This window comes from Opisthocomus hoazin, chromosome 4 (genome assembly GCF_030867145.1).
Source record: "Opisthocomus hoazin isolate bOpiHoa1 chromosome 4, bOpiHoa1.hap1, whole genome shotgun sequence".
Lineage (NCBI taxonomy): Eukaryota > Metazoa > Chordata > Aves > Opisthocomiformes > Opisthocomidae > Opisthocomus > Opisthocomus hoazin.
In genome coordinates, this window is record NC_134417.1 from 20,285,577 (window position 1) to 20,337,984 (window position 52,408).

Below are 52,408 nucleotides of genomic sequence, written 5' to 3' on the forward strand. Positions count from 1 at the left end.
TTCTGTGCTTATGTATGATGGAAGGGATTTGTGCATATGAAAGTAAATCCACTATAAATACACAATTCATAAATACATTGAAAAAATTGCTGAATTACGAAGCAGAATGAGTAGTGACAGAAAAATCAGTATAATATTCAAGCTTAGACTTAAAGCAAATGACACTGTAAATTCAATTCACAATGTGTTTAGCTTGCTCACACTTGTCAATGCACTTTCTATACAAGTATGGTGGCACATACAAAGATTTAAGGCACGGGTTGCATGAATTTAACAACACAGACTGAACAGAAACACATCTCCTAGCAGATAAATTGCATAATTAACAGGAAAATCCATCAAATTGCTCTATAAATTCAAATGAGCAAGTCACCGAAGTTTTTTGGTTTTTTCCTGGGAAGGCAACAACAGTGCACATTCTGTACATTTCACAATTTGTATTTAACATCAAAGAAAGCTACATTAACAGCAAACCCAAGTAAGAGTTGTGTACAAAACAAAGGCTGTGGACAGAATGCACAGATTTGGAAAGTTAGAAGGCCATAACTCTTGGAAGTGCATTAACGGCAACGTTATCCGTACCCTCTTCCTTCACCCCATTTTCCTAAAGAGAAGGAAAAACAGAACTTGCAAGCCCACTCAATAATATCCCTATAACCTATGCTAATATCACACCTAGGCATTTCCATGTTTTTGCCTTTTATAATGCCAGGGAAGCAAATACTGGTTCAGAGGTACAAAAGTGAGGACAAAGGTTACCTGTGCCCTACTGCAGCTGCAAGCACTCTGTAGGCATTGATGTGTGCCTCCACTTAAAATGCAGGTACGTGGCTCAGATGGAAACTGTGGGATTCCCTGAAGGGATGTCACGGTCAGGACCTGAAGGAACATTTCAGGTAGCAGTAGAAGGCAAGCCTAGATACACCCCAAATAATTTAGTGACCTTCTTATTTCACAAACAGGTCACTGGTCACCCTCACTAGAGGGGTTTTGCATGTCAGAGTAGTGCCCCTAACCAGTGAGAATCATTCCAGTGTGAATCTGCAGTTTGCCAGACCACTTGTTACGCACAGTTTCAGTGTCACACTCATTAGACAGACTTCCTATTAATGCCAGGTTATGTAGGCTCTTGCATGCTCCTCACTGGGCCCAATTTCTTGGGGATGATGAAGTTACATACAAAAGGGATACCTGAGCACAAACTTTGTCAGCAATAAAGCTGAGAAGCTCTCTTCTCAAAAGGTCTTTGAGTTCAAGACCAAAATGAACACCCATTTCTTAACTTGAACTGTCCCTCATCAGCAGTATCTTAAGCACAAATTCAAAGAAAGAACAAAAACCCCACTCAAAACTCATATCCGTCATGAAGTATTACATTATGCTATGCCACACAATCATACCTTTTCCATAGTGGAGGGACAAATTCAGATCCTGCTTTACGTATGACAGAGATGAATCAGCCTACGCAAAAGACATATCGAGACATCCCAGAGTGAGGCTTATGAAATCAGTCAGTGATGAAGGAAATGCATTCTCTGGCATTTCAAATGAGGCTTCAGAAATATTTACTGGAACCAAGTAACAAGTCTATCTCTCCTGCAAGCCGGTGGCCAGAGCTTTCATCTGGAACACAGGGGACTGTGACACAAGCCACACACCTGGTAAATAATCACGGATTTATACAAACTAGAAAATAGAAAATCCTAAATAAAAGAACAGAAGGTAACTGTCCCAATGTCAATAACCTGAGAAATGGTGCATTTGCCAAAGACGTGAGAGACAAGTTTCCCAATTATGTGCTATTTCTTCTGCTGTTGGTGACCACACTTACCACTGGGTTGTCTCAAATACTCAGTTCTGCTTGCAAAGAATGGTCTAGTAAGGCCTCACCTCCCCAGCGTCCCTACTATAAGGAGAGATTCAGAGGCATCCCTAATCCCTTCCCTCCTTCCCAAATGAGGTGTTGCAGAAGACGTAGACTACCCTTCCAGCTTCTCCCAAGAAAAAACCCAAACAGTTGATGTGCTGATCTCACCCTGCTCTCTTTCCACTTGCTGGAAAAATCTCCCTACTGAAGCTGGGAGAGCAGGATGTGCTTTGTGCAGTACCCTTCACTGGCTGGCAGTCGATCAGAGAGTAGGCTTCTTCCTAAGTGAAATCCAGATAAACTTGCATGTTTCAAGAAAAAAGAAAAAAAAACCCTACAACCAAAAAACTTACAACATTGCAGACACATCATATGCTCTGTTCCACATATGCCAGTCTCTCAGCAGCACTTTTACTAAACAACCCTATCAAAACACAGCAGTAAAGAGGGTTATACGTAAATCATTTTTTGTCCACTATGTATTTAGAGGGTATTGTTTTCCATGCTTAGATTCAGTTAATTCAATGGCTGTTTGGGTTGAAACAATGCATAGTCCCTAGAAAGTTTTCCTTCCTACCATCTCTAGGTCTGACCGTATGCCCTCTGATCCTTTCAACTCTATCCCCACTCAAGCAAAAGCCTCCGTTCTTTGTTGTGTTTTTTCATTTCTTTCTTGCTCCGCCTACAGTCTTGAGTCTTCTCTCTCAAAATCAGTCAGCTGTTCTTAAAGAAGCAATCTCCTCCTTCCTGTTCTGAGTTCCACCTAATCCAGTTATTCTTTTTATTGCAGTGTTACATGCAAACCAAGAGCAAAATGCAAACCCAGCACTGCCTGTTACAGCTTCTGTCATCAACCTGTGCATTACAGGTCCAAACTTAACATCACCAACAAAACTGCAAAACCCTCTGCTCTCTCTTCAGAAAAACAATTTCTAGAGAAAGCTCCTTACTAACTCATGGATGAAGAATGCCATTAAAGCTTTCTCCTAGGTTGGTAGCTTTCTTCTTCTTGCTATTCCCCCACCTTTGCTATCTGCTCTGCCCAAATTTTCTTTGCTGGCTGACAATGTTGACATTTCAGTTGTAATCTTTAGGTGCAAGAGGAGCAGATTCTCTTGCAAATCTGAACCTACAGTATACACAGGGAGCAGAGCCTACCTGATAGCTGATTCAGGCCTCAATCCTGTGATAATCTCCACAGGCGGGAAACCTAAGAATCAGGACCTTCATTTTGAAGAACTACTGCTCACTACAATTCATTGCCAGTGCAAATACATGCTTTACTCTTTCCAATTTCTTTGCTACAACTAGCACAAGCTTGTTTTCCTAATACTTGAGTTTCAGAGCACAGACATGCAAGTTTCACCGTCAATCCAGGCAGAATACAAATTTCAAAAATAAAGACTCAAGAGTAATAACAACCAACATAAAACCAGAAATAACAGAATAGCCCTGGTAAAACACGTCAGTATTATCTCACTGCTTTTTCCTCAAATAAAAAGCGTAACTCAGGACAACACAGGTAAAAGTGGTAAGTATCAAACCTAACTTTAGAAATTAATGAGAGAGAACATGTTCACATCTGGATTCTGTATTCCTTAGTTCAGTGTTAAGGAATTTTGTGACTATGTACTAACCATTACAAATCTTGCCCCTCCATCACTTTCCAACAATCTTACCTGTTTTTCAACTGAGCTAAGAAGTCAAATAACGCTCACTGCAAGCCCGACAGATTCTCTTGTGATGGTCATGCACACAGATATGCCACCTGCCACACATACACACTTCACAGCTGGTGTCAAATTACAGTGAAATCTTGCTTTATTTGATTAAAAAATCCACAACCATTCTTACCAAGTGAGAGAATCTCAGTTTATAATTAGCCACCTCCACACTATGCTCTAATAATTATGATTATCAATTCAATGCCAAAGTGATGCTACATATACCAAGCTAATTTAGCCACAGGTAAGAAAGTAGAGCATTGTATTCTGGTACAGATGTTGAGCACACAAAAAGACAGCAGAATCTCAAAAATGACAAATGAAAAGTAAACGAAAAGATGTGTGAAACATGTAATTGGCAGACTGGCATACCCAAAGAAGGTGGAGTATTGGCAAAAGGCAGGAAGAAAGTTTGCAGGAAAAAAAACCCCAAGATATTCTATCTAAACTGTACTTTTAAGATATGTATCTTAAAATATAAATAAATGACGTGCTTTAAAGTGCCTAAGAGATTTTGTATCTCGGTGCCCCAAGGTGAAAGTCTGCAAGCTTTTAACAGCTTGGTAGTTCAGCCACCGCACACATAAGCAGTGTAAGGTTTGGCTGGCTGCGCATATGACAACGTGTAACTGTAATTTTCACTTAAGCAAATGTTTAACAGCCTCGTAATAGGTGTTTAACAGGTACTTCACAAACCTTCTGAAAGTACAACTATCTATTTCACCTTCTGTCCAGTTTGTGGGTGATGCAGTTAAGAGAAAGTACTGCCAGATTTCTGCAGAAGTGGTCTGCTTTAATAGAGAAGTGTACTGATGTGCTACATACCAGCTGCTTTGGATAGTCTGGTAAGATAAAGCTTCCGAAAGAAAAATAATCTGTCATTAGGTATTTCAATCCCAGAGTGGAAAACCTGAAGATAGCAGTAGGATAAAACTCTTGACAGCAGAAACTACAAAAGCTTCAGGTTTTCTCTGAAAAATAGAAAGGGAACAGTTTAGAAACACAGTAGGCAAAATAAAAGCTTATGTACTCCAATTGAGAGTATATTTCTTAAACACTCAATAATTTTGCCTTTCTCCTGATTTCAAGAACAGATATGCTGCAGAAGGGATAAAAACTGTAGTGCATCTATTTAATTTGAGCCCATTAGAGCTTAATAATTTTCCCCTGTGAATGACCTTCCACGCACCACCACTAGGCTGATCTAGAGGAATAAGGTGCTATAAAATTAACTAATCAGGCAAACAGAACAGAACTTCGATTTCTAAATAAATGGAAACTCTAATGGCAAAGGAAGTCAATTCTAACTTTGTGAGGAAAAAAAAATAATTCTGGTTCCATGAGGTTTTCTGCATTTTCTGGTTTTGTTTGATTTTGGTATTCCCCATGACGCCCGATTCCTGCTTCCTCTCGATCAGCAGTAATAACTATTAAGTCAGCATTGTGTCTATACGGCCACCAACGTGGCCATAAAGCTCTACCTGTAGTAGCTTGAAGGATCAAGATTTAAAAACCATGAAGCCACCTGTTGTGTAATAAACACGAGATTAATTTTTATGTACAGAACCTGCATAAAATAAACTTTCAGCATTTGGCAAGCCTTTAAATACCATTTGTCAACAGGGGCATCTAGATTATTAATTTCTAGAAAACACAACCTATAGGTAATAATTCATAAACCTTATGGTTTCAGAAATAATATATCACAGCTCTGATCCTTCAAGCACTTGTTACTAAAGCTACTCAAATACGCATTTATTGACTTTGTGTGTTGAAATGCGAACTGACATGAACTTAAATGTAGCTTTCAAACACCCAGTCCCTTTCTGCACTGTATACAGGTTTCCCGAGCAGCAGAGGAGGAAAAGGGAATCGATTTAGACAAGATTAGAGCAGCTATTTGCAAATTTATGCACAGAAAACTTATTTTAATTCTGATACAGATTTGGAAATCTTAGTGGCAGCATTTAGGTACTATGGTCAGTGAAGAGATACAACGGCTGACACACACCACCCATGCCAAAGTACTCTAGAGCAGGACAGTGCTAAGGAAGGGAAAGCAATTATTTCTCCCGTCAGCTAGCAGAAGGTAGAAGAATATCTCATGTATCATATACCTCCTAGAAACACATGGCACTTAAAGAAGCCCTGAAAAAAAGACCATATTGAAAACGTATCAGAAGTATCTAAACCATCACCTTCCTTAGCAAGTGTGGCATTTTATAACTCTGTCTTTGTCTTCTTCATCCAACATAATGTGCCCACAGTGACATCCCAGCTGGGACACATCTAGTTCTCCTTTAGCTCTGCTAGGGAAGCACAACAAACTGTGGGAAGAAACGAAGTTGGGACTGCCTCATGGACTAAAAATATGTACAGCATATTTTAAAGGAATTATGCAATTTGATCTTCAAATGCTGTATTATAAATCATTTCATCCAATAATAAAAAAGTGAATTATTCTACCTCTAGGCTCAGCCAACAGTGTCGTCCAATTGCTGGTATCAAGCATGTACCAGTAATGCAAATCCTTCCACCCCACCTCACCTCCTGCCAGGCCTTCCTATTTACAGGTAAAAGTTTCCTTTTTCCTCAGTGAAGATGAAATCTCTCTCGTAAGCAAGCAGAGGTTTCCCAAGATCTCCCTTTCTGTCTTTACAGGGCTGTCACAGGAGAAGGATTAGGTACCAGTTATTAACCCGTTCCCAACCCATGTGGAAGTTTGCACATTTCCTAATGTCTGTCTGTTTTCTCTAAAAAATGAGAAATTTCACAATAGAAAGAACCACTAAGCATAAATCTGTAAAATCCCCTTTGCCAGCAGAGCTACCAGTCCTTCTAGACAGTGACTGGGGAAGGCGAGGAAAGAAATAAAACAAAACTCCCTTTCAGGAGAGTTTTCTCCTAAAAGCCACTAAGATCTGGATCTAGCAAAAGGCTCTGTCAGGATGGAGGAACCAAATCTCATGTAATTAATTATAGGGTAGGAGTCCCTGTCTCTTACTTCACTGGTTTAGATGATATGAAAAATTAAACACTAGTCATGCCCCAGTGAAGCCATTACTCCTGTTTTTCCACAGCTCTACGCCCCTTTCTTGATAGAAAAGGGACAAAGAGGAAACCATCCGAAAACCAAATCCTCTTCTACCTGTGAAGAAACTCGTTAGCCACCTACCAGACCCGTACATTTCTACAGACTCCCCTCCCGCCCCCCCATAAGCAAACGTAGTTGTTTTCCACTTGCTAGCTCCCCTTTCCATGTCTGAAAAGGTCTTACAGGCTGTCAGCAGCCTTGTGCTCTGCAATGAATGGATTTGACTCCTTTATCAAATATAAAAGTTTCCTTTTATTTCCATCTCATTAAAATCTCATACAACAGTACGAGTGCCTTAACCAAAACCTTCCTTCCATCCTCTTTAAAAGGCAGCAGGATGTTTTCTTGTAGTGTTATTTGGACCACAGGGAGGGAAAGAGACAGGAGACTACCTCAGGACATTATCTCAGAAGACACTGAATCAGGCACTTGAAATGTCAGTGAAAGAATAATTCGAGCTCAAACTGAATTACGACATATTCAGAGTGAACTCTGTACTCACAGAAACTACGCAGCAAAGAAAAACTCCATCTTCCACTGCGAGAGCCAGCAAAATCATGAGCACCTCACCCAGGGACCAGCTCTCACACTGAACCGCTTACGTGAGAGCTTCTGAGCGCGAGGCCTCACGCGCCCAACGGCCAGCTGCCTCCCATCGCCGGCTCCCCCAGCGCCTCTCGCCCCGGCCAGCTGAACTGGGCCGGGAGCAGCGCTCGGAGCCGCTGAGCTGGGACCAACCTGCAGCCGTGACTTGGGGCTGGAGGCTTGCGTGGCCTCACTGCCGCGTCGCTCAGTTTCCAGAACCGCGGCTGCAGACTAGGACTACAGACAGAGGGACGGACGGACGGACACGTGGCACTGTATTACTAACAGATGATGCTATGGCATTAACAACATTCCCGTGCCAGGCCTGCAACTCTCCCTCATTCCGTAGCAACCGTCAGCAACCGAGTAACGGCGCCTGCCCGCCTGGAACCGGGCCCGGCGGGGCCCCGCACACGGCAGCGACGGCTCCGTCGCGGCTCCGGTGCCGCCAGCAGAAAAGGGGCGGCAGGAGCAGGGCTCGCCGCAGAGAGGGGGGCGAACCGCCGGGATAAAAGAGAAGACAAACGGATGGAAGAAAACCTCCTTTCCCTCAAGAACGAATCTGGGCCGCGAGAAGGCTCCACCGCCGGCACGGAACCGCCTCATTTACACCACGAACAGCGGCTGCCCGACCCTGCTCGCGACGCCGTGCTCCGCTGCCCCGGGCGTGCCCCGCAGCCGGGCCCCCCCGCCGCCCCGCGGCGGTGTCCGCAGCGCCCTCCCCACCCCGCGCCGCTTTACGACAGCCGGCGGCGGCTTTGCGGCCGGCCCGCGCGCCGTACGGCGAGCCGGGGCCCTCCGGGAGCGCGGCCCAGCGGCGGGCAGTGCGCGGGGCTGGGGCGGCCATGGTGAGTGGGGCCGAGGCCCAGGCCTGGCGGGCGCCACCGTGGGACGATCGCGCGTGGGCCGGCGGGTCCCCAGCCCGCCCCCGGCCCGAGGAGCTCGGCTTGTCCTTGGGCCGGCCCGGTCGTGGTGCCGAGGCGCCCGGCCGCGCGGGGAGGGCGCCGCCCGGCACAGGCCGCACAGGCTCCGGCCTCGGCCCCGGCCCCGGCGACCGCGGGGTGAAGGCGCGGCCGGGCCGGGCGCCCCCCGTCCCCCGCAGCGGAAGTTCCCCTCCGCTGGGCGCTCCCGGCCCCCGCCCCGCCGCCTTCCCCGGGCCCCGCCGCGGCGCAGCGCAGGGAGCCGCGGGGCCGCCGTTCCGCCGGTCGCGGCGGTCCCGGCGCGCTGCAGCCCGGCCCGCGGCCGGAGGCATTGCCGGGCGGGATTGTTCCTGCTCCTCTGGCAGACAAGTAACTGTGTCTTCCCTGCGCAGGCCGGTACGATGGTGGCGGTTGGCCTGACCATAGCGGCAGCTGGATTTGCAGGTCTGTAGGTGACGGGAGCGCGCCGAGCACAACCCCCGGTCGTACTGACCATTGCCTGCTTCAGTACTGGTGGGCGTTCGGGTCGTTTGACAGCTGATCCAGGGGACTCCTTTGGGAGAGCCTCTGTGGGGAATCATGGCTGTAATTAGAGAAAAGATCAAAGCTACTACTTCTTTATGTCCTCAAAAACTTATTCCGTGTTCTAATCCACGAATTACCAGTTGCACTGAATTGCTAAATCTGTACGAGACTTGATGCTTAGCCTTGTTCACCGCTGATTTCTTTAAGGTCGCTATGCAGTAAAAGCTATGAAGCAAATGGAGCCACAAGTAAAGCAAGCACTTCAGAATCTACCAAAACCTGTAAGTTTGTATCCGTAGCATCCTTTTAAATAAAAGTTTACTTAGTGAAGCAACTACAGACTGTTGTCTCTGTATAGCATTGCTGTATTTTCTTCTAACACTAAACATAATTTTGTCAGTAATAACAGAATCTCAGCGATTCTGGTGGTGGTTGACTGACAGAGAACTTGTTTTGGAACGTTTAAGTACTCATTTAAATAATGACTGATATTCTACTTTGACAATTTCTTATTATAAGTGCACAAGAAGCTTCGCAATATTCTTACAGACTAAAAGCTCAGCAGATGCTAAAGCAATAATGAGTTGTTTTAACTGATAAACTTGAAAATTAGTGTTTTTTAAACTAACACATTTTCTCTTTCAGGCCTTCAGTGGTTATTACAGAGGAGGATTTGAACCTAAAATGACTAAACGAGAAGCAGCATTAATACTAGGAGTGAGGTAAAAGGAAGTTTATTAGAAATGAAAGGTAAAAAGGCGGCTACGATGTTACCTAGTTGCTGGCCTGGTTTGAAAAGGGCATAATGCTCAATGCGTAAGACGGTCCTACCCCCAGCTTCCCATGGCAGCGTCACTGCTGAGTCAGGAAATATGGAGCGGCCTTTGGGATTTTCTGTATGTATTTGGGATTCTTTGCTGCGTGTTAGCTTGCTTAAAGCTGACTCTAGGTGGCCTTCCATATGCCTGCCAATCCCTGCCACATTCAAGGCCATGCACAAGTGCAGGTAAATGAGCCATTTTCAAGAAGCCTTGGGGTTTACTTGGTGTGGGGGACGCGGTTCTGCTCTTTGCTCGTGGTCGCTGTCACTGCTGGTGAATTTCAGGTAGACGCAGCGTGAAGGTGCTGCAGACCCACTTCTTGCATGTGGAGTAAATTCATCATTTACTCATATCTAAGATATTCTAGAATATGGTAGCTATTCCTGCCAACACTTAAAGAGACTTAAGACTAAGTACATAATTTTATCTAATAAGATACAGCATAAGAATTATTTCTATTTGAAGGCAACTTCCAAGTGAAGTTTCTGTACAGTTTGTTGTTTGCTTTTTGTTTAATTAAATAGATAGAGCAAATTTTGTTTTTTTCCTCCAGCCTTTAGGAAGTTGTCTCAATAAAAACTTTACAACATAGGTCTGTTTGTTTTCAACCATGAGAATGTCCTCCACCACTCTAGACTGCTATAAGCACTTCTTCAGCATGCAGTATCTTGGAAAAAACCTTAGAAAACATCTCTGGGACTTACATGCTGCACATCAATAGTAGGAAAAGAAAAGCAGACCTGTAAGCCAGAGTTTATGGATAAGACAGGGTGCTTGCACATTCCAAGACATCTTTTAAAGATCTGGGGGATTTGATGAGGTTCTCTTAAGTCAGTTTTTCCTCTCTTTTAAAGCCCTACAGCCAACAGAAGTAAAATTAGAGAAGCTCACAGACGGATCATGCTTCTAAATCATCCAGATAAAGGCAAGTAAATTAAGTCACACTGATTAATTAAGACATTTTTAACACAGATTAGTAGAACTGTGTAGGAAAGAAGTGACTGATGTCCGACTACCTCAGCTACTAATAAAATCTCAGAAAATTTTGAGGGAAAACAAATTTTAGGATGCCTTAATCTGTGTTGTTTTGGAGCATATTTTTTTGTGTTTGAAGGCTCTAAAGCAAGCAGACACATTGAGCAGGCCAGCTTGTTGCTTGCTCCGTCTTCTGTGCATATCAGATTAAAATACGATTTGCTAAAATAAGACTCAAAATCGCCTTAATTGTAGATTGAAGACCAGCATATATTTGCGTGCTTTATGTACTATGTGAGTCTGATTTCATTTGAATGGATTGGGAATTCACCATAACTGGCAGCCATTGAGCCTTCTGCGTCTGTTGAAGACGTTAAACTATGTAATATTTCCATTTGTGGTACTCTGCAGGCTCAGAATCTAATTCTGCTTAAACTTAGTAACTTAAGGCATCTATACCTGTTCTAGATTCTGTTTACTTCTTCAATTCAGAATCACGTGTTAGTGCTTGGCATTTAACTTTCTAATTCTCACTTAAAAGGTAAAATGGCTTACTTTAAAGTGACTGTTGAACTTCATTAGTTTACTTTTATGCACCAAAATCCAAAATAATCCTGGGGCTATGCCTTTCATAGATAGTATCTAGCAGAAGTTAACTCAGTAGTAACTTTACTGAAGCCATGCAGAACCTGAAAGACCACCAGGAGCATTTCACATGCTTTATGTGACCTAAGTAAGTTAAATTAAGCTTCAAGTAAACAGCAATTCTAGTATTAATAAGTGGCATACTTGCTACAAATACACCCTAGAAATCTTTGCACCTCACGGTCAGTTCCAGTGTATTTGCATTATGGGTTCTGTGTCAGGATCTTCGCAAGGCGTTTATATGCCATCTTCACGAGCTGAGCCGGGCCCTTGGTGCAGCAGCAGCTCACATGCTGGCCTTGAACTGCGGGGGGGAGGTTTGTCTGCAGGCTTGTTAAGTTTAACGCTTCTGTATTCACAACACACTGTGCAAAGGCGTTAGTGACCGATTCATTTATGGCTGATAAAACTGGAGAAAAATCCCCTCCAATGAAGTAAAAGCAACCTACCAGGTGTGAGCTGTCTGCACACGGGGCTACTGCAGTGACCAGCTGTGCAAACTGATGTGGCTTCAGCCATAATGCAGTTTGTTCTTTAACCTAAATTAACTTTCAGATTGTACGCTTGCTTTTTTCCCTGTGTACTGTGGCATTATTAACAACACAGAAGGAAAATACTTTTTTTTTTCAGCTGATGTGACGTGAGGTTCTCTTTCTCCTAGGTGGCTCTCCATATATAGCAGCCAAAATCAATGAAGCTAAAGATTTACTGGAAGACCAGGCTAAAAAATGAGTGAGAGCGAAAACTCAGAGGGTTTGTCCATGCACATGATTATTTTTGATAAATGGCTTAAGAAATGTTCCAATGTCGGTCTTTGACTTAAGATAAATGAACCTGGAAACATGAATCCAGGGAGGTACGTCCTTCCCCACTCGCTTCTTGGTCACGTTTTGGAGAAACGTGTGGGAGAACAAGGCTTAAAGGTTTTTTTCATAGCCGTTCTTTATTAAGCAGTAAAATCTGCCACACACAAATATTTTTCCGTGTGAAAGAGTAATAACTTGGTTCGGCCAATGCATGTTACCAGATACAGGTTGACTTACATGCTGTTACCTGTTTTTTGTTAAAACTAGCTGTTCTTTGGTATGCCAAAGTTAGCATGAGGAACGAGTTTGGGAAAGGGGGGGGTGCAAAAAATGAAGAGGATCTGTTGGACGGGAAGAATGAGTGGTAGTTTCTGAAGAAATAAAGTATAGGAAACAACACACTCCATGGTTGTTGCCTTGTGAAAAACAAGGTTGGGTGAGCTGCTGAAGTGTTACTGATGGGTCTGGAGCATCCCAGATGTTTTCAGTAACTTTCAGGTTTTGATGGATTGTATAGCATTTAATAAATTCCAAATTTGCAATATAAGTACTGTAGTTTTATATGTTACCTTACACTACAAAGTTAGAACTCACACAGTAAGGTCTGCATTTTTAGTAATTAGGAAATGGGAACTCTTCGTGTAGCCCATGGGAGATATGGAGCTGTGTTTATCATGCGGCACAAAGCCCAGCAGCCCCCAGTCAGGGCCCAGGAGCTCTGACATAGCCCAAGAATCTCGCCAGTCTCTCTGCAGCTACAGCTAACACTGCTGTATGGGGGGTGTGAGCTAACACACCTGTCCACACAGAAATACAACGGGCCTCAGCGCTTCCATTTTTCCAGAGCTAACGAGCCTCTGCTTCAGCATGGCCCAAGTAGCACAACATCCGCTGCGTGGCTGCTGCGTAGCTGCACTGCTGTAGGCTAGTCACAGGGCACTTCCTATTACCAGAACAGCAGCGAGGAAGAGTTCCGTGCTTTCAGGAGAGAGGACCGGATCAGTAATGCAAGTATGAAACAGAAAACATTTAGACCTGAGCGAGAGGGATGACATGGCTTTACCGCAGCATTTGAAGAGGGGTGAGAACACCAGCTGGAACGGTGCCATGCAGCAGTTCCAGAGTCTGTGTATTTCAAGCCCTGTGCAGAATGTTACTGTACTTCAGTTTTTCCCTGCCAAATAACGCCAACTTTTTGAACAGCTCTTTTTTTCTTCCCTGTTTTTAAAATTGCCTCCACTCTTGTGGCTGACTGATCAGTTGAGCTGCTTGTGCACACTTCGGAGTTACGACGTGACTGTTCTCCATCAGGGAACGCTGTCGATGAGTGTCAACACTTAACTGCTAATCTCCTTAAGTGAAATACACAGCCAGGCCTCCTTGGTACAGCTCTTCGGGAGCTGTAGCGGGGGTGGCAGCTGGACTTGCAGGTGCTTCGCAATACCTGGTTCTGTCCTTACGTCCAACAAAATCCGGTACAACACAATTTTCTTGTTTGAAGTCAGCACAACTTCAGCACAACTACCCCTTTGCTCTGACTTCTTACAACATCTGCCTGCTACCCAGATGTTTTTCCACACTTATTTTCTGCTTCATTGCTCTTGCTCACACGCCTGAAAAGACAGGTTAGCACGTCATGCTTCTGGCATCTCGACCACAAACTACATATGCCTCAAGTCCTATATATGTTAGTCAGGTCAGGTGATTCTCCAAGATAAGGCATCTGTTTCTAGGCAGATATTTTACATCATCACCTTAAAAGAACAGGAGATGAGCACATTTGAAGGCTCTTACGGAAGAGTTAAAGGTTCAAGCTGCCTTGCAAGTAAGTTTCAATTGGTAGTGTTAACAGCTTGAAAACCTTAACGTCAACAGTAATTTAAATTTCTGATAGAAACAGTCAACAGATGGAAGATCAAAGTTTATTTTCTTTTACTACCAGCATACAAAAAAACATATTGCACATCAAACAACCAAAACAAAAATAAAAATACTCTACTAAGGACTAACATATGTAGTTTATACAGAATAAACTTTCTGGAAATTGATCTTTTCAGTAGTTCAGGTTATGTCTTAATGGACATGACTAATTCAGCTTAGTGTTAACTAAAGCTATGTTTGATTTTTAAATACTGTACAGTTTAATAAATAAACCAAACAAAGCCTCAATGTAGAACAGTCACTGCCAATGTCACCCAGTATCCCTGCAGATTATGAGAATTTAACAAATGTATTCCAGTGGTCTGCAGATTTTTCCTCTACATACAGCATTTAAAAAACATGTATTAAAACAGACCAGTTTCCAGACTAAACTAATGGAGAAATTACATTTCAGTGCAAAATATTTTAGACTGCATTTCTTTCTAGTATTCCTCAGGTGAAGAAGTGGTTGCATATTATTAAAAATGTAACAAAAGCAGCTAATGCTTTCATAAAGAGTATTATGTTAGGGATCCCCCTCACATCTTTGCCGTATTTTGAAAACAAAATAACATTTCCTATAGCCAGCAATTTTGTTTATTTAAATGTTACATATACTATCTCAAGGCACATCTGATGATATATTTATAACACAGTAGGTGTCAAAGTATGTTTAACATATGATTTCTTCAGGATCCCTCCCCTTTCTGTATTCCAAAATGGAGGAACTGAAAGTGCGGTGTCAAGACTGGCGATCCATATTCTATCTTTGGCAAGCTTATACAAGCACTATTTTAAATGTAATGTAAAAGAACTGTAAACTAGGAACTTCAGTTTATGAAACACCATTCAGCACTGCTTCTTCCTGATTCTTCCCCTCCTCCTGAACAGTAACTTTCTTTTCATCAGGACTGTGCTGTAGTTTAGAAGGCTCATCCCCAGAGGCTGCAGCAGGACCATTCACTGCCTTTTCGGAAGGGCTGTTTTCATCAATGGCATCTTTTGCCTTGCAAAAACAAAATCAGGGTAGCATTAAAAATTCCATAAAAACATACCGAGTGTAATCCCCACTCCCCTCTGGCTCACACGACAACTCTGCAATAGGAAACACCTCTTGCCTCAGCCAGCACCCTCTCGCTGATCCTGTCACTTACAAGGTGCTTCTGTATCAGGCACTCCTGAGGAAATCACGCCAAGGGAACCTTCAGACAGCAGACCCAGAATGTTTTGTTTCACAATTTCAATTTTTTCTGAGCCAATGAAGTTAACAGAGATGCTGAGTTTTACACCCCTTTCAAAGTCTACAGGAAGATTAGGTTTTGTTATCATACAGCAATGGATCTTTCTCATTTTCCTGAACTCGGGCATGGCTTGTGGCAGCAACCTCCATGTTACTTCTGAAGAAATTCTGCTTTATTAGGTTCTGAATATTATTTTTTGACATCTCACAATCCTTTAAGGAGAACAGATCTCAGTCTACAATCTTGGTAGCACTCTTTCTAAAGTCGTTTGTATGAGTCACTACATGTGCTACCTCGCACCCTCTACTTACGAAGTGTTTTAAGGATTCCTTCTGAAGACTCATCCATAGATAAATTTTCACATTTTATTATGTAATGCTGTATTAGTAAATGTAATATTTAAACATGCATAAAGACTAAATTTAAGCATTACACTGGTCACTAAAGTCTGCAATGAGAGTCTATGAGTCAGTGTCAGTTCTGATTTCTCTGGACCATTTTTGCTTCTAATGATTTATTCTTGAACTCAAATGCACTGGTAGTCAAGTGAGAGAGATGTGCACGAAGCATTCCTTTACTGTTTTGCTGCAAGGGAAGAGAAAAAAAGCAAAGACACATTAAAAAAAATCCTCTTACCGTTTCTTTCTTGGTTTTGGCTAGTGTCTCCTTTGGAGGGTTTCTCTGTCTACTTTGAGATTCAGCTCGTGATATATAATCAGCTACTGTTACTGTTCAAGGAAAAAAATGACAGTGATGCTCACATCGGAAGTCTAATGCAGCTTTAAGCTTCACATGTCTTTTCTGTGCAAGTTACCCTACAACTAGGAGACAGCTCGCAAAAGGCCTTCACACTTACAGGTATCAACTACAGAGCAAGCATCAATTTGTGTCTGTTGGTAAACAAAATTTTCACTAAAACTGGTGGTAATGAGATGATCTGAAGGTGGAATCTGAATGTTAATAAAATAGTAATTTTGGTCCAACTGTAAATTTTATTGGAAAGTAAGGGCTTTCTGTACTGGATTGGAAGAGATCAGACTGCAGGCTCTTTAAACTACAGACTGTGTTGGTCACTGGGTTTTCACTAATCTCGAGCAGTGAGGAAGTTCACACTAACAAAATGAAGATAAGCTGAAATATGAGGAGAACTGGGGGAGGTTCAGAGTACGGTATCACTTACGATAAAGCTGCATTCAGATCTTTGTTACTCCGTGAAGCGACTGGCAAGAGCACTGGCCCTCCTCCTGGGACTCGGCACGCGATCCACCGCGCGAGCTCGGGCTGGAGGCTGGGGCAGTGACTGTGCTGTGGGCACAGGCCCTTGTGAGCCAGCCCGTGCTCAGAAGCCAGGCAGCCACGGCTGCGCCCTTACGGCGACACTCACTGGATGCTGGCCAGGGCTTTTCTGACCTCTCCTCCTTACCCCCTCAGCACATGTTCATGGAGCCTAGTTTTGTCTCATCCCGCCCTCTCATAACCACACCAGCTGAGGGTCATTTCTATACACAGTACTACAAATTTAAATACACATTTGTATCTTTGATGAGCTAAAGCACATTCAAGTTGGCAAGCATTATGTACTGAAGAGTACAGTCAGTTATATTTAGTATATCATGCATGCAGGTGAACTATTTTTTGGGATTTAGAAACGATTGTGCATGAAATCTGAAGCAGAAGAGGAAGTACAGCACAGGAATTTGCTGTTGCAGTAACTGGACTTCTTACAGCTGGGTGCCTGCGTAATTGTCCAGACCAAGGAAGTTTCTGCACAAGAAGAATTATTTCTTTAAAATGAGGTTCTGTACCCAGCTCCTCTAATGTAAAGATGAAGCATGTTTCAGTGCAAGATGCCCATTCTTAATACTGATATATGTAGTAGGAACCCAAAACGTGTAGCAATGTACATCTAATAATACAGCTAAATGACTCAAGTGCAGTGTTAGCATCTGGGGGGGGAGTTCCCTCTGTCTTAATGTCACTCACTATACACTTACCAAGTATTTGCAAAGAGATTAAATTATTATAGCATTTTTCACAAAGACAGCATAACTAACTACCAGTGCTCTGACTGTTGTATTTAAAAATATTTATTATGCAAACTGAAAATGGTATCTTGAACAAAGACATCAATCAACAGGAAGAAACTGAAAAATCTTGTCTAGGAAATTTTGTTTTGTCTTCTAATATTTAGATTTGAAACAAAACTATCACAGCTTTTGTAGAGATGACCAACACCTCTTCACGTTGCTGGCTGAAATTAGTTTCTTAGAAGTAAAAGCTGAAATCCAGCTTTTTCCACCCCTTTATGAACTTGTATCACTGCTACAGAACTAGAATGTTGAGAAGAAATGGGTTACTCTGGGGTTTTTAGGGGGGCAGGGTGTTGGGTATTTTTTTCTTCCCCCAAGTTTTAATTAGTGTAATGCAACAACTTTTTTCTTTTTAATCAAATGTTGAATGAGCACCACAGATATGAGGAACACAAACAGGTGAAATTTGAGCCTGCCAGTCTCAAAGCCCTTCCATTACTACCTTACACCGTGTATGTACACACGTTTTCTCAACGGGGCATTATATTGAAAATGAGCTAGTTCACCTTTAACATTTCAAGTGTTAGTACACACAAAAGAAATGCAACAAGCCACAACACCAACAACAAAAAAAAAATCAGAAACATGCAACTTTGTTTAAATTCCTCTTCCTTCCCACCCTCAATTTGTAATGGCTTAGAAATATTCGCAGAAGCCGAGTCCCGCTAGCAGCAGTCTGACAGAGACACAGGACGAGTCCCCTCGCAGCGCTCTGCCAGGGCACCCCCAGCCTGCCATGCCCCTCTCGGCTTCTCGGCCAGTGCTGAAAAGGTTGTGTCACCGTCAGTGCAAGCGCACGGATGCAAGTGAGTGCACATCATGAACCCTCACGTTTGGCTTGATCCTGGGCCACTGAACTCAACGGCCGTTTGGCTATTGACTTCAGCAAGAACTGGATCAGAAGCGCAACTCTGTGTCCAAGCAAAAAGTTAAGACATTGTAAATTAGTTTCATTAGGCAGATTAAGAACTTTTAGAAGTTCTCCTAGTAGAAGAAATGTCTTTCATCTTTATCCAGTAGTCTTATTAGTTATTGAGTAACCTTTTTGTATTATGCAGCTATATGTAAAACAGCAGACACAACATTCTCTCATGCTTTTGACCTGAGATTACCCACAGCTCCACTCGAATTACCTGGCTGTCTATCTTCTGCCTGACCCCTGAAACGACGCCTGCGGCTACGATTGCGTCGCTGGGGTTTTTTGTCACTATCATCTGCAATTGCAAAGTTTACCATGAACTATTTCTGATGATAAAATAAATAAGTTCTTCAGCAGTTTCAGGATGGGGCATTTAAAATTGCTTCTGTTAAGGAGACAGGCTAAGTAAGACAGGCTGCAAGATAAACAGAACTTTATACTGAAAGCATACACAGTAACGCAAAAGCTAGATTTTACTTTTTTGCTCTTGGCTTATTAAAACATTTAGGCATATGCTCAATAACCTCAGATTGCATTTATTAAATAAGTAACCATATGTCAAATTTTAGCTACATAACCCATGAAAAAAGAGGGGTTCTCTACATTATTAAGCAACAGGTTATATTCTTGTCCCAGCGAGTTTCAAGAGAATTTACTGAGGAAAGTACTTAAGCAGAAGCTGGGTAGAGACAAATTAACAGCTGCTTAAGTACCTTTCCTACACCGAGACTGAGGTTACCAGGGACAAACCAGACTGCTGACCCAACAGCACCGTTTCTATGAGAACAGCAGTACTAACGGGAGACGAGTTAGTCTTTGGTGTCCCCCTCAGACAGTTTTTACAAGAGGCACATGAAAATACTGGTGGAGCTCAGTAAACAGGAGATTTCATGGCAGAGCCATGGAGGAAGCCTTTCTTTAATCAGACAGCAACCTTTAACAGAACAATGGTTCGTCACTAACAAAAGTGAACAAGCGTTTCACTACACTTACATGGACAACACATTTTTTTCTTAGCTTGTTCTGGGATCATTACCCAACTGTTTACATACCTAAACCATTCTCATTAACAGAGGCTGTATCAGACTCTGTCATTCCATCCATAAGAACAGCGTCTTCGTCAGTCCTTCGCCGGCGTGACCTCCTGCGACGGTTACTGCTGTGGTGAGATTCACTGGCGTCGGTATCCACCGTCTGGTCTGACTCCGTGTTATCAAGCAAGCTGTAAGGGTTGCTGTCCGGATCTTTAAGCACTGAACAAACAAAAAGTTTCCATCTAAGATACTGTAGTGACATATAACTTGATTTCCTGGCTGACATACAAGATAAATATAAAGCAACCTTACGAAAAGGTGTACTACACAGAACGACGGTATTTATGATTCATACCGGTCCCTCTCCAACTAATCCAACAGTAAGTGTTCTGAGGGACCACAACAGGCACCTGAATCGTTTCCTCAAAAGATTTCCAAGGTGACATTTACAGAACTTTTACTCTGAACTGCTGAGCGTGCAAAATACACCTTTCACTTCGTAGCAGCACGGTCCTTTTGGCACTATTATGTGTTATGAATTAGCACAGTCAAATTCTGTTAAAACGCAAGAGAACTTGCGTTCTACGATTTCTTCTCTCATTCTGTATCCAAACACAAGGTTACCTCGGAAGGCAACCATAGGGAACATCCCAAAGATTCCTAGCTTCGTCATAATTATATGTGTGGATTACACTGAGGAACGAGAGGAACATCATCATCAGCAGAAGATAAACAAAAATCTAACACCATAGTGCAGGACAAGAAACTATTGTACAACTCTACTGAAATTCCAGTGTATTAAGAGTATAATGTAAAAGTGGAGCATTTTAAAATAGCCGGAGGTTATACAGAAAACTGCCAGGAGCTAAAACTAAAATCAAAATGCATGTGAAACGCAGTACCAGAGCTAATCGATGACTTGCCACCACGAGGCCCCCCACGCCCACGACCTCCAGATACACTACGTCCTCGTCCTCCAGGACGTCGTCTATTGTCACGTTGGTGTCTGCTTTCTCTGTCATCTTCTCCTGCCAAGGACCAATCACTAAGTTCATCTTTTCTCTCAGACTCTGTTTCAGAGGGATTAGAGAGCTCGGAGTTTGTACCTTGAACAAGAAATAAAAGAAAATTGGAAATTAATGTGAAATCTGGGATTATATTCTGGTTTCAGATTCTCACAGAAGTCTTCCAGCCAGCATGGATGGTTATATGACACATAAATATAAAAATTAAATACATTTAATATATACTTATAAATCACAGAAATACATACACTATTATATACACACTGATATGTAAAAATATATGCACATATAAAACATAGATGGAGCATAAGGTACTTATTTTTCTAAGATTCTCAACCAAAGTTTGTTTGTAATAACATGAGAAATAAGGGCTCAAAGATTACCAAAACTGTAATTCACGTACACGGATAAATCAAGGATTAAACAGCGTTTCCTCTCTTTGTGTACACACTGCAGGCATTTGGTGCAGTTTCTAGGCAACTTCTCTGAAATTCCCAAGGACAACTTTGCCACCTTATAGCTGATGGCTGTTGCTAAGCAACCTCTTCTGGCTGTTGTAATGCTGCTTCAACAATTTAACTGTTTATATTAAATAGTGTCCATAATATCCCACCGTCTCTGAGCTAATCAAAACCATCACAGTTTTTTATGACTTAAAAATTCAACACCTACTATTTGTTTTAAGCATCCAGGAAGCCGCCCTACTAACCATTCTGGAATAATAATGTTTAGACCCACATGGTTCTAACATGCGATTCCTGCCATTTTGGGAAAATGAATACATTGTCGAAGTCTGTGTGTACATAAACAAACTGAACAACTTCCACTGAAGTTTAGTCACACAGTTCATTGGGAAATAGTAAAAAACAATGTTACAAACAGCAGCATTGTCATCGGAATCAACCTGACCAACGTGGCATGATCCTGCAAGCTACAGTCAGTGACAGACTGTAAAATTCGAAAGGAGAACATGTCTGATTTTGTAGCAGCAGTGAGTGACATGCAGACGATTGAGAGTCATTTACAATATCCAATTCCTCCCCACCCCCCCGTTTACTAGAGCACCTATGTTTCCTTGTGAAATACGTCTACATTGGAACACAGGCCGTCTCCATTTGGGGAGCTGCTGCTGAACGAAAAGGGGACGTGCACACCTCCAGGGAACCGCATGGCAGCTCCTTGTTGATTTTAAAATGCATCAGAACATCTCATTACCTCCTAAACAAATCCAGTTAGTTCCTGACCAAATTAAAAAAATAAAACACCCAAAAACCACCCAGGATTTTGCGCTGTCTCCATTTTAATTCATCGTTAAATTATAATTTAAATTATAAATTTGGTTTACTTTTCAAAAATACATTCATAAGATGGCCAAGTTCAGACAAATGTTTTCTCTCCTCCATCAAAACAGATAATGCTAATTCCAGATTTTTTTAAATTTGTGTCTCCTGAAGGGTATCTGTAGCTCTTTCTCTTTCCCAGCTTTGTATGATGTAACTACCACCGTTGAAGGGCAAGACCTTACCAGAATTTGGCTTGCTCATTTTTTCAGTTTAAAACTTAACTTCAACAAGAACATAAATCTAATTAGGTGTTTTGAGCTATGTGAAAAATAAAATGGCAATTCTAAATTTTCAACCCTGCCTTCACCCAGCTACGCTGAACACAGAAAGATCTAAAGACAGTTATGGATTCAGAAGTATACTGAGGGCTCGCCCAACAGACACTCAAGAAAACTCACCGTAACCAGACGTGTAATTGGGGCCTCTGCGGCCTCTCCCTCTCCCACTGTAGGATCTGGAGCCTTGCACTGAGGAGAGGGTGCTCTCATCAGTTGTATAACCCTTCTCTTTTTCAGGAACTCTGGCGGAAGAAGGTCTGAAACCCATACCAATCTGACGCAACTGTTCATCAATCTGGAGCCTTTCCAGTCTTAGTTGTTCTACCTCCTACATGAAACAAAGGAAAAAAAAAAGTTGCTGATAAAGAAATGTTCTTTCCCCTCACAAAATGCCACCGTCCATCCAGTCATCTTAAAACCTAGCACTCCTGCAGGAGAGCTGCCACCACCTTGAAGGTCACTGCAAATAACGGAATTCAAGTACAAGTTCTTCAGCCTCTGAGTTTGGAAGCAATCTAAAGCCTACAGATTCCTTCTTCCAAAATACACTTACCTTTAGATAAGCGATGTGGTATTCCAAAAGCACTTGGACATTTCCAATGCTTTCTTTAGTACCAACAAACACAAATGGTACCATTCCCTAAAGAAAAAAGAAAAAGGTCAAATTTTATTTTCAAGAAGAGCATTATCATCAAAACAATGCTCTTCTGTTTATATTATAAAAACAACCCTGTTTAAATTACAAAAGTGAGCTACACAAGCAAAGATAGTAACTGGATCTTAGGCCACACGGATGCACCAGAAACAGCTCAGACTGGGGTGAGGGTGGGCACTCATATCTTAAGGACTCAGGAGTGTCCAGCGATCCCAACAACTGATTCTGCAGCTGAGGTAACCGGACACACAGTGTTTATACCCCCCCCCATGTAACACAACTGCTGTTGTGTTATCACAGTGGGCATGTAGAAGTATCAACAGTTTATCAAGAAGTGGCCAGTGGTTAATTAAACTAACTTGGCAAGATGAAGCACCTTTAGAAGATTTTTATCTTATGTTCTCATATACTTAAAATATGTGAACACTACTAACGCTATCAATCCCAAGTTACTCATGCAGCTAAAGTACATACAGAAGAAAAATTAAAAGCAAGTCTTGCTTCAGCAGCAAAACCCCCTTTCTTGAATTGTTTCACATAAATTTTACTGCAAGATGCCAGTGTGAAAATAAATTTAAAATTGCACTCTCTGTATCCACCAAAAAATATAAAACTAGCTTTGTTAAATAATCCACAAGCACCTATCCTAGAAAACTACCCAAATGGCAGACAGCATGGTTTTGTAACATGGACATCACCACCACTACAGGCTGGCCATGAAGGTTGCACATGGTTGGCCAAGAGGGTGCACAGGCCATGAAGGTTGCATTTATAAACTGCACAATGATGCAGCGATGAAACAGCGATCCCATTCTGATGCTGTAAGGTAGCACCTGAAACTCAAATATTTGAGTATTGTCCCTGATATTCCCACTTTCCACATGTATTTCCCCACATATTTTGTGTTAAAAAGATTCAACGTGACTGGTTTTGAAAATAAAAACCTAATCACAGAAGAAAGAATAAAGTACTTACATCTTCACGGGGCAGTTTATTTTCATTATCTCCTTCAATTCTCACCCTGACGACTCCAGACTTGTCTACAATCTCCTGAATCACTTTTCCATTTTTTCCAATAACTTTTCCTTCAGAGGACAAGAACAGTTAATTTTGCACCCGTGTGTAAAATAAAATATCAAGAAACCCGTTAAAATAAGTTATGTATAACATAATTGTAACAACCATCTGATGCTCCTTTTAAAGTGTTCCCCTATTTCACAGAGGTACAAAAAATCCCCCAACAAAATCTGACTGTGCCAGAAGCAAGAGGTGAAAACTTCTGAAATTAAACTACATATATATATATATGCACAGAATGACAAGCTTTGATAAAGATCACCACTACGCACAAGTTTAAAATAGAACCAGACTAAGAGTAAAATGGCACAAAAGTTTTGCAAATGCCTATTTTAAATTTATGTATCTAAATTATTTGGACCCTGATTCCATACGTACCCTCATTCAATCTTTCCTAACATTCTGACACGCATATACAATATAAATCTGTTGGAAGCCTCTTAAAAAATAGTAAAAAACTACTTAATTATTTTCTGAAAATTAATTTTACCTTTACAACAGACATGAGTACTACCCATACTTCCCATATTACCTTTAAGATATTTATTCCAAGATCATGCGTGCGATCTAAATCAAATAGTTCTTCAAAACTTTTGAGTTTATAGCTCAAAAAAAGTGACTCCTTTGCTCACTTACTACAAGATTTTAGCTCTTTCTTAAACCGAAGTTATGCGGAAACACTTCTTCATCCCAGCTACATCTGCCACTTAAAAACATTTGTTTAAATTATGAGTAAAGGACGGTAGAACCTCTGAAAACAGGGTGTAACAGCCAGAGTGTTTGACAGAATACTCCATAAGCAACATTCTTTACAGCAGATAGCAACATGATACAGAGTAAAGTGCAAAAAGCACAAAAAATTGCTTCCTTTCCTCAACAGTTCAAATAGCGCAGATTTTTTCTGTATGTTTTTGTCTTAGAAAAAACATGTTACAGCTAATCATTCTGTATGCCTATAATTTCATTTTGCACAGTGATCCTGCTACCACTACTAAAATAAACCACACTCATTACAGTACTATACATTTTTCTACAGATAATGGTTAGCCAGCATTTGGGAAGAAGTGCTCAGCCCCAAGGAGCTTCAGGAGCTGAAAGTGGCCACACAGCACACCGCACTCTCCTCTCAGAACAGAAAGAGACACACTGGGCTGAGTGCGCTATCTTGCCACTTGAGTCATTAATGGTCACCACACCTCCTTTAACTCGGTGTCGTCATAAAGTGTCACAAAGTCTCTGTCTGCTTATATACATGACCACCACCGGCGATTCAGGCAACATGTCTGCCTTTGTCATAAATTGGTACTGTAGTTGTTTAAAAGCAGCATTTTCTGTTAAATGCATTAATATGACTAGTGCCATGATTCTTACGTGGATATATTCACATAAAGTGAATATACCCGCGTACGCTTGAAGTGAACATCACCCAGAACTCCCCCAAAACTCAATTTGTAAAGCACCAGAATTAGCCAAGTTCCTTGGTTCAACTAGGTTTGCTGAAAGAGATTGCAGAAAAAAAGTGTGTTCATGTACAAACTAACAGTTTATTTGCTGAATGCTAAGACATTAAAGTTTTAGGTAGATGAGAGAATCATCAAGCTGCATCAGACACACAATCTGCAGAGGTCCTATTCAAAAAACCCAAATCAACAAAACGCTACACCTTAACTTGCTCAAGTTACAAAACCTTCAAAGTCTAATTTTTAATGACAAAGCCTATAATATGCAAGCTCTAAGCCCCAGACCACAGGAGGTTAAAGCACAGCTTTTAATTTCCCCTTTGGACAATCCAAACCGCTGTTGAATCAGGCCTAACACCCGCGGCCCTCAGGCTCCCCTCCTGCTGGCACCGCCTGCGGGCTGGTAACGTGGAGCAGGAAGCTGCCAGGCTCAGCGGGACCGGCAGGCTAAGGCGGGGGGGACGAGGGACATGGAAGAGGACATGGAAAAAATACCTGGCGGGGACTGGGCTGGGGAAAGGCGAGCTTTTCTCTTGAAGGGCAATAACATTGACCTCACCTTTAGGCAGCTTAGGGTACAGAAGTTACCATAATATGCATTTGCAAGTTTTGGGAAGCTATACCTTCATAAAGCTGAAACAGGGCAAAATGCCCGTTTCTAGACCGAGGAGACTGACGTGTGTGCTGCCGATTTCTGCAGCAGCTCAACACCACCCAGCCACCTCCACCAACAAAGCTGAACCCAGGAGGGAGCAGTGATGTGGGAGCTGTCTTGTGTCAGTCTTGCAACCCAACGCTAGTACTTCCATACTGAAGTCTGGAATTTAATTTCAGCATGTCCAAGCAGGCACCTTCACAAATCATTTTTTACTAAAATCCGAGCTTCAAATCTTCCCATTAAATCAGACAGTACCAGTCTGTAATCAAACCACTTTAAGTGTTAAAATCCTGACAAAGTACTATTCAACAATAACATAGGTAATTCCTTAATAATTCCCCAATACATATAGCTTTAAAAGATTAATCACTTGCTACCGAAATGGAGGAATCAAGTATTGCCCTTGCATCTAAATCTTCTTCGCAGAGTCATGCTGATTAGGCTCCCCTTCCCCATGTTCTCAAGTTTTAGCAGTACTACATACCAACGAGATTTCTGGGAACTTGAATAAAATCCTCCACAAATTCCAAGTAACTTCTAGCCTTTTTTACTGCATCAGCAGTCTGGAAATGAATGAGAAAGAAAAAAAAAAAAACAACTTTATTTGTGAATATAATACGTTAAAAATAAAACCTTTTAGCAACAGCTGCAAGTCATCCAAACATCAAACTTATTTTCAAGAAGAGAGGAATAGAGACAAGATTAATCTAGTTTTGAACCAAATGTTAAAGAAATAATTGAGTAAAATGCCCAGAGACAAAATTCAGTAGCAAAGCAAAGCATCAGTAATGAATTAAACAACTTTTTCCATGTTATTTCAAGACATTTTAAAATATTATCTGCAACTTATCACAAGTAAACCCCAGACATAAAATATCTTACAGATATATCTTGAAGCAGTTTCTGGTAGACATTACCAGGCGAAAAAAAACCTAATTATATTCTTTTTCTCCAAAATCAAGATACAATTTTCAAAATCTGGGGTCCAATTATTAAAAAAAATAATCAAGAAACAATAAAAACCGAAATATAGCAATTACCACAAAGATTCTGTACTAAAAAGAAACAAATCTGCAAGAGGTCCTACCAGCATTTATTGAAATTCAGCTTACAAGAACACTAAACAAACTTTGGATCGCAGATCTCTCTTCACCTGACGCTGCAGCAAATAAGTAGGCTATAATTAGATGGGCAAGCCATAAAACTATAGTTTAACCGCTGCTTTTTTGTCAACTGCTGTGGAAGCATCCAGTTTTTCTCCACAGAAATTGTGCTCCCATCGATACTGTCAGCAACATAAAGTGATTTTGCAATTTTTAATGTTATTTTTAACGTGTAGTACTCTAGTACATTAACCGGATGACTACATGTAGAAAAAAGCCAAAGGAGAAAAAGAATTTTAGACTCATTTGCCTCTCAACAGCATCTAAAGATTGTGTCATCTTATAAAGATAAGACACTTCCAAGGCTGAAGGAGAATCTGTATGCAGTGACTGGCTCACAGCCTTCTCCCTTAAGAAGGGTGGACTGACTTTTCAGCACTGCCTAGATAAAGCAGCCATTAGACACTCCCTCTGTGAAGTTTGTTCTCTTACTCAGTATCCAAGAGAACAGAGAGAAAACAATGAAATCAGTCGCAGAACCTTTCTTGTAACAGACCCATTCTGTACGCAAGCCTTGACACCAAGTACTGTCTGCAAACACGCGCCAGTCCTCAGCGAACACGTGCCGCTGCAGTGACAGAAGCGGCTACTGCTCCAGGTGCGCGCTGGCCAGCCAGCCCAGCACACAGCCGCTCCTCTCTGCGGCAAAGGGCCTGGCCGCACAACGGCTGAGCGGCCACGTTTGGGGCCCACTGCTCCACAGCAGAACTTGGCAGGGGTCAGGCCAACGGGGGACTTAAAGGAGCAACAACACTGCAGGAGGCACAGGAGCGTGCAGACACAGCACACCCACTCTGTGCACAACTGGCTACAAGTAGGGAATTCTCTATTTTCTCTGTAAAAGTTGTTCTACTTCTGTTTCTCTCCAGTCTCACGCTTGACACAAAGCTACACCTCAATAACAAGCACCTTCAGACAAGCTCTCACGCAGGCAAATTACACTGGTGCAACCTGAACTCTACCATGATCACTAAAACGGTGTACCGCACTACCAAATCTGTGCTAATCGTATCACCTCTTCGCTGTAAGTAATATTACAGCCAAGGCACTCTTCTTACAGAACGCCGTTTCTGGCCACAGCTCATCTACCATGTTTTGCAAGACAGGACAGCATCACTGGTTAGTGGGGAGAACTCCCATAAACGCTCTCTTAGAGCTTTAATATTAAATGACAGAAATTAACTGACAGTTAATTGAGGCTATACAGATGCTGAAGCAAGAAACAAAACTTTAAATTAGCAACAGCAAAAGTTCAGAATTAAGGAATGAGTATCAGCATCTAGCCAGTGGTGACCGCTTTTGAGCACAGTTTCCATTTTACACTAACGCCTCAGCCCTTTCATCTGTCATTTTTTAGGCAACACATGAAGTAACAGTACCACCAGCTCCTGCATCTTTCAACCAAATCAGAGAAGTCGTAGAAGAACAAAAAATGTATATACCTCCACTTCTGGCAGAAGTCAAAATGGTAGCATAAGAAACATGGGCAAACTGGATTTCAAGCTAAGGAAACAAGCCATAAAGCATGGAGAACAGAGGCACAGGACGTCATGGGGAGCAGGGGCTAAGCTGCATACTCATAGCAAGTGCCAAAATGATACAAATTTCACCACACATCAGCAATGTCTCACCTTCAACCAGCTTACAAATAGGACACAATCAACTACAGAGTTCACAGTGTCCTGCCTCAGAGGGATGATTACCAATTCTCTCCTAAATAAAGATGAAGGAACAGCGACTGCTTTCACAGAAGCAGAGTCAGGATGAGAAAATAACAACCGCCAGTAATTGCCCTTCTCCAGCGCACCCATACACACATCTATGCTTTGCCACAAGCCCTCAGATTTTTTCATGCAAGTACAACCTGCATGACTCCTTCACACCCCAACAGAAGACAGCACATAAAGCTGACCTGGACAACGCAGTCTCAGTTCCTCACAGTAATTCAGAAAAGAAAAATAATTTCTCTCTAAAAGTCAGCACGCACACGGATTAAAGTCCTCTAAGAATTCCAGTTACTAGAAACTACCTTCCTAAGCCTGAATGACAGTCTACGCATCCATTCATGCTTTGGTTACTTCACACAGCCCATCAAGACACGTCCAGGTTATCGGAAGAGTCTTTAATTGAAAGGTTAAACATGGGGTATGTTTCTAAACTTGGTATTTTGCCTTTTGCAGCAGGAGAATTCTAAATGAGAGTGTCAAAACAAGAACTGTATGGCTGCAGATTTCAGCAAAAACATTTTTTAACACAGTCACTAATGTAGAATCTAGTGGCTACACACTGGTGGAGTGCACTCCTGTTACAAACGGTAGATCTGTCTCGGGAGTCTCACACCAGTTTCCGAGACAAGGTCTCAAAAGTCTCTCCAAGGTCCTGGTAGCTCTTTCAGTCCTTCCCTAATGGAAACAAATAGACCTACCTCTGGAAATTATTTGAAAAACCTTACTGCATGCAGATAAAGACAAAGCCCTTCTAAGTCACAGCAGGGAACAATGCTTTTTCCATTGTGATACAAGTCTTTTTTCAAGAAATAAAATAAGAGGCATATGAGTCTCCTAGTCTAAATGGAACTGAACTCATGAAAGCTCTAAAGGGAAAATGAGCTTTCCTAACAGTCTCCTGAAAAAGCCAGGACAGACAGCATCTTGCTATCCCTTCTATCCAGAGGAACATAATCATACAGTTAAGTATCTCAGAAAAAAAATGGTGTAAGAGCGAAGAAGCTTAAGTGCTAAGAATCACACAAGAATCAAATGCAATTCAATTCCGCCAGTAATGAAGGTCTAAGAGCAGCTTTTCTGTTTCTGACAAGGCTCCCCATCTCTGGCAAAGCACAAGGTTTCAAAAGCAGGGGCAGCCACTTGCTGTCCAAGCTCCGAGGTTCACAGTACTCTGGTCTCCGTAACAGGTATCACAAGCAGCAGCTCAGGCAGCAGGGAAAGAGTCTTGGAATCAAAGTGGTCTTGACCAGACAAGGAAAAAGCATCAACAGCATCCCATACAGTTTAGCTTCCTTCTGATCATACAGCTTTCCAATATTCTTTAAAACTTATCTCCCTGTTCCTTGCCTCAAATATTCTGGCCCTGCACAACACCAGACTTTCACCAGTACGTGGAACGTTAGCCACGGGTGACCCTCAGACCCTGACCACAATGTCAAGGACACGGGACCGCTGCTCCCGCACATCTCAGCCTAAAATCATCTGTGGCTGTGTTCAGCCATCAGGGCCTGGCTGCTTGTCAGCTTCAGCTGAGAAGACACAAAAAGAGCAGAGAAGTACACCTAGATGCCGAAACCCTTGTCAGGTGGAATATTTAGGTTGCCCGGCTTTTTCAGAAGGAGGTATCACTTCTAGGAAAGACAAGGCTGGATGTGTCTAAAGGCATTTTTATTTAGGGGGCATCTGGTATTTACAATCCTTGCTGTGCACTACTGCAAGAGGCTGGTGACAGTCATAACCTTTCCACAAGTTTCAGCATCACACTACTCACATTAAAGAGATCAAAACTGGAGCACTCTAGATATTCTACTGCGTTTAAACTTCTCTGATTCTTCTTCATGAACTGTGAGAGATGTGATTTACTGGTAGCACTAGGTCAAAGAAGGATCTGTTGCCACCCTGATAGCCTGGAAGCATTTAAGTTCTCCAAAAAAAGGACACAGAACTTCAGAGACACTGAAGAGTACGGAAGTTCGTCCTTCCCTCAGCAATATCAACTTTATCTGTCCCTTGGATCACAACCAGCTTCTACTCCTCACATGTATACGGAGCACAATTCAAAACCACAGATTCCTGAAACAGTAGACAACCAAGGATTCCTCAAAGTGTTAGCACCAGAGACCAAGGCGTTAGTGACACCTGTAGAGTTGGTAACATAGGATAAAAACCCTCAAGAAATGTTCTGACAGGGCCCTGGTGACAGTAACATCTTTGTCACTCTCTTCTGCCTCCTGAATGGATCATAATTTTGGTTCAAAGACCAGCTATATTTCAAGGCACTTGTGAGATTTAAAGCACATCAGTTAGACTCACACCAATGCAACTAACTTGGAGCAAACGAGCATTATTTTGCCAAAGCCAGCATTAAACTGTCAAAAGAAAAGGGCTAGAAGCAGCACACAGATGCTTTAATACATGTGGCTAGGTCAGGGGAGCAGACATTGCACAGCAAACTACATATGAACTAGAAAAGGGAGACAGGGGGAACCAGCAAGAAGAGCATACACAACCTGAAGGAAAAAAATTTAAATATCTGTGATCAAGCAAACAGGCAGCAAATGATACTTCCCTCTGGTTGCCTGAGACATACAGTGCAGTTCTGGAATTTGTGCATTGGCACATGGAGTGATTAGGACAGAACACATCTTACAGAGGTCCACCGCAATGAAGTCTCGTATTTCAAATAAATATAGTACACACCCTGCCACAGGGTGAACGTGCATGTAGACACTCAGAGGACTACTCTAACCACTCTAAAACCAGTGTGAAACGCTCATCAGATTCATACAAAGTTTCCCCCTTACCTCTCCATAGATTCTGAAAGTACCAGTATCCTCCTCCAGTTCAATGGCGGTAACTCCTGGAACCTTTCTGGCTTGTTGTATGTTACTGCCATGCGTTCCTATAGCAAGTCCCATTAAATCTTCTCTGACTACAAATTCCTCATGAAATGCTGCAGCAAGCTGTTTTGTGCACTACAGGGAAAACAAAGTAAGACTCATCCACGTGCACTCGGTGAAATGTACAGCTATGTGCTGAGTTTCAAGCAACAAGAGTTACAAGCTATGGCTTACTTCTAAGTGCTTTGTAGCCTCTTCATTTCTTGACATAAGCATAAGTTTGGTACGAATGCTGCGCAAATGCATGTCACTCAGTATGTTCACTCTCTTCACTGTTGCTTCACTGGCAGACTACAGAAGAGAAGAAACATCCAGTTTCATTTTTTAAGCAAAACCACATTAAAGGATAAATCCGAAGCCCATTTATATTTAATCATAAACATGATCTAAAGTCATTACTCACACGGACATTACTCTTCTGCAAAACAAAACATGAGCAATTCAGCACCAACTCTGCAAGCCAACAACAATCTTCTGTTCTCACTCACAGTGTATTTTACACAGAAGATTTTGCTGCTGGATACACATAGTAACTCTTTCCCCCTGGATGTTCCCCAGACAAATTAACTTTCACTCTACCATACACATACTTGTCACTCACTGTCTGAATGGCAGAGCTAAGGAAAACACAAATCTGGGGAGTGAGGTTCAAGTGGGTAATACTCAGCAAACAGAACTGTGCGGAGAAAATAAAGCTGGGAAAAGCCCATGTAACAAGAGAAAACTGTCACAGAATCTAAATTATCAATTCCTGACTGGCTATGCTGTACTGCTGCAGTTGTTCTTGTGGAAACCCAGCTACAGGTCAAAGAGCACAGCATAAGACAGCACAGGAAGAAAACTACTGCTCCAGAGCAGCGTATGCTAGAGCCTGCTTTGTGCCATCTGCACCCATCAGTGAAACGGCACTCAGCTGTGGATGACAAAAATTATAAAACCAATGAGACTGAAAGCTGCTCCTAAATTAAGGCTACATGCTGTGCAGTACCTGTAGCCCCTCCAAAAGGCCTACCTCCAAAGATAAAATTAATAAAAACATGAAATAAAAACCACATCTACTTATATTAAGTTTGTCACAATTTACATAGCTTGACAAGTTAAATCACTTTCCATACAAATACACAGCTGGCTATATACTTCCCATAAATAATATACTGAAAATTCAATAATACTTACCAGTATTATTAGTTGAGCAGTTTCAGTATGATAAAAAATTCGACATGCTCCCACAGCTTTCTTGAAATCTTTATGTGCATTTTCATTAGCACACCTAAGGAGACAAATGATTGTTACACCAACAAGCTGCATCAAAACAGAACACGTAGTATCATGATCAAAACCAAGAATGTTTCAGTAGTTTATGGCAAAGACTGTTTAGAAACTGGAAAATTCCCATTCTCTTCAACATGGTTCCAGAGCTTATTTCTCTGTGGACTGTATCCCACCATGGTTATTAGGCAAGTCCCAGTGCAAGCCTCAAGCAAGACCTGAAGCTCCCACCTTAGAACTTGCTTTTTGTCCCCAGCCTAAAAGCTCAGCAGGGATCCCAGTCAGCAGTTTCTAAACCAGCTGCTGCAGCCACAGCCACCCTTAAGGCTCTTCATGGACCTGTAAACTGGCCTCTAAAATAAGCCAAGTGGGTTTTTTTTCCCCTCTCTCAGATTCAGCAAATGCCTTAATTAAAGCATGCAGAGCTACTCACGCATCTCGCAGATCTTCCGGAACATCCACTGTGCACTTGAAAAAGGTGTTCTTTTTGACAGTTTTATTTTGATTCACAGGCCGGAGTCGCTCATACGTGACAATTTCATTGTAAGTGGCATCACAAGCAGCATATTCAATGACATAAAACTATGGAAGATTTTTTTTAAAATAGTAACTTCAGTAAGGAACAATAAAGACATAGCAACATCACTGACATCACCAAGAAAGCACAAAATACAAATACACTGACTAAAACATAAATCTGAGTTGATACTAATGCTACAATTCTACACAAATGAGCCTTGACGTATTTCAGTACCCATCTGATACTTCAGTGAAGTCAGGGCACTGTATCAGCATAATTTCAGTCCCCCGCAAAAGCATCTTCAATTGATTTTTCTCATGTTCATCCCTCTTCAAATATCTACTTTAGTATAGTTGAAGTTCCAAAATTCAAAATGTTTACCGGAACTCTAATTCTAAAAAACACCTAATAGAGAAGCAAACGCAACTCATTCTTCACTGAAATACCTGCTCTGTAACATTTTTAAAAACACAGGCAAATGTACTGACTCAATGGGCAAACCACCTGTGAATCATCTCGGATGAAAAGGAAAATATAATTTCAATTTTTTTTGATACACACTACCCCAAATTTAGAAAGGCAAGAGAGCTAAGAAGATTTAACAGCTGCCAATAACCTACTTCCACCCAACACAGGCAACCATGAAGAAGCTTGTGTGCAGTTTCCCCAGAGCCTGGCTTTGTGTTAGGGATGCTGCCTTCTCCCATCCTCCCTGCACCTGTGTGCAATTTAGGAGGGCAGCAGTACTCTCTCCTCTTCCTCCCTCAAAACTGGTATCTGTTTTTGTCCACACACACACAATGTACTTAAGTATCGTGAAAACGTAAATCACTACGATTGTGACAATTTCCCACATGCTATTTTCCAATTTCAAGTCTTAAGTTTAGCTTAGGTATCACCTTAATTATATAAAGCTACTCTGAAACTAATCACAAAACAAGTTAAGTAATAATAATGAAAAATAAATACTATACAGAAAACTAAACTTAAGAGGACTACCACCCTATGATTTAAAAAATTAACTCCTGTAGTTAAAGATAAGAACAATCACAAAGCCAGCTATCATTAGATACAGGGGTTGTCTGTCAATTTCACATTTACTCTGAGGAAAAAAAATTGAATACAGAACCACATTAAACACTGTACAAAGAAGCCAGAAAGCAGAATTAACTGTGAGGGGTTTTTTTGTTGTTTTGTTTGTGTGTTTTTTTTTTTTTTTTTTTCCTTTTCTTTGGGGGGGGGGGGGGGGCGTAATTCCATAAAATAACTAACTTGACAATGCTGTATAAAGATACCAGCCATCTGAGGATGAAAAATCTTTTGTTTTCCTCCTGTAAAAAATACTAGAAAATTAGGAATTGGATAAAACAGCATTTAAATGCAGAATTAATTTTTTTTATGCTACTTTTCTTGAAATAAGCAGCATAGCAATGTAACCGCCAGCAAAATTCCAAATTTCGGCGACATACAGAAGCAGCAGATTAGCCCCAAATGATAAACTATCATTGAAATCAGTTTGCCTCCTTTTCTCGTTTTCTTAACAAGCCATTCATCCACAAGGATCATGACACAGCATCTTCCTCTGATAACTGTTTACCACCACCCTGCCCTCACAGAGCTCACTAGCAGTTACTATTTGTTGACAGTTTTTAAACAATATCAGAATATTTTTTATCTCAACTCTGTTTCCTTCGGTTTTAGGAATCTAATACAGCAGAAGCACCAAAATACAGGACCCTTCCTACTATGAAGTTAAATTCTCTTGCTGTCATTTCACAAAATGAAGCTTCAATGAGACTGTACCAGACACCGCCACAGCTCCATATATTTAAGTGTCTGAATCTAAAAGTTACTTTGCATGTGCAACTTAAGAGTTAACAGTAAAATATGAACCTGACCTATGTAAAAGCAAACCAACCAAAGCAGTGTCTTTCCACTACACTCAGTAGAAACACATACACAAAAAAGAACCCGCAGCAACACACATCGATAGCTACAGCATGCCGAATTCAGAGTTTAAACAGGTGAAGTGTACAGACTTTCACCACAGGTGAAGTGCCCTGCTTTTCTTAATTTTTAGCACTAAGTAGGTTTGTCAGAAGTCCTGTTCTTACGTGTGCACACGGTCCTCCAAGAAATTAAACTACTAATAATGGAAGTGACTTGCTCAGCTGTAAACATACAACCCCCAGTTGTGTAACACAGCCTGGGTCATTCCAAAGTGATTTCAACTTATAATTCTGTTTTGTCATGTTTCTGTTTTGGTAGTACTGCAGTCGTAATTCTTCCATCACAAAGACCCTTTACATTTACTGTATTTAACATAATAGCATGAAATCAGTAGCTTTTAAAACATTTACCTCTCCTTTCATCATTCGAACTTTTGCCAGCCACCAGCCACAAGGTTCTTGGTCATTTGCTCTTGAATAAACCTGAAAGTGAAAGTAGTAAGAATCACCGAAAGCACGTACAGACATAATGCACTTGCCTGCACGTATAATCAACACCCCAACTTTTCTAATTTTCTTTAAAATCAAACAGTATGCTACACAACACGAATTTTTAAATAAATAATCTAGGCATGTTCTTCTTGCACAAATTTTTATTATTCTGCACTACAATGACTGAACAGATTTTCCTGGTGTACATCACTGACAAGTCAATAGAAATTTCTAAAGGAAGATAAAAGCTTGGCTCAACCCTTATTCAGGGGCAATTCCTCACTCAATTCAAACACTGTCTTCACACTGAAAGTTCACACATAGCATTAACTCCACAGTTTTCTGTTTTGTCCTTGGCTTACTTCATTTACCTAGGACTACGTGAAATGAACCAAGCCACCACATGACTACATATTCCATATTTAACAAACACTACCAAGTTAATGCAAGATCAGATACAGAACAGATGACTTCTGAAACTTTTGTTTTCCTCCTCTTCTGTAAGTTTCATGTACTCCTTACACAGTTCTGACAAGCCCAAGTCATTTGCATGCAGACTAAATAAGAGATTTCGCAATAGCAAGGAGGCAGAAAATAATCCTCTACATTTAACCCCTAACAAAGCCAACAAATAGCACGTATTTCAAAGAAAATAACTGAAAAACCCAGCACCTATACTACATTGTTTCTTAGATTACTAGCCCTAAACTAGAATAGTATTCTAAAGAAACTAATTTCTTTGATTTCAAGGACAAGCAAAGTGAGAAGCAGGAGTTAAACTAATTACTCAACTACTAGAGATACTACAGTGAGCTGGGAACAGAACATGCACCTTTTAATTTCCCGGTTTAACACATCATTTCTAATTATCACCATTCCTCTATAAAACAGTATAATTCATACAATTTCCTACCAGATTGTACCTGATATTTCATCTGGGTTAGAACTCCTGTTGTTGGAGAGCTTTATGACATCTTCACATCAAAACATTTCCAACAGTTACATTCCAGATCAAAAATGAAAGTTACCTGGTTTTAGTTTTAATTCTGAAACATTCTTAGCAATTTTAAGTTTTAGATTCTGAGAAAGTTCCATTGGTAATTCTGTGAAAAAACTGAAATGACAGCTTCACTGAATGCCCAATAAATCCATTACTACAGACATGGTCCATTTTAAATCTTCACTTTGCTGATGTACTTACAACCATCATCAACGCCTTGAACGGACATCAGATATGTACCAGGACAGTTCATTAGGATAAACTCACCTCCACTTCATCTCCCTCACCGATTTCCTTCTTGATATCAGGGGGTGGCGGTAATCTGACTTCATTGAAGGGTACCTGGCGCTCTGGTTGCCAACTGGAAGTTTAAGAGATATTACACATAATTTCTAGAATTCTCCTGTTTTCTTAGTTTTATTTTTAGACTTTTGAGTTTAGTTAAAACTCACTCTTTCCATATAATCAAGACTGCTTCTTCATTGCTAGAAAGAAAACCTTTACTTAAAAGGAGCAAAATAACCCTGTTGAGGCAAAAATAACATCTGGGAAGATATTTAATGACAAAACAATTTTTAAATTAACTTAAAAATTTGACTGGGTTCATTCTTTCAAAAGCATTATTAGATGATGTACGTACATTTTTACTGTTCAAGCCATAAAGCCTTTATACACATGTAACCTTATCATTGCAGTCCACCACGGGGTTCATCCATTTTTTCACCTCATACTTAGCATTTCAACAGCTTACCATTGATGCGTTAAGTATTCTGTGAAAATCTGACTCTGATCGTCAATAAAACTTTACATCTCTACCTACAAACTTGTTAACACTCCCCAGTGTCTGGCAAACAGACTCAGTTCAAAGCATACCTTTACATCTGCTTATCTATACCAATTATTACCACGCATATAAAATTTTACCTTATTGTACAGGAAGGCTATGTATGTTACTGTAGCTGACTCTACAAAGTGTTTTACTTGAAGTGTGTATTTTAGGTGCATTTTATGAAAACTACTGGAGCCATTCACATCCTCCGTGTTCTCCTGAAATTCCTTTCCCTTCTACTCTGTGAGTGTCATAGAATACCATCAGCTGTTCCTCACTCTTAGTCAGAAACCCAGCTGAAGACACTACAGAGACTGAAACAAACCCAGGGGAAAAACCACCCCCCAAAAAAACTTAACTGACTTAGAATAGCGGAGGGACTTTGATGTGGTATCTGTCATAGAATTCCAGTGTCCATCATTTACGCCCATCCTAAAGTTCACATCAAGTACAAACAAAATCCAAAACCAACTTGTAATGGTAAGGATTACCACAAGTGATTTGTTTTGCTTACTTCTAATACACACAGACAGAACCGTCAAAGTTAGTGGGACAAGTTTCAGTGTTAAGAGCAAAGAGCATTCCTGCAACGTTCTACGAGACGCATACACGTACATGTTTTCTCTGAAAAGGCAGCCTATGTTCACCTACCTCACTTCATGAAGATGTGAGGTATCCATACAGTTTTGCTCTAGCCATTATTATACACTTTATTTTTCTTCTAACTATAGTGCAACTTTAAAACCCAAAAAAAGTCCATGAATATTATGTATAGCTTTTCTTGAAGTTGGAAAGTATTTTTGCCATAAAACGTTAGTTAAATCTCATTTCATTTCTGAGAAATGGTGAAGGGGGCTGGCAAAAATCACCTGCAATTCAATTGCCCTTGTTGCAACTATAAAGGTCACTAAACCCAGCATTTGGGTTTTTCCTTTCCCTCCCTGCCTTTGTGAAGTTATTACTCTCACAAATGCAAAGGCAAAAAGTGAGACTTGAGAACAAAATGTATTCCCTAAATTACAGGGTAGGTAAAACTTCAGTTTAGAAACAGTTTGAACATAATAATCATAACTGAACAACAGGATCAAAACCACTGCAAACTCCAATGAGCTACTTAAAACTTCTCTCGAGAATTTCAACTGTGCCTTCTGGTTAAAGAATCTAGCAAATGTGAGCTTACAGAAAGTTATACACTGCCCATAATGAGATGCTATGATTGGAGAGACCTTGTACCTTCAATAAAATCTGCCTGAAGTTGCCATAGGCTAATTTTGGTTCCATCTCTAATCACCTAAAGGAACTTCATCCACTAGAAGCGGATGGGCCAATAATGACTTACCCCTATCAGCTGCAAGATGTCTCAGTATTTTAGTAACAGTGGAAAAGCGCACAGAAGGCTCAGTTCTCAGAATATGAGGAGTCAAAGTTTTGATGGCAAAAAGCCCCAAACTGTAGCATCGCACTGGTGAAATGCAAAACAGGATGTTTTCCGAAGTTACATGCGACTGGCTACCCATTACCCACCAAGAGGATCTGACAGAACTGACACCTAATAGACAGAAGGATGATCCCAAACATCTGGCACAAATTACAAAAAAGGGAGGTGCTTGCTTCTTACAAGTCTTTCTTTCAACATGGCTGCTTCAAACTCCAAGGGGCCTATATGAAATTGCACCTCATGACCCAATTTTCTGTCTTACACAGTAACAAAAGTTTCCAGTTCCTGAAGCTTCTGTGTTCATCCTCCACCTCTTCACTTCTAAAAAACGTCTCTTAAAAGACTCAAGGATATCTGCCCAGAGTTAAAGTCATTGCAATGGCCACAAAATCATTATTAGCAGTCTGTGCTAATACATCAACCTTGGGAACCTCACAATAGCTGTAGTTAAGGACTGGTTAACAAAAGCAGAAAATGCAAACTGACATTTTAACTGCGTTTAGCAGAGTAGATCTGTTTACTTCATTAGTGCTGATCACTATCACAACAGAATGATGAATTCAGGACAAGACACTCTTGTCAGCTTTGGTTCTACTAAAGGCCTTGTGAATTTAACTCAGTAAAAAGGATAATAATTTATCAGAGTTACATGACACAATAATTTGACTAGAACTGTATACATACTTCCTGATCAGACCTATTTTGGGTCAACAAAACACTCAACATATGTTGTAGCCCATTCTTTGGAACACGGCTGCTGCTGCCAGACTTTCTATAAAACACATGGATGACATGGATACTAAACACTAGAAATGTGTTTGCCAACAATCAGAGCCCTGCTGCAAACCAAAGGCACTTCCTTTAGCTTACTTGGTTTCTGATGTGAAAATATGTGCTTTGATGAGAAAGAGCATTCCGCCTTAAAGTAATATGGACGTTGAATACGAAACTGAAGATTTGTCACATCGCCTCAGACCATAGATAGGACAAAGGACCCAGTTTGTTTTTTCTGCTTGTTTGGTTTTGGGGTGGGGGTATGAAATCCTGGGAGACTGTAATAACTTCCGTAACCACCTCAGTAAGCGTTAGTACAAATTACAGCTGCCACCTCTTCTAACTATTTTTCATAAAAAAAGGGCTAGAAAGAAAGAAACAAAGACTAGACTTCACAGGGTAAACCCTAGGATTACTCCTCTTCCCCTCCAGGCTTTATTTTTATACACGTGTATATGTATACACACACACGTACATGCATATATGTATACACATACACAACCTAGGATTATATATTCATGATTATAAAAATACTGTTTATAAACACACACTTGCACACTCCCTAGTATTACCTCTGTTACCCACCATTCTTTCTTCACAAAAGGCTCAAAGACTAATTTACAGGTTGGTGCTGGCAAAGTTTAATAACAGTTTTCACATCAAAAGCTGACACATTTTTAGGATCTCCACCTAGGAACTGGAAGGGGAACAGGAAAGCGGATGTAGCTCCCAGAGTATTTCAAATTACCCCTGGAATCTCCCAGGTAATCCATGGTGCTATCAGTCTGAATGCTCAACAAGAGGTATTCATTTGGCCTTTATCATCCCATGGATTATCTTTGACTTGCCACTATAAGTCCCTAGTAGCACTGCTGTGTTTATGTATTAAACAAAGAGGGCCTCGTGGCTAATTCTTCCTCCAGATTTGCACCCTTTTCTACTAAAAAAATTGAGTCTTTAGACTGGATATGTATGTGTATTTATGTTTTTAATACTTCAGAAGAAAAAATTAAGCACTGTCAGCATACTTCTATCTATTTCTCTCTGGTTGAGAGCACTGATCAGCATTCCTCAGATTAGACATAGATAATTGTTTCTTTAACAGAAGTACTTTGGTATTTTCCATCTTTTTCTGCTTTAGCGTAAGAGTATCAGGCCTCTGCCACTGATTATTTTAATTAAATTTGGCTGTCACATCTATGAGCATCACTAAAGATACAAAAAAACCGTAAAGGATTGCGTAATCGATGAACTGAATTCTGACACAGCGATTCAGGAAGGTAGTTCATGGAGGCTCTGAACAGAATAGTGAGCCTGTATTTCTAGAACTATACCTTCCTAATGAAATCTGCTTCCTCTTAACATCGGAACAACACCAAAACCACAAAACCAAAGTAACAACCTAATACTTGAATGATTATTTTTTTAATAAAATACTTACTTGTTTTCAAACACAACCGTGAGCGAGTCCTCATGAACATCTTTGATAAATCCCTAAAACAAAAACATTTTTGTTATAAGAACACCTGTGAAATCAAAACAAGGCAGCAATTTCAATATGGCCTGAAACTACGCCAAACTGCAGACCACCACTAATACTACAGTTCCAATCGAGGAACATCCCAAGACATGATCCCCCTGTTTGTGTGAGGCTGCTGACGTTCTTAGTTGGCTATTTAAGAAATACAGTGCACAGGGATTGCTTCAAATGACTGCTCAAATCAGACCAGCACATTTACAACTGAAAACTCACTGATCAGAGCTTATTATTTTACCTACAGGTGTGCACAACTGTTTTACAGGAACAAAATGAGACTCCCAGGCCCAGGGCAATTCGTACAACTCACAATACATAGCATAGCACTATTCGCTTTATTGGTATTCTTCTCAATACAAAACTGAACTCAAAACAACCTCCTTCAGAACGGTACAACAGCAAGTCTGGATAAAATTTGGCTATAGAGGCTGCCGCAGAGTTAGTCATGGTATCATCTTTCAAGTACCAAACTGGGGGACTGTATGAGGCCAAGTAACTGTAGGACCTCACAGGAAAACAAAGAGAATACAACATTTCACCTTTTTTGTGTCACATTATTACGAGATCAGGAACAATTGAGGGGAAATCCCACTTCCCTTTCTTTCTTTTGAACAATAAAGGACTTCTTTAAGGGGCACCAATTATGTCAAAAACCTGAAGACAAAGAACAACCTCATACAGTTATACTCAAGTATCCATGCAGAAATTCAGTTCCTCCATCTCTTGGTTAAGGAAATCAGACACGTTGGAAAAAAACCAAAACACACACACCCCAAAAAAAACCCAAACAAAAAGCAGAGAAAGGGACACGAAAGATCATTCAAACTACTACTGCTTTTGCTATAGCCTGGAACTTGCCCAGGCAGAGGATGTCAAGGGGGAACCTGCAGTTTTAAAGAAGAGAGTTGCATAGCTATCTTAAGAGAAGTTCCATGAAATCTGCTGAATGTATTACATCCACTTAAACTGCCAACTGAGGAGGACGAAGAATCTATCAACTGTGCAAGGAACAACCAGCCCACAGAGGTATTACATGTCAGCTCACGGACAAATAAATTTTGACACAGGAGCTCCCTCAGCGTAATGACGGACAGTAAAGGAGCCCACACTGACAGCTGGTTACAAAGGGCCTACGCAGACAAACACCCTTTTACCTGAACTCACACTGGGGCAATGCTGTGAAGGCATTTGCTCAAAACCTGCTTTTCTGCTCCCTGACCTTCACTCAAGGTTGCTGCACCTGCCAGCAACACAGAAAACAGGTTCCAGCAGAAAGTACACTAGCAATCCTGAACAAAGCAGGTCACCAGAAATCACAAGAATCACCTCAGTGAAGCACCTAGTGCGTTCCTAATAAAATAAACCCTTTCAAAGGCCATCCTGCCACTGCAGGGGAAGGCAGGCAGATCTCTCTCTTTGCAAGAGAAGCAACTGAAACAGCTGGCAATAAAATACACCTGTAATCAGGGACTTTTGATTTCAAGGAAATTTCTGGACAGGTAAACTGGACAGGAATACTGAAGTTATGCCTGTTTAAAGATGCAAAGAGCATACAAAATTTTACTGCCTGAAGTATGTGTTAGTTCACAACAGAGGTAAAGCAGGACTTTTACTAAATTGATTCTACCGATGTCCCCTTCAAACACACCTCAAGAGGGGGATGAATTAACACTGCATGAAGTGCAGGAAATAAAAGTTGTTTTACAATGCATTCAAACTCTACCCACGGACAAAACACCCAAGTCACACACTGCGCACCAAGTTCACGCAGTCCAACGTTCTGCCAAATAACAACTTATCAACAGAAAGCAGTATTTACAGAAAGAGATTTCACTCCCTACTATGGACAGCCATTATCTGCATTCCAAGAGTCTGTGATTCAGTATTAGTCTTTGCCTCGTTATGCTGCTTTATTTCACAGTTGAACCTTATCTCTTATTTATGTTCTTACATGCTCTCACAGTACTTGACATCGGGGAGAAAAAATAATATATATTTCATTTCTAAGGTCAGCATACAGAAGCTGAAAATTTATTCTGCAGATCTGAATTCAGTTTCCTTTCCTTTGTTAAAAAGCAGAACTTTAGAATCAAGAGCAATTCAAAATCAGGTACTATAAGATACCTGAAAAACCCTGAGAACATAATACTCTGCAGAGTTTAGAAAATTCTGAAACCACTGACTAGCTGCAGGTTTCACTCGTAAGACAAAAGAAGTGGAAAAAAGGAATCCCAAGTGCATTGAATTTCCAGAATTTCAGACAATTAATCCATTACTAGTTAAAAGTCTTGCCTTCTCTTAACAGTACAAACAGGTTTAATATTCACAATTGATTTTCAAGCTAACGTCCTGCTAAAGAATGGGAAAGCTGAAGTGGAACAGTAATGCAGAGATATGACTAGCAGTAGTCTAACAGCTGACACGGCACAAACATCAGCTATGTGAATAGAAACACTGAACACTCTAATGAAATTGAAAGTACAAATTCTGACACAGAATCTGTATATTTTACAGCACCACATGGGTTTCAGGAACTCCATGACAGAAGGAAATCTCTCAGTTCAAAGCATTCGCACTGGTCTTCCATATAAGAATATAATGCAGACTCATGACTAGCAGGTATGTACGCAGTAACTTGCTTGAACTTATCTGAGTAACATTTTCAGTTGGCACTCTCAAACTCTTTCACTCCACAGTATTTATATTTGAGAAACACTCAAAATCAAATATATATTTATCAGGCATGCACTTCAGGTCACACACAGACATATGTACAGCATTAGATAAATTACATGATTATTTAAATAACTATGTTGTTGTGAGGGTTGAAAAACGTCTGATCAGAGTCTACTTGCACAAACACAAGTCAAAAATCCCAAGTATAAGTCTTCCTAATATTATCAGTTTCTCTACAGCTGTGGGGAAAAAGATCACATTTACAGTGACTGAAGCACAGCAGTCTGAGGTATTATAGATTACATTGCTCCTTTCTAATACAACTAGAAATAATCAGAATTCAATGTACATTTTAAATAGTTTTATAAGAAACTATTCCATTACTGCCAAGAAACATGCCAAAAGTATCATCAAAACATTTGTCAACAGTAAAATGTTCTGCATAATACTTTCCTACCTACAACCCTGACCTTTACTATAAGCATTATTAGCTGTCACTTACAGCTCCAAGATAAGAACAGAAATAGATTTCACGCATGTCAGGATGAGATTTAGTGTAATTTTTAAAGAAGTATTCCAAGAGCCAAGAGGGTTTTTTTTTAAAAAAAAAAGGTTTCACAAAAAAACTGTGACACTAAGGTATTTTGCAATACAAAGCAGATTTTTTTACATTAAGAGTTGCATTAAATTCTATAAATTCACGATTTCTTCAGAAAGGGGGCATGACGAACATAAAACAGAAAAGTAAATATCCTGGGTTTCAACTAGGAATTCTGAAGGAGTTCTTAACAGTGAGGTAACCTATACAAATAGATTTGTACTCTAAGCTTGCTCTAGTCATGTCTGATCATTTTCTACTAAAATAAGTAATGATGCATCATCTTCACTTTTGCTCAAATGAACAAGGTACTACATTACTGAAATTTAATTTAGCAGTGTTGCCTTAGATAGATAAATCTTCTAGGTTTGAAGTGTTCTATGTTCCTTACACACCATCCAGTGTATCCTCATTCCAAATAGAGGTGATGAGGCAGAGCTAACAAGAGACCAAACATATCATCAATAAATATACTGACATCAAAAACACAGTGATGAATTATATTATCAGCAACTAGGCTTACACTAACATTTGTGTGTGTTTTACATCACATACAAAACTGTGGAGGGCAAGAAGGGAAGAATAACTGATGTGACTTCATCTTGCCAGACCTCTGCTTTGGACTGTGCAGATATTAGTGTCTGTCATTTCGTTCACCCTGTGAGCTGGATCTCTGGAAGTCCATGCATGCCCTGCTTGCTGCAGCCCGGCTCACGAGGCACACAGGAGACCACACTGTACTACAGGCTATTAATGTCGTGCTGGCTCCCCAGGCACTCTGGTACAGACCTGTCTCTGCCACTCACTTGGCAGGGGCCAGTCTCCCAACGCTAGCACCTGTAATACGAGGGGTAATACCACGAGGACTCCTGCCTAGGTCTGGGATCGGAGATCCAGCTAATCTAACACAGCGCCGTACCATTTTAAATATGAACAACAGGACAGGAAACTATGAATGGATCATTTGCCACCACAATCACTACAGTTGGGACTTCTTTACCTCATTAACACCCACACACTGTCTCCCTTTTACCTGGGTTTTGCTCACGGATTTAGGATTAGTATCTGCTGATAACATAAACGGATGATGACTTACTGAAGTGCCCTTACAGTGAACTGTACGTCTCTGTATCTATACACACTTTTTTTTAAATCTAGTTCCAGGCAAAGTCACAAAACCCATGTAACAGGCAGATGCAATCCAAGTTCATTTTCATCCCGCTTTCTAAAGTGTATCTGACCCCCAAGCAGGATGGTCCAATCTAGAAATGAGGTGCTGTCAGTTTAGCTGCAAACATTCTTTCCAGAGGCAGCCACTGCGCTGGCTTTTGAGTCACACATACCTGCACACTAAAAACTACACTAAGATCACCTTACCCGCTGCTAAGCACATTTCAACCAGTAAACCATTTGGCATCTGGTACCATGGACTGTTTCTGAATCAATGACGTAAAGGTCAAGGGGCCTATATCCAATTACCAATTCTTTTACTCCTTTCACAAGCAAAAACTGTTAGTATTTTTAACTAACATTCATACACAACTGTTTCACATAACAAACACATGAAACAATTATTACTAAGCGATATATCTCATGCTGATCCCCCAGGGAAAAAAAGGGGGAAAAAAAAATTAAACCAAACACAGGAAACTTGTAAATAATCAAATCACTGGACAAAAAAGACTGAACTTCATAAAGTACTATCTTCATTAGAAGTGATCAGCTGTACCTGCTTACACATGGAACTGATAAAAGCAAGCAGATCTAGCTTACAACAAAACACAAACATTACAAGCAGGCATCAGGGAAGAACGAGGTCCTGAACTATTATATCAATTTTAGCAAAACTTCCAAAAGACACCCTCCACTGATGACGTACAACAGTAATCAATAAGCACTGCCTGTGGCATCTCCCTTTCATCAGCCTAAAAGGGTCAAACAAATGGCTCGTCAGCAGCAGTAACAACTACAGATAACTCTTCCATCAGTCTACACAACCTCCAAGAGATCAGTAACAACTTCAAAACATCTGAAATTTCCCACCCTTTAGGGCTAGATACAACAAATCAATGCTAAGCATTGTAAGACAGTTGAGATCTTCGAAGAAGAAAAAAAAAAAGTGTCATTCCAGTTATTGTGTCTCCTGGTATAGCAACTGGGTACAAACAGCTGTGTAAGCTATACTTTTAGTGAGTTTTTTCTATTTTGACAACTGTCAAGCTAAACACCGTTCAGAAGAACTCCAGAGTTGTTTCCAAATTAAATTAAACAAAAAAATCAAAAAGCCATTATGTGTTTTACTGATACATAAACTTTTTCCTCACACAGAATTTTCATGACACTTTGACACTGCACATGTGGAGAAATGCTGTGTACTTCTCTCTCACCATTTTTACCCTTAGTAATACTTTGGCTAGTCTCTACCTTGAGGCCTACGCCAACTCCTGCTACCAGTGGGTTCGGTTAGTCCTGTTAACAGAACAACTGCACCTCTTGAAAGAGGAACAGACCCAGAAGGAAGCACTTCAGAACCTGTAAATTAAAGGTTGAGTTTCACTCTAGTTCACATTTTTATCTATTTCATGCCCTTATCCTAACAGCTATTGCTCTAGAACAGAAAGAGTGCAAGGACATGCAACACACCCATCTGTTTTTCAGCACATGCAAGTCCCTACAATGAAGAACACAATGGATCTTACAGAGTTACTCAGATGCCACCAAAGGATTCTGGCAGAGGAAGTTATCTGATGTTCAATTTATGTACCTTGGTCTCAATTTATTGTAAGGCCCAATCTATTTCATATAAGCTGACATCTGAACTCACGAAAAACGTGCAGAACCGGGGCTCTAATTTGCATACAAGTGAGCATACGCAGGCTGAAGGAGATACTGGACAAACAGAAGCTTTTGTCTTGTTCTTGCCAAGAGCTGCACAGACACCCTTCACAACTGGCAGGACCAGAGGGCAACAGGCATGAACTGAAGACACAGGAAAAAACCTTTTTTCTGCCATGAGGGTGGCTGAGGACAGGCACAGGTTGCCCAGGGTGGTTGTGGAGACTTCATATTCAGTGATATTCAAAAGCCATCTGGACTTTGTCCTGGGCAATGGGCTGCAGGTGGCCCTCCTTGAGCAGCACCATGGACTAGATGACCTCCCACAGTCTCTGCCAGCCTCAACCATCTGTGATTCTATGAATTACTTAATGATATTAATGACACAGCGAATCATCATCCTGAAAACGCTGCAGTCAGGCCAAGATGAGGCTAGGAGTATTCAACTTTCACTCTCTCCAATGCACTCAGAGCCCAAAGAAATCCAGGTATTTTTAGCCATTTCACAGAAAAGTCTACTCTGACATCCCAAAGATGAAAACTAACCTGCAATCTAGCACTCACTCAGAAAACATCAACTGTTCTGCTCTCAGGAACTGCTCACCACACCTCTAATAAACCCTTAACTAGTAGGGTTCATCAACCCTGTCCATTCTCCTCCCTGTTCCACAAGACAAAGCTCATCTTTTTCCAGAAGACCATGACCACTCTGAGTTCCATCAGGGCCATCTGTTCTCTGCAGACAATGGATGTTCAATATTCTGCTATATGCAAAGGCTTCCGAGCTGCAGCGAGTGGCTAAACATTGGCTCTGCTGTACACTGGCTGAAAACCTGTAATAAAATACAAGATCAATGCTGTCCTGTTCTCCGCATTGTACTACTTATTTAAAGCAAAAGAGAAAGAAAAGCAGAAATCAGTTTGAAAATCTATAAATAAAAGGTTACATTCAGATCATAACATTTTTTGACAGAACATAAAAAAGTTATTTTGGGGTGTCTACCATAACCACAGTTACTGTTCACCAATTTATGCATTTGTGAAAAACATTTTGACTTTTCATATATTTTAATAAAGAGCATAATTTTCCTTACTCATTTATAGCAACCACAGTGTTTACATATAAATACATGCATGAAGAATTCCCTGTTAAAACTGTATGAAAAATGAGGAACAAAAGAACCTATAAAGAATACAATTTACCATGGTCATATCTCTAGTATCTACTGAAAACCCCACTATAATGCTCTGAAAGATTTAATCACTACATTTGTTCTGCTATAGTGAAGTTGCAGATCACATTAACAACTCATTAAAAAATTCTGTAATGTAATAGTTTACATAATTATTTTTGTTTTTATCTCTGTTGGCATAGCAGGATCCTTCTATGTCATTTAGTGGGAGGTACGCTGTGCTGGTGAATCTGAATTTAGACTGTTCTGAGAGCAAACCTCAAATTTCATCCCATCTTATAAATTCTGCTTTTCTCTTCAGAATTTTTTTGCCACCTTCTACACAGTGACATGAGAGTTAGACGAGATGAGCCTATTGTCTTACAAACACTATTATCAATGCTATCAGTGTTCAAAATAGGGTACTTTCTAAGTGAGGCTGACACACCTCCCTCCTCCTTTGCTTCAGAAACTTTAAACAGAAATTTACTATCGGTGTTACTTAGCTCCAAAATGCATGCACGACCACTGCCTACCTCAACAGTAAGACTCACAAAATGGAGTCACTGACACACATTTCACTGTATTTAGCTCACAAGAGTAATCTTTCAAAATTGTGTTTCAGTTTGGTTCATTCAGTTTTGGCTTTTTTTGGGTCTCTGTGGGGTTTTCCCCCCTCCACATTAACAGTGGATTATTCTGCATTGGGGATTTGGTCTCTACAGGTCCAACCACTCCAGCCTGAACTCATCCACCATGAAGATGCCATCACTGGACTTCATCCCCATTTCATTGATCGGAAAGCCAATAATGCCATTTTAAAGTAAAATTTCTGCTTTTGTTAGCCACTGTTGATAGGCCTAAAACATATGATGGTGCTAATCCAAGTCTGACAATTCTCACTGACAGGAGGAGACATCGTTGTTGCAGATTTAAAATCAGGCTTATTGTAGTAAATTCTGTGTACACGGACCCCTTCAGTCCAAGAATTCAGTACATCTCCTAATACTCCCATTAGCCTCACATTCCTCTTAAGCAGAAGAAACAACTTAACACATGGTTTACAAAGTCATCCAAGATCAGAAGGTAGAAAACTGAAAGCTAAATTGAGCATCTCCAAATTCTGGGCTTCCTAATGGGCAGGGGAAAAGAAAAAAAAAAAATCAGTTCTGTTTAGGAGTATCTTGTTCTAAATGCAAATGGTTCTGTGGGTTTCTGTGTGGTATTTCAAGTCCAGCTAAAAATGTATCTGATTTACAAAATTTGTTATCTATTGATTTTGGAAAAAAAAAAGAGGCCTACCTAGCAAGCGAATATTGCTCACCCCATTACCTTCTTTCCTCATAAGAGTATCTCCTATTTGTCTCCTTTAATAGGCAGGCAGTTGAAAAAACTGACTCCCTCCTGAAGTCAGGTGGTTACAATCCCTTAAACACCAACCGCCTTCACATACTGTACAACCACCACAGGACTTCCAAGCCAAGTCCACAGCTGCACACAGGAAATTCAGAAAAAAAAAAGGACACTCCCCCCCCTTCCCCAGTGTAACATTGCATGTGTGATACCAGACTGCGTATGCGGTTAGACACAATAGCTAAGGAGAGTCCTGAGATTAAATACTCCCAGAACACAGCTACCCTGCGCGTGCACAATACTGCCTACAATCAGCCCTCCTGGAAAGGGAGACAGAGGGCTCTTGCCATAAAAAGAGCTGGGATTCTGAAACATCTGAAGCCAGGCTTAGGGGAAAATGACTGACGGGCAACAGCTGACAGTGTTTCGCATTGATCCTGTAACATCCTGACATTCCAGGGAGGGTGATGGCGAAGGAAGCTTTCTGATGACATAAATAAATTCGAAATCTTTAACGAATTAAAATCTTTAAAAATTATCCTTTTTGGCTCATTTCACCCCACCACACCCAAAACCCCTACTTCTTCCAAAAATACCCCCACCCCGTCCCTCCCCTCCCTTTCCAAAATGAAGGCTGAGCAAGCCCCCGCGCCGCGCATCCGCGCCCCCCGGCTCTCCCAGCGCTCCCCCCTCCCCACACCTCCACCTCCCCCGCCAGGAGCCCTCGCCAGCCCGCCTCCTCGCCCCCTTCCCCGGCCACCGCCGCCCCGCTCCATCCCCGCCGCAGCCCCCCCACCACCACCCCCACCACACCCAGACACCTTCCCCCCCCCTCACCTTCCCCTCCGCCGCGGCCCGGCGCGGGGACTCCCCACACCCCCCCTAAGCCCCCAGCGGCCCCCCGCCTCCGGCCGGGCGCCCACACCGCCGGGCCGCCGCCCCCGCGCTGCCCCCGCCGCCACACCCTCCCCGCGCCGGTACCTTGTAGAAGGCCCCGTTAGAGCCGCGCACTTCCACCGTCAGCTCCTCCATCTTGAGAGCGCAAAGGACGGCGGGACGTGCTTCTAGAAACTGTCACCACGGGGGGGGGGAGCGCTGGCGGGCTTCCCCCCCCTCCGCCCGCCCCCCGCAGGGTGGGGGCCGCTCCGGCACCGCCCCGCTCCTCCTCCCCCCGCGGCGCGCAGTGGGTCTGCCCACGCCGCGGGGGGTGAGCAGCGCTCAGAGGCGGCGGAGCCGAGCGTTCCCTGCGGGAAGGGCTGCTGGCCGCAGCCTGTCCCCCCCCGCCGCGGCCCGCCGGAGTGGGAGCGGCCGGCTGCCGCGCGCGGGGGCCGAGGCGGCTCGGGGGCGCCGCCCGCCCTGAGGCGCAGGTGGTCCGCGGGTGGGGCGCCGTGTGGTAATGGAGGAGGCAGCGGCGCTGACGCTGCGGGCCGCAGTCAGCGCTGCAGGGAGAATGCGGTGTTTGTTTTTTTTTTTTTCTTTTAAATAACGATTCAAAAGGCCGGGCCTTAGGGAACGCCTTCTGTTCCCAAGTCGCCTCTGGCGGCCTGGCTCGCCGCCCGCTGCAAGCAAGATGGTGCCCGTCATCCACCCGTGCAGCCGGCTTCCATATTGGCGTCGGCGGGCTCTTTGTCTCTCCCCTGCTCCGGCCTGGGGAGCACCCCGGCTCCGAGCGGCTCCTCCGCACGGCCCTGGCCCCGCGCCCTGACGCAGGGTGGGGAATCGCCCCGTTGCAGACCGTGTCCTTTCTGAATGTACTGCTGCAGAGAGGAAAAAAAAATATATATAAAATGACTGTGCTGTTCGATGACCCTCACAACGTAATCAGACCTGAACGTTGCTATGAGGCCAATGCTCACGTAAGCTTAGTCATGCAGCGCTTGATGAAAGGCCTGTATCTTAGCCAAATGCATATATTTTGTTGCAATGGCTTGAAGTACCAATAACGGTACTTTCAAATGTCCTTTTTGCTCATCTTTCCTGTTAGATGCCAGCCCCAAATGAACAGGAGTAAACGATGGTATTCTACCCAACAAATATTTTCATTTTTAATTTCTGCATTTTAGTCTCCCACTGTACCTTTTTTTGTCAGTTTTAACTATGTCTGTCAGAGGGCTGAGGATTTCAGATAATGCAGCCCTAAAATTTGTGTGCAGGCTGGCTGCTGGGTAAGGGGACTCAGCTGTGCCACAACGGAAGGAAAGACCCCAATTCAGCGTCACCGGCGGAGCTTGCGCGCTGCTAGCCAGCCCTGGCATGAGTCCGGCGGCTGGCGGGCAACCCTGTGGCTGTTCATCCCCCGCTCCACATTTGCGTTGTCCAGTGAGCGATCCAAGGGTATGGGGATGAGCTGGGAGCGTTCTGTTGGGGAAGAGCTGAACTTCATATGTGGTGCCGAAGTCATAGGCTCTGTGGACAGTAAAGCCTTGAGTCATTCTGGTGAAGCATAAAGGGAAATGAGACACAAATTAACTGGAAGAATCCCCAACAGGCTCTGCTTGTTCCAGAGAACACCAT

At 41.7% G+C, this 52,408-nt stretch overlaps 2 protein-coding genes across 4 annotated transcripts; one reads left to right on the forward strand and one right to left on the reverse strand.

The window, feature by feature from the left end:
- Window positions 1-8,032: 8,032 nt before the first annotated feature.
- Window positions 8,033-12,509, forward strand: DNAJC19 (DnaJ heat shock protein family (Hsp40) member C19). Of its 2 annotated transcripts, XM_075418268.1 has the most exons (6): window positions 8,033-8,118; window positions 8,583-8,634; window positions 8,923-8,996; window positions 9,361-9,437; window positions 10,391-10,461; window positions 11,818-12,509. In XM_075418268.1, the coding sequence occupies exons 1-6, from the start codon at window positions 8,116-8,118 to the stop codon at window positions 11,886-11,888; spliced, it is 348 nt and encodes a 115-aa protein (XP_075274383.1). In that variant the 5' UTR covers window positions 8,033-8,115; the 3' UTR covers window positions 11,889-12,509. The 2 variants fall into 2 exon arrangements, with proteins under 2 accessions (XP_075274383.1, XP_075274384.1); XM_075418269.1 differs by lacking the exon at window positions 8,583-8,634.
- Window positions 12,510-13,870: 1,361 nt separating this feature from the next.
- Window positions 13,871-50,982, reverse strand: FXR1 (FMR1 autosomal homolog 1). 2 transcript variants are annotated; one of them, XM_075418266.1, is made up of 17 exons: window positions 50,876-50,982; window positions 41,165-41,217; window positions 36,950-37,043; window positions 35,602-35,673; window positions 33,155-33,303; window positions 32,629-32,722; window positions 31,627-31,743; window positions 31,357-31,527; window positions 26,147-26,225; window positions 23,443-23,552; window positions 22,366-22,452; window positions 21,933-22,140; window positions 20,069-20,272; window positions 19,185-19,385; window positions 18,347-18,427; window positions 15,760-15,851; window positions 13,871-14,888 (listed from the first exon to the last, which is right to left on the reverse strand). In XM_075418266.1, the coding sequence occupies exons 1-17, from the start codon at window positions 50,924-50,926 to the stop codon at window positions 14,718-14,720; spliced, it is 2,034 nt and encodes a 677-aa protein (XP_075274381.1). In that variant the 5' UTR covers window positions 50,927-50,982; the 3' UTR covers window positions 13,871-14,717. The 2 variants fall into 2 exon arrangements, with proteins under 2 accessions (XP_075274381.1, XP_075274382.1); XM_075418267.1 differs by lacking the exon at window positions 18,347-18,427.
- Window positions 50,983-52,408: the final 1,426 nt, after the last annotated feature.

Bases quoted from the DNA above. Each gene is read 5' to 3' on its own strand.
- FXR1 (XM_075418266.1), bottom strand. From the start codon at position 50,926: ATGGAGGAGCTGACGGTGGAAGTGCGCGGCTCTAACGGGGCCTTCTAC. The intron at 26,226-31,356 runs GTAAGGGGGAAA...ATTCATTTCCAG, and splicing joins CTTTCAGAATCTATGGAGAG to ACTGCTGATGCAGTAAAAAA. The intron at 14,889-15,759 runs GTAAGAGGATTT...TGTTTTTGCAAG, and splicing joins CCAAAACCAAGAAAGAAACG to GCAAAAGATGCCATTGATGA.
- DNAJC19 (XM_075418268.1), top strand. The intron at 8,635-8,922 runs GTCTGTAGGTGA...GATTTCTTTAAG, and splicing joins AGCGGCAGCTGGATTTGCAG to GTCGCTATGCAGTAAAAGCT. The intron at 9,438-10,390 runs GTAAAAGGAAGT...TCTCTTTTAAAG, and splicing joins GCATTAATACTAGGAGTGAG to CCCTACAGCCAACAGAAGTA.